This window comes from Macrotis lagotis, chromosome 1 (assembly GCF_037893015.1).
Source record: "Macrotis lagotis isolate mMagLag1 chromosome 1, bilby.v1.9.chrom.fasta, whole genome shotgun sequence".
Lineage (NCBI taxonomy): Eukaryota > Metazoa > Chordata > Mammalia > Peramelemorphia > Peramelidae > Macrotis > Macrotis lagotis.
In genome coordinates, this window is record NC_133658.1 from 920226860 (window position 1) to 920298948 (window position 72089).

Consider the following 72089-nt stretch of genomic DNA (forward strand, 5'->3'; position numbering starts at 1 on the left):
GGTCCCATGGTGGTCCACCCAGCTCTAGCTTGGGAAAACATAACCTAGGAAGGGAAGAGAGATGTAGACATCCTGTAGGATAAAAAAGTAGAATCAAGAAGAAGAGAGAGCCCAAAAGGGCCAGATACTTCGTGTTAAAAACTCTTCTGTGGTAGGTTGGGTAAGGGGTGGGCCAGGTATCTTCTAATGGCAATCATGTACTGTTCCTTTCTGTCTCAAGGTGTTCAACCCCCAGTTCAATATATCATTTCCTGTCATGCCAGGGTCTAGGTGAAGGGGAAAATAGGGGAGCAAGATATAAACAACAGGGTCCAGAGAATACAGGATATAATCAGTAAGGATCAGTTTATATCTCAGGAGCAAACAGCCTTCCACAATTAACAAGATTTTAACAGCATTAAAAGATTAGAGACTTAGTTTCTGCTGCATTCATAATCCCTACATCATAATGCTGATTGAATTAATGGGAATAGATATTGTCACAAACAAAGGTTGTATAGGTAGAGAGGGGCTTATTTACAGATATGATGAGAAAAATGACCTAGTTCATTTCCTTCATGTATCTCCTCTCATACTAGTGATATAGTATAGTAATCTGTAAGACAGTGTACTCTGTGTCTGGGAAATCATTATTGTTACTTTTTATTTTCCTATGCAGTCTAATTAGTTGTCATTTGTTTTAAAAAGGATCTAGTGTTAAAAAAAAAATACACAAAGACAAAGGAGACCCAGGACAGTATCCTTTCAAAAAGTAAAAGTAGAAAAAAATTAGAAAGGGTTTGATTGACAGAATCTTCAAAGAGTAACAAGAGTAAAAAGGCCATTCAATTGCTTTCCAAAGGACATAATTAAAGATCATAAAAAGAACAGTACAATAGAGTAATAGGCTCCTGCCTATTAGATAGTAGTCAGACTGTAGCCCACTGGATACTTGAGTTCAGTTCTGCCTATAAGGGATCATTATTCAGACTTGGGAAAGCAAGGGTGGAAATAAAAGAAAAATTTATTTAAAAAGGTTGCAAGACATAGGAAAGGATAGGGAGGGAAGGAGAGAGAGAGAGAGAGAGAGAGAGAGAGAGAAGAGCATCCAAGCTGGGTTGGCTAAGTCACAGATCAGAGAAGACTGGAGGCCCTGAGCTCAAATCCAAATCAAGTTTTTATGTCTTGCATCTCAACCAGAGGGCAAAAGGTGAACTCCCTTTCTCTTACTGGACCAGGCATTAGGTAGAGGGTAAGGAGATCAGGATACAAATTTTACACTAAACAATGAATCAATGGTAACGGGGATCTCCACCCAATTTGAAGAGATTACAGATTGTTTGTAACAACCATAATTCTCTCACTTCTAAGTCAATATACATCTCAAGAGTAGGTGGTAGTAAATTTACATCTCCACCCAATTTCCACATTCACAATTCTATTCATCTTTCCCCTGCATCAAAACTAAAAAGCATTGTGAAAAGAGGTGCTAGTATGCTACATGAATTTAGAAATTTGTGATCATGAGGTTTACTTCCTAAATACAATGTGAACTCAATGTATTTCAGTGATTTCAAGTCACTTTATATTAGTATACTAGAATCACTTAGCATGAAAATAGATAGATATACTTTACTAACATGATAAAGAATTCATAAAGGCAAATAAAATCCTCACAATGAAATTATTACATTTGCCTATCACCAGACCTACACCACTTCCCCCATTCATTTTCTTTTTTAAATTTATTTTTGTATTTTCATCCATTTATACATGCATATTTCCAAGTTACAAAATTTCCCTCCACCTGCTTCCCCACCCCCCAACTTAGTAGGGAACAGCCAGGTTACCATTTGACATACATATTTTGTTCAGCATATTTACAAATTGGTAATTTTTGGATTAAGTGAAAGATATATATGAGATAATTTTTATAAATTTTTTATACATTTTATTCAGTAGGGGTGTTTTTTTGTGTGTGTATGCGTGTGTGTGTCTGTGTGTATGTTTGGTTTTGCTTTGTTTTTCTTCCTTTGGTCAGGGATAATATAGACCATAACTAGTCTAAAACCGTTCTAATTCTCTAAACAGTTGAGAGGGGTTGCTTCCATCAAGGTTGTTCATTTCATAATGTTGATGTTTGCATTGTTCTCTTGTTTCTACTTCCTTCGCTCAGCATCAGATCCTGAAAGTCATTCCATGCTTCTCTAAAGTCTGACCATTTATGATTTCTTATAAAACAGTAATATTCCATAGTATTTATGTACGATAACTTGTTTAGCCATTCCCCAATGAATGGGCATCCCTTCAATTTCCAGATATTTGCCACTACAACAAAACCTGCTATGAATATTTTTGGAACATATAGAATTTTTCCCATTTTTAAGAATTTCTTCTGGATAGAGTCCTAGAACTGGAATTGTGGGGTCAAAGGGTATGAATAGTCTTGTTGCTCCCTGAGCATAGATCCATACTGCTGCTCTCCAGAAAAGTTGGTTCTGATCTGTTCACAACTCCACCAAAAATCCATCAAAGTCCCAATCCTCCCACACCCTCTCCAACATGGATCATCTCCCCTTTTTCTCATCTGGGCTAATCTAATAAGTATGAGATGATATTAATTTTTGTTTTAATTTGCATATCTCTAATCAAGAGTGATTTGGACCATTTTCTATATGAATATATAAAGCTTTAATGTCTTCATATGTCCTTTGACCATTGAACAAATCAGGAATGACTTGTGGTCTTATAAATTTGATGTAATTCTCTATATATTTTAGAAATGAGACCTTTATCAGAACTCCTGGTTGTGAAGATTGTTTCCCAGCTTTCTGCTTTTCTTCTAATTTTGGCAGCATTGATTTTATTAGTGCAAGAACTTTTAATTTGATATAGTCAAAATCATTCATTTTGTGCTTTATAATGTGCTCTCATTCTTCTTTGGTCATAAATTTATCCATTTCGCATAGACCAGATACATAATTTTTTGGTGTATCAATTTCTCTATGGTATCACCCTTTATGTCTAATTCTTGTATTCATTTTGACCTTATTTTAGTAGAGGGTATGAGATGTCAATCTATGTCTAGTTTTTGCCATACTATTTTCGAATTTTCCCAACCATTTTATCAGATAATCAGTTCTTATTTTTATCAGATAATCAGTTCTTATCCTAGAGGCTAATGTCCTTGTATTTGTCAAATAGAACACTGCTGTAGTCATTTGCTTTAGTTTCTTTTGAAAATATCCTAATCAGGGTGGCTAGGTGGCACAATGGATAGATCACCAGGCCTGGAGTCAGGAGAACCTGAGTTCAAATCCAGCCTCAGACACTTAATAATTACCTAGCTGTGTGGCCTTGGGCAAGCCACTTAACCCCATTGCCTTGCAAAAGCTAAAAAAAAAATCCTAATGCACTGATACATTCTCTCTTTCTTAACCAGTACCAGGCAGTTTTGATGGATGCCACTGCATAGTGCTATTTTAGTTTGGGTAAAGCTAGATCATCTAACTTTATTTATTTTTTATTTTTTTTATTAGTTCCCTTCCTTCTCCTGCCCTTTTGCTGCTCCAGATGAATTTTGTTATTATTTTTTTTCTTACTTGGTAAAGTAGTTATCTGGTAGTTTGATTGGTATGGCACTGAATAAGTAATTAAATTGGGTACAATTCTTATATTAGCTCAATCTAACCATGAGCATTTGACATTTTTTCCAGTTATTTACATCTGACTTTATTTGGGTGAGGAGAGCTTAATAATTATGTGCCTACAAGTATTTAATGTTGTCCACAGCCACAGCCATTTTTAATGGAATATCTTTCTATGTCTTGTTCTTGGACTTTGTTGTTCATATGTAGAAATGCTGATGATTTAGGTGGGTTTATTTTATATCCTGCTACTTTGTTGAATTTATTAATTTCTTCAAGGAGAATTTTTAGATCATAGCATCTACAAAGAATGAAAGTTTTGCTACCTCATTGCCAATGCTAATTCCTTCAATTTCTTTTTCTTCTCTTATTTCTACTGCTAGCATTTTCAGTACTCTATTGAATAGTAATAGTTATAATGGGCATCCTTGTTTCACCCTTGAATTTGTTGGAAATGCTCTATTCCCATTAAATATAATATTTATTGATGATTTTTAGATATATACTATTTATTATTTTAAGGAAAACTTCATTTATTCCTAAACTTTTTAGTGTTTTTAATAGGAATGGATGCTATATTTTAACAAAGGCTTGTTGAGCATCTATTAAGATAATTATATGGTTTCTGTTGGTTTTACTATTGATATATTTAATTGTGTTGAGAATTTTTTTACCGTTGACCCATCCCTGCCTGCCTGATATAAATCCAACCTGATCATGGTGTATTATCCGGTTAATAACTTGCTGTTGTTTTACATTGCTAAAATTTTATTTAAGGTTTTTTTTTTATCAATATTCGTTAAGGAGATTAGTCTATAATTTTGTCTGTTTTGGTTCTCCCTGGTCTAAATATCAGCACCATGTTGATGTCATTAAATGAATATGGCAGAACTCCCTCCTCTGCTATTTTTTTTGAATAGTTTATGTAGAATAGGAATTAATTCTTCCTTAAATGTTTAGTCTATTCATTGGTAAATCCATCTGGATTTGAAGACTTTTTCTTCAGGAGTTTATTGATGGTTTCTTCAAATGAGATGAGATTAAGTAATTTATTTCCTCTTCTGTTAATCTGGTCAGTTTGTATTTTTGTAAATATTCATCCATTTCACTCAAGTTGTCCAAGTAGCTCAGGTAATGTCTGTCATTTCCTCCTCATTAGTGGTTCGTTCACCCTTTTCATTTTTGATACTGGTAACTTGATTATCTTTTTTTTAAAAACAGATTAACTAGAGGTTTGTCAATTGTATTGGCTTTTTCATAAAACCAACTCTTAGTTTTATTTATGAGAACAATGATGTTCTTGCTTTACATTTTATTAATCTCTCCCTTAATTTTTCAGAATTTCTAATTCAATATTTAATTGGTGTTGTTTAATTTGTTCTTTTTCTAGCTTTTTTTAGTTGCATACCCAATTCATTGATCTAATCTTTATTGATGTTATACATTTAGACATTTAGAGATATAAAGTTTCTCTTCAAAACTGCCTTGGCTGCATTCCATAAATTGTGGTATGCCTTCTCATTAGTTTCATTTTCTTGGATATAATTATTGATTGAGTATTTCTTTTTATTTGCCATTTGATCCACCCATTATTTAAGATAAAGTTATTTAATTTCCAAGTAGTCCTTGGTTTATCTTTCCTGACCCTATTGTATCACAGTCTGAGAAGAGTGTATTTTTTTTCTATTTTTACCTTTCTGCATTTGATTTTATGGTTTTTGTGCCTTGGTACCTGGTCAATTTTGGTACAAGTGCCATGTACACCTGAGTAAAAGGGGCATTCCTTTCTATCCCCATTAGGTTTTCTGAAGAGGGCTATCATATATCATTCTAAGTTTTCAAACATTTCTTTTACTTTCTTAGCTTATTTCTTGTTTATTTTGTTGTTACATTTATCTAATTCTGAGAGAGGGAGATTGAGGTTTCCCATTATTAAAGTTTAGCTGTCTATTTCTCCTTGTAAGTCACTCAGCTTTTCCTCTAGGAATCTGGATGCACTGAGGTTCATCAGAAATTATTCTAGTTGTTAGTATTGAATGAATGCTAAGGTGCTGCTATGGTGGCGCTCAGGGCTATTTTTATACATAACCTGAAAGTCTCCCAGAAAATATGGAGGAGGTGTTATAGTCATGGACATGAAGATATCCAGGAGACATCATTCCCTGAGAAAAACCAGAGCAACGGAACAAAGAATGAAATCATCCACCCTTCACCTGAAACAGAAGACAACCTGTCCTCCACCCTCAGACAATTAGTATGATTCTGGGCAAGTAACTTAACCCTTATTTGCCTTCCTTATCTGAAAAGAGAGAATGAGTAGAAGAAGAAGAAAATTACAGGTCACTCCAATATCTTTGCCAAGATATTCTCCTGGGCAATAACCATAGGCTCACATAGAGTTAGTTAGTCTTGAACAACAAACTCTATGCTTTAATGTTGAGAATACTATCCAGATAAACATGCTGTAAACAAGGGGGCATTTTATTTCAGACTCCTTTAAATGTCTTTATTGAAATTTTTTCTCATATTAATCTTTCCTTTTATGTTAAAAAATGATTATTGTGGTTGGATGCCATCCTAGTTCTACCATCTGGAATTGTGCCTAGCTTGGTCATGACATGCTGAGAAGACCTAGGGTTCCCACCGAGGCTAGATCCTCTGTGAAAACTTAAGGAGCTGTAGAGCCTTTTTTCAATGGGGCAGTGGGAACCCTGTCAACATCTACCACCAGAACTGGAGATAGAGACAGTAGCAGTGACTACAATGGAGATGAAAAAATGAACTACACAGTTGTAAAAGCTCTTGCTGACACAAAAGAACTTGGACAATGACCATTTCAATGTATCAGAATCTCTGGTTGAATGAACTACTGCTTTCAGCACTGTAGTGCAAAGAAATAATTGCAAGATTAAATAAGTCAGGTTGCATAATTATCAGCCACACTGTCTTCCAAACTCATTGAATACTAAGTGGAGGATAGAAGTCAAGATAACAGGTGATGGCCTAGGTTACAGTGGATGATCTTCGCATCTTCTTTGATGTATAAAGCAGTCCACAGGTCCTGTTTCAGTCACCTTTGTGGCCACTGGAACAAATATTCTCATCTACCTATTCCCAATGGGGATGGGAGAGGGAGGAGTTTTCACTTGCTTGAAGTAGATATCCTTCTAACTCACTTATATGTTTGAGACTTTCAACCTGGTTTAGCCTATCTGCCAAAACATTTTACCAAGGCATGGCCACTATGCAGACAGCCTTTCTTGAGGCCATAGGTGAAAGCTGGGTGGACTCAAAGTTGGATGAGTAGTCTATAAAGGATTCAGCAAACCATTACCTAAAGAGTTGCCAGTCCACCAGAAACATCCCATAAATATTGGATATTTCAAAGTAAATCTCTATAAAGAAAAATATATAACTATACTATGTTTTAAAAATCAACATTTCTTATCTTGGTCTTACAAAAAGATATTGTATCTATTTCTAAATTCCTAATTTCTGATATGAAGGCTTCCAAATGGTTATTAAAATTAGCATTTAGTGATTCTCACTTAACATTTCTAAAATAATTTTTGCTTTTTTTAATTGCAAAATTGAGCCAAGATGGTGAAATAAAGATGGAAACTCAATCAAGATCAAGTCATTACAAATACCTTAATAATATCTCTATACAAATTGTAGAGCAAAATACCTGACAAAACAACAGAGTGAAATAATTTTATAGCTCATGGAAAATTGGGTTGGTTAATTTAGCAGGTCAGCAGGAAGGTCTGTTGTAACAGGGTGAGAGAGGAACATGGGTCAGCACAGATTGGATAAGCACAGCCCTGGCCCTAGCACACCAGAAACAGGTCTTGGAAATCACTGGTTTTGTTAAACCAATAGTAGAAACTTCTTTCAGAACTCTCAGCCTATGGACAGGAAAGGGACTGAACAATGTGTCAAAAGAAAAAAAATGCATTTCTTGTCAGCCCTAAGGAAGGCCTCTGTTGCTTTTTTATGTACTGGCCTTGAAATTAGGAAGATGGGAGTTTGAATCCAGCTTCAGACACTTGACTCTTAGTGACTATCTAACCTTGGACAAGTCACTTAACATGATTGCTTCACATCCAGGATCACCTCCAGTCATTCTGATTCATATCAGGTCACTGGACCCACATGACTCTGGAGGAGAAAGTAAAGCTAGTGACCTAGCAAAGTCTCCTCATACAAATCTAATTTATGTGCTTGTCATGACATCACTTCCCTGATGGTTGAATTGAAAATGTACAGATTCTTTGAAGCATCTCTGAAATCAGCTGCACAAAACCTCAAAAGATTGGTGCACCCTCCAACTTGGAAAATGAGTCTTTAATAAAACACCTATAATCAAGTCATAGGTTGGTAAAATGAATAAATGATAGAAAAAATTCTGACAATAAAAGTTATTGTCATGGCAAGGAGATTCAAAACAAATATTCAGAGTAAGATAACAAAGTCAAAGTTCCTACATCTAGAGATTCCCAAATATTATGAACTGGTTTTAATTGAAGAACACACAGAAAAAGAAGATTTTGAAACTCAAATAGGATGGGAAAAGGAAAAAATGGGAAGATAAATGAGAACAATTTAAGAAAATAATGAAAAATGAGTTAACAGTTTTGTAAAGAAGACACCAAAAATACTGAAGAAAATAACATCTTAAAAATAGACAAGGTCACATGGTAAAAAAGTTATTAAAAAGGCAATATAGAGGAGAATGCCTTGTAAGGAAGAACTGGCCAAATAGAAAAAAAAAGTACAAATATTTATTGAAGAAAAGAATTCCTTAAAAATTAGAATTGACTAAATGGGAGATAATGACTTCATTAGAAATTGGGGAATAATTAAAAAAAAAGCTAAAATAATAAAAAAAAAATAGAAGACAATGTGAAATTTTTCATTGGAACAAACAAGCAGACCTGTGAAATTGATCCAGGAAAGACTTTAAACTTATTGAATTACTTTGAAATCCATTACTCAAATAAAAGTCTAGACATCATCTTTCATGAAATTATCAAGGAAAACTGCTCTGGTATTTTAGAACCAGAGGATACTATAGAAATTCAGAGAATCCATCAATCAACTCCTGACAGAGATCCCAAAATGAAAACTCCAAGGAATATTAAAGCCAAATTTCATAGCTCTCAGATCAAAGAGAAAATATTGCAAGCTGCCAGAAAAAACGAAAATCACGTATAATAGAATCACAGTCAGAATAAAGCAAAATTTAGCAGCTTCTGTATTAAAGAAATATAGGACTTGGAATCTGATGTTCTGGTAGGCAAAAGGCCTTCAATTACAATCAAGAAACAACTACTCAGCAAAACTCAGCATATTCTTTTTGGGGAAATGATGAACATTTCATGAAATAGGGAACTTTTTAAAGTTTTCTGAGAAAAAGACCAGAGTTGAACAGAACATTAGAACTTAAAATATAAGAATCAAGAGAAGCATAAAAAGATAAAGAAGAAAGGAATAATAAATAAAGGAATAATGGAACTTAATGGTGTTGAAATGGTATTCTTACTTGGGAAAATGGTACTGGTAACTTACTAGAATTGGTTTTTTTATTGTTTTCTTTTTTTAAATAGAACAGTCATAAGAGGTGAGATCGGAATGTATGATCTGGAAAGAGCTAAATTATCACCTATTAAAGGAGCAAGAGAATGTTTTTACAGCTGAGCATTTGAGAGGGAGTGAGTGAATTTTGTTTTTAATAAAATTGACTCAAAGAGGGAATAGTATAGTAGTATGTAGGGAATAGTATGTAGAAATCTATTATATTCTAATGGAAAGTAAGAAGGGAAGAAAATAATAAAGGGAAGATATAGAAAGAAAAGCAGATTCAGGGAGTGGATAATTAGAAGCAAAATACCTTTGAGTAGGGATAGTGTAAAGGAGAGAAATAAAAGAATAAAAAGAAGATAGAAGATTGGAGAAAACTACAGTTATCCAAAGCAACTGAGAGAAAAAAATGAAGCAAATATTTCTGATAAAGGCCTCATTTTCCAAAAACATTGAGAACCAAGTCAAATTTACAAAAATAAGAGCCATTTCCCAATTGATACATAATTAAAGGATATGAAGATTTTTCAGATAAGGTTATCAATGTTCTCTATAGTCATATAAAAATGTTCTAACTTAATATTGATTAGATAAATTCACGTTAAACCAACTCTGAGGTACTCTCATATGTATTATATTGGCTAACAGAACAGGAAAGGGAAATGATGAATGGTGGAAGAGATAGAGGGAAAATGAGAAAGTAATGCATTGTTGCTGTTGCTGGAGTTGTGAATTGATTCAGCCATTCTGTAGAGAAATTTGGAACTATTCCCAAAAGAGTAACCCTACAATGGCCCTACTGGGTCTATATCTCAAACAATGAAAGAGAAAAAGGAAAATATCCAATATAAACAAGGATAATTGTGACAGTTATTTTTCTGGTGATAAGGAAATGGGATTTGAAGAGAAGCCCATCAGTTGGGGAATGACTGAACAAATTTTGCTGTGTGATTATGATAAGATTTTATTCTGTTATTAAAAATATATCAGGATTCTCTCAGAAAAACCTGGAAAGACTTACATGAGCTGATGCAATGTGAAAAGGACCGAGTATTTTATAAGATGAACAATTGTGAATGACCAAGTTTTTCTAAGCAATGCAATGGTCCAAGACAACTCTGAAAGACTTATGATGTAGAACACTATCCATCCCTGGAGAAATAGCTGATAGTTTTGAAAATGCTGGTTGAAACATACTTTTAAAACTTAATTTTATTGATGTTTTTTGAGGGGGTGGTCTATGGACTACTATGAAAAAGCTTTGTAGGACTCTAATATTTATAATAGATATCAAATTGCTTACTTTCTCAAGTTGGAGCCTGAGAAGGAATGAAAAGGGAAAATTTGAAACTCAAAACTTTTTAAACAAACATTAAAAATTGTTTTTACATGAAAGTGGAGGAAAGTACAACAGTAAATAAAGAAATTTTTTGAATGTCAATGTTTTTAAACAGTCCTTTAAAATGTGATCATCTTATGACTTCATTGCAATGACTAATAATTTGGATATATATTTGTTCTAGACCTGTCCTTCAAGTTTAGATCCTAAGAGGCACTTAGGAAAACTTCATAGTTGAAAATATGTTGGGGCATTAACTCTCTCTAACTTACCAATGGTGAAGAAGTGGTTAAAAGTTACATTTTTGCTAATGAAAACTAAAGCTATACTACTTTCTGATAAAGTAAAATATTGGGAAGACAATTATTTCATCAATGGTACTCCTGTTCTATAGGGGGAAAAATGGTTGGGTTTGGATTCTTGAATAAACATCAATATGGTCAGGTATGTTTTTTATTGTCTTTAGAAATATTTTTATATTTTCCATCTGTAACTTTTGGGAGGTTTGATATAGTAGGAAAGAAATATAAAATTTGAACTGTACAGAAATCAATTATATTAATTTTAGTGTTATTAAATTAAATATCACCTTTTCACCTCATTTACTGAGGAAATCTTTCTTTCATATAGAGGTTTTTTTTTTCTTTTGAGATGCCAAAAGAAGCAACTAAAATTGTGGTTCTCTCTCCTACTGAATATTTCATTAAGCTTAACTGCTCCCATTAATTTTTCAATTTTTTGATCTTTCTATGTCTCTGTGAGACTTGCTCTCTCTCTTTTTGTGTTGTATATCTGTGGGTCTGTCTCTACCTTTGTTTCTTTATCTCTTTGAGTCTGTCTCTCACTTTCTGTCTCTCTCTGTTTCTCTCTTCTCTTTCCCTCCTTCCTTCACTTTCTTATCACTCTTTTCTCTCTCAGTCCAGTCTCATACACTTTATTGGAATATTTTTAATCTCAGAATTCTAGGATAGTTGTCAAGGATTCTAATTAGGTTATGGACAAGTCATTACTTTTGTTGCCAATTTCCCACATGATCCATGTTTATAAGTTCACCATGGACTAGTGTATTCATCGCCGAGTGAGGATTGTCCTACAGTCTTTATTCTGATTGTCTGCTTCACAGTCTTCTCTCTCACAACAGTTTTAAACTTCAATCAAAGAAATTCTTGGTTTATTGTGCTATAAGTGATTCCTTTCATAATACTTTGTATGTTACTTATGCATTTAATTATGTGATTCAGAGAGGGAGTCCATAGATTTTCCTAGATTACTTGCCTAATGGATTTGCAACACACAAACAGGAAAAGTCCCCTTGCTCAAGAACTGAGCAATGTTGTTCTTTTGTGAGTTCATCTTTACCAATATGTGAAAAAGAAATTTGGTAAATATTTTGGGGTGGGATGGACAGCAGATTACATTGCTGGGTCACATATGGGACCACAAATAGTCCCATGTATCATTGTACGTTCCACTAAGTGATCATGGAAGTAAATTCCAGCTTTAAAATTCCCACCTTTCCAATGTTGAGTAAACCATGAAACTCGGTTGCCTAGCAGATACTTATTTGTAATTTAGGGATGTGAAGTATGAAGTTGGACTTTTTCCTAGAAATTAGTATCTGTAGGGGCAGAGTCAATATGGTGGAATGGATGCTGGGACTCCCCATATCTCTCCCCCACACCACTCCAAATGCCTTTAATTAATGACTCTAACCAAATTCTCATGTGGCAGAAGCACAAAAACACTGAATGAAACAATTTTCCCACCCAAGACAACTTGGAAAATTGATGGATCTGTTGCACTAGGGTCAGAAATAGCCCACAGTGCAACCCGGGACTTGCCCATAGCAAACCAGCTCCAGCTATCCAGAAAGAGCCCACAGCATGCCTGTGTCCCTGGGGGAGCCTGGGTTTGTGCCAGTGGTATCAGTTTCCAGACCTCTCAGCCCAGGGATTGACAATGACAACTTGGAATGTCAATGGGGAAATTCTGCCTCACCAGAATGAGAATAAAACCTAGTACAACACAAACTTCAGTACCAGGAGCCCAGGAGCAGGCCTGAGGAAGGAGTCATCCAGCAGATGCTTGCAAAGCACTCAAGACATGGACAGTAAGGGTACTAGGGGAAACTGCGGAGTTCTCTGTGCTATCCCTGAGGCAGGACTCTGTTGCTTTGCCTATACTCAGATCCAGGTTGGAGCCTGGGTTCTGGAGAATGAGCTTTATTGACATAGGATAGCAGGGATTCTCCTCCAGCTCCAGGATGGAGTCCCCTCTTGTAGTCATCCACAGACCAGAGCACAGATCAGGAGAGCAGTTATAGCCTCTCAGATCAGGAGAGCAGTTATAGCCTCTCATGAGACCAGGGAAATTGAGATCCCTTGTAAGTGTCACTGAAAACAATGGCAAAAACCATCAAAACTTGTGACAATGTATATTTTATCCTGTAAGTAGAACTCCACCTTAGGAACTTGTTAAAATTAAGTCATAGGCTGAGGAAATGAGCAAGCAACAGAAGAAAATAAATCCAACCATAGACAATCACTTTGGTCCTATGAAGGATCAAAATACACACTCAGAAGATAACAATTTCCAAGTTTCTGTATCTAAAACCTCCAGGAAAAATAGAAAATGGGATCAGGCTATGGAAGTGCTCAAAAAGATTTTGAAAATCAGGTAAAGAAAGTAGAGAAAAAAGTTAGGAAGAAATATGAGAGCAATGCAGGAAAATCACGAAAACCAAGTCAACACAGCTTAGTGAAGACAATACAAAACAATGCTGAATAAAATAACATCTTAATAACCAGTTTGAGTTAAATGGAAAAAGTAGTCCAAGTTGTCAAAGAGGAGAAGAATGCCTTAAAAAATAGAATTTTCCAGTTGGAAAAGGAAGTAACACAAGTTTTCTGTAATAAATAATCCCTTAAAATGTAGAATAGAGCTAAGGGAAACTGATGGCTTTGTAAGAAGTCAAGAAAAAATAAAACAAAACCAAAAGAAAGAAATACCAGAAGAAAATGTAAACTATCCAATGGAAAACAACTGACCTGTAAAGCAATCCAGGAGAGAGAATTTAAAATTATTGGGTTACCTGAAAGTCATGATAAAAAAAAGTAACTAGACTTTATTTTTCTGGAAAATACGCCCTGATATCCTAGAAGCAGAGGATGAAAGAAAAATCAAGAGAATTCACCAATCACCTCCAGAAAAAGACTGCAAAATGAAAACTGCCAGGAAGAGTATAGCTAAATTTCAGACTCTCAAGTAAAGGAAAAAATTATCACAAACTGACAGGAAAAAATACATCAATTATCATGGAATTCCAGTCAGGATTACATGAAATTTAGCAGCTTCTACATTAAGGGACCATAGGATTTGGCATGTGATATTTTGGAAAGCAAAAGAATTTGACTTACAACCAAGAATTAAATACTCAGAAAAACTGAACATCCTCTTACAGGTGAAAAGATAGACATTCAGTGACATAGGGGATTTTCAAATGTTCCTGATGGAATGACTAGAGTTAACCAGAAAGTCTGATCTTCAAGTACAGGACTCAGGTGAAGCATAGAGAGGGTGAATGAGGTAGGTGAGTGGGAAGGGCAAATTATGAGGGATTTAATGATATTGAACTGCATATATTCCTGCATGGGAAGATGATACTGATAAAGCCAATGAACCCTCTCATTTTTAAGTAGAGCAGTTAGAAGGAGTATAGATGGACAAGGCATAGGAGCAAGATGAATTTCAAGGTACAATATCTTAAAAAGATGGAGTTTGAGGCAATTAGGCAGTGTAGTGGGTAGAGTACTGCCCTGGGGTCAGGAGGACCCAAAGTCAAATCTGACCTTGACCTCATATATTTAATAATTACCTAGTTGTGTGACTTGGGCAAGTCACTTAACGCCATTGCCTTGCAAAAACCCAAACTAATTAATTAGTTAATTAATAAATTAATTAAAAAATATGGAGTTAATGGGTGAGAAAGGAATGTACTTGGAGACAGGGAACATAGAGGTGGAATGGTTTAAGGGATTTCACACAAAGGAGGAAAGAAAAAGCTTTATGGAGTGAAAGAGAGGGAAAATGAGGGAGAGTGAGTGAGCTTTACTCTAATTGGAAGTGGTTTATAAAAGAAATAACATATACACTCAATTGGGTATAGAAATCTATCATCTCAAACAGGAAAATAGAAGTGAAAAGAGATGGGAGAAGGAGACAGAGGGAAGGGAAGAGGGATGTAGTTGATAGAAGAGAGGGAAGATTATTGGAGATGCATATAATCCATTTTTGAGGAGAGACAGGGTGAAAGGAGAAACAATGGGGATGGGGAGGAATAGAATGGAGGGGAATACAGTAAGCAATAGTAACTGTGGAAAAAATATTTAAACAATTTCTTTGAGGGACTTATGATAAAGAATGTTATCCATCCTAAAGAAATAGCTGATGGTGTCTGAATATAGACTGAAGCACACATTTTTTATTCTCACTTTAATAAAAAAAGAAATTGTTGTTTGCAATTTTTTTTGTTTTTGTTTTTTTCTTAGGTTTTTGCAAGGCAAATGGGGTTAAGTGGCTTGCCCAAGGCCACACAGCTAGGTCATTATTAAGTGTCTTAGACTGGAGTTGAACCTAGGTACTCCTGACTCCAGGGCCGGTGCTTTATCCACTGCACCACGTAGCTGCCCCCTACTGTTTTTAATTTTAAGATGAACAGGTTGAAAGAGATGCTTTCTCAATTTGTGTCCTCTTCTAATGGTCAATTATTAATGTTTGTCAGTGATGCCATGTCAGACTAGTTCCTCTTGGTCTGTCATTGGTAGATGTGTAAACTAACAGTGATCTGAAGAGAGAAGAACATGTTTTCATGGGTCCAGAGTCAGGATAATTTCCAAATAAACAAAGCACAAATTAAGTATTTGTTCTTGGGTTAAGGGGTGTCACCAGGAACTTGGACTACTGGGACTATCACTCCAGAAAGAGTAAAACAGGATCAAGACACTTTATAACATTCCAAGTCGAACTTTCAGCACATTCACTGACTTTGGAGAAATTATCAAGACTGAGAAATATATCCTAAGGATGTGATGAGCACAATTAAATATAGAAGTGAGACAGCATCAGAGTTATAGCTTATATTTAAATAAAGAGTTTTTAATAGGTATTGCAAAGCAAATGCTTTCCTATTGAAGACTGGATGGTGGGAGATAAATACTTGCAAAATAATATTGGCAGTTTGCATTTCCATTATACAGAGGACTTTTCTAGCTATGACTTCTTGTTGAAAGGGTCTATATATTGCTATCCATTTTAAAAATGAATGAATGAAAAGATAAAGAAATACAGTGAACAAAGCTTAATAAGTTAGTTATTAGTAAATGGCAGATATGGAACCAAATTCCAGTTGCTAGATATTTTATTGTTATTTCAAGTCTATCAGAAAAAAATAGGTAAACTCACATATGTGTAAATATGAAATACCAGTACAATACAGAAATCTGTATTGTAATATCCTTCCTAAATAAAGAACAATATTTCCTCTATAGGGGATAAGGTATACATGATCATTCTTAAAAGCAGGAAGGAAGTCCTTTCCTGGTCCAGGAGTCCAGAATGGCTTGAGAAAGAAACTTGGAGGTCATATAGAATGCACATATGCACATATGCACTATGTAGGAGACAAATTCATATGTAACACCTGGAACTCGAGTTTTTAAACAAGGTTTATATCCTAAATTAAATGATGGAGGGAAGTTCAAGAGTGTAGATTTCTCCTCTCCCAGAAATGTATAGTAGTTGCAGGATGGGATATAGATGAAAGAAGAGAAAGAATAGCTACTGTGCAATAGGGCATAGACGCTTAAGGTGCTCTAGAAGTGAGACCAGGATAAGCTTAGTCATTCTGAAGACCCCTGCCTCTAGCATTGATCCTGGGCAGTCCCTTCATCTCATAAGAACTCATCTGAAAGCATAAGAAAAGTGAATTATATTGACATCATTCCCAAATTTAGGCTGAAAAAAGATGATCCTTGAATTTGGTTAAACAGCTGTTGAGCATCTCCATGGCAGGCGATGATTATGATTACTCCTAGGTAAGGAAAGCCTGAGGTTTAAATTATCTAATCCTTTATACTAACTCTTATCTATATGAGACAAAGGGGAACTGAAATAAGGAGCAAGGCAAACATCACAGAGAGATCTTTTCCCTGGGAGCCGGTGAGGAAGTGGTAGTGTGCTTCCCATAGGTACTGTGCAGAGGAGAAAGGGGTTGGGGTGCCTAGAAGGTTTTCCTGAGTGGCTTGGGGAACTTAGCCAAGTACCTGGATTGACTAATTTTAATAAACCATTTCTCTTGAGATCACATCTCCTCATTCTCATTTGAAACAACTAGATTGGCTGGATCGATTCAAATGATGTCTCCCTGAAGCAGCATGGGTGGATTAAGCTCATCTCTTCCTTTGTTGGAGAATTCAGACAAATGTCATGGTTTTTTCATTGATAAACACAATCTGAGTTGTTATTTAGTCATTTCAATCATGTCTGACTTTTCTTGACAACAATACTGGTGTGGTTTGCATTTTCTTCTGCAGTTTATTATACAAATAAAGAAACTGAGGCAATCAGGATGAAATATGTTACCCAGGCTCACACAGATAGTTTTGGAGGTCATATTTGAACTTAGTTCTTAAGAGTCTTCTGGTCTATAGGTCCAATACTCCAGACACTATGGCACCAGAGCCTGTGTGTTTAAACTAATTGGGTATTCTATTATGATGTATATCAAGGTCTCATTCAGACAAACACAAAAACAAAACTGAATCTAAGATCAGTAGGAAAGGAGTATTTAGGGAAGAAAGAATTCATGGGCACCATCTCATTTTATAGCCAAGGACACAGAGTTTCAGTGAGGGTGTGATTTTCCAAATATCATGTGGAAAGGAAATAGCAGAGACAGGATCTTAAATCAAATCTTTTTGACATTAGATCTTAAGCAACAATGCTAATAGGGATCATTTATGTTTTGTTTGTCACACCTGCTCTTTCCAAAATTTGGAAAGTTCCTCCACTGATGCAGACTAGCAATTCATAATACTGCTTTTAGGAGAATTTTGGGGGGGGCACAGAGAGGTTGTAATGTGTCCATTGTCATGTAGCTACTCAGAGCAAAACTTGAATTCTGACCTCAATGCTAGCTCCTATCCACTACTTAATGCTGTGGATTTGTGTTTTAAAGAAACAACTTGTACTGATATCTTTTGTTTTTACTTTGCCTTGATTCTCTGTTCATATTCCATTGTCTATCCAAAGAGCCATCCCTTATGGCAAAGAATCTTAAAACAAAAGAAAAAAATGAATAAGTTTGCTGAAACTGATCACCATGATATTCTTTTATAATAATAATGAAACAATATTCTAAAATATTGATTGTTTAAGGAGTAGCTAGCTTTCACAGTGGAAGGATAGAGTATCAGATTTGGAGTTGGGAAGACCTGAGTTCAAATTTGTACTCAGAAATTTACTGTGTGAACCTAAACAAGTGCTTTTAAATGCTGCAAGGCACTTCCTTTCCCTGGTACAAGTGTTCTTTTGGACTCTCTGAGGTATTTTATCATGACCATCACAGATGCTATTTGACTAAAGTCAAGAGTTTACAAATCAATATAGATGATTTGTTTGAGGTTGTCATTTCTGATTATTTTGATTACTATTCTTTTGCATGAAATGTTGAATTACTACTTTAAAATTACTGAAGTAATGCAATCATTTCCTCAATGGATAGATACGGGCCTCATAGACCCTGAGTTGGTCACACTCGTAAGATTTCCAGAGAGATGAAAGAGACTGGCCAGGGATACACAATGTTTACTATCTTAGGGATTTAGAACTTTCAAGAGAGAAAGAGGGTACTATTAAAAGGACAGTTGTATTCTTTGCCAAGTGAAAAATGAATATGTCATTGTCAGGTAATATAAATAAAAATATAAAATAAAATAAAATAAAATTCTAAAATAAGATTTTAAATAAAATAAAAATAGCAATGTCACATTAATAAAAAAAGTCATGCCTATCACAAGAGTAAGGAGTACCTAAGTTCTACTGTTATTCAGTCATTTTTTTAGTCTGTATCTGACTCTTCATGACTCCATTTGGGGTTTTCTTCATTATTATTATTGATGATAACTGCTGTGATTGCTGTTGTTCAGTTATTTCAGATTTTTCTGTGACCTCATTGTGAGTTTTTTGGTAATGTAGTAGAGTGGATTGCAATTTCCTTTTATCAATTCACATTATAGAAAAGAAATTGAGGCAAACTATTTTAAAAGACTTGTCCAGGGTCACACAGTCTAAGGTTTGATTTGAACCTAGAAAGGAGAATCTTCCTGATTTCAGACCAGGTACTTAATCCACTGCCGCATCTAGCTGCCTTTATAGTGATAATAGTTGCTGTTATTATTATCATCATTATTATTTTCTTATTATTGTAAAGCTTACTTTATTGGTGCCACCCCAAAGTCCTTAAATATAAGAATGAACATCTTTCATGATGAGATAGATAAAAGGATTTGCCTAACATGACTCAGGTTGAATGTGGGAGATACCTGCCTAGGTCTTCTATCTATAAGATTAAGGATTTCCATTGAAAATATTTTCATACTGGAGAATGAACTAGGGACCAGGTAATCAGACTTAGCTCCCTTTTCCAAAGTCAAGATTACTCTTTACTCCAACTCCTTCCTCTTTCCTTCATCCAAATCAGAATCACTGTGATGAATAAATGAATTAATTCTTCAACAAATTTAACATAATCTAACAAAACTCTAGCAAACACAATTCATTTCCATATTTCTATATTTGAAAAGGCTTTCCTTTTATTGGTTTTATTTACAGTTACTCAAGTACAGGATGGTTTTGATATATATTTTTCATATTTTGCTTCTCCTTTAAAACAATCTGAGGTTATAAGCATGCAAACTTAAGTTCGATAATGTGATTCAACTAGCCATAGAGTCCTAAATTTAGACATGGACATTATATTTCCATCAGGAAGTGTTTATCACAAAACATACATGTATGTCTTTATATGCATTCTAGTTATCATAAGTAGCGAGATAATTCATGTGTATGAGGGAACCAGGGAATGAATTAATTTGGTCTCAGAAAAAACCTGAGTTTTAATTCTACTATGATACATGATAGTCATGGGTCCCCTGGTAAGTCACTTAATCTTTACTAGCTTTGCACTGCCATTAAGCACATAAGTTACTGCAAAAGGCTAACCTGCCTTGGTAGAGGAATTGTCTTTACCACTGAGTTCATTATACTAAAGAATTTCACAAACTCAGTCCTTATGAATGAATGTATGATCTTTGTGAGTATGTGTTGGGGAAGTGGGAGGTTGATGTCACTGACTGCCTTCACACTCATCTTTCTGCCTCGGACCCAGCTCTCCATTCCACATCCCTGTTCTCCTTAATGGAGAAAGTTCTCCATTATTAGCCCAATCTGAATGCCAATTGTTGTTCTTAAACAAACATACATGTTCTAGACCTTGATATCTCATGTCAAAAATAACTATTGCTACATTTTGAGTCCAAATTTCCCATCACAGTTTGGCATGCATCACCTTCCTTATTTGGAGGTGAGGAACTTTTTTGTGACATTTGTATGCATATTGAATGCAATTAATACTTTATATATATATATATATATATTTACATAGATAATGCTTATTATATATGTGTGTGTGTGTGTGTGTGTGTGTGTGTGTGTGTGTGTATAAATGTCTATTTTCTTAATTCTCAGGAAAAGGAAATGGCAAACCACTCTTGTATCTTTGCCAAGAAAATTAAGAATGGTCAGAAAAATTATGGCACAAATGAATGACTGAATAACAATGCATAGGTGCATATATGTAGCTCTAATACATTTTTTGTATGTGTGTGCATCTGCAAAGGGTTATATTTTTCTTTTCACCCCCTATACTTAGGATTTAGATTGTCTTGGAGGAAGTTAGTGGCACAGTGGATAGAGCACCAGCCCTGGAGTCAGGAGTACCTGAGTTCAAATCTGCCCTTAGTCACTTAATAATTACCTAGCTGTGTGGCCTTGGACAAGCCATTTAACCCCATTGCCTTGCAAAAAGAAGTCTAACAATAATAAAATAAAATAAAAATAGATTGTCTTGGAAGCTCTGAGTGATGAATTCCCTCTTCAAATGGGCATCAGGACCTGTTCTGTAACTTTGAAACTTAATTGTCCAGACACACCCAACCACGATGTGTCAGTAGAAGAAAGTGGAAGGCAGGTCTCCCCAATTTCCTGGTTACCTTTCAAGCTCCAAGGTCATGGTCACAACTCATATTTTTTGTACTTCTTCAAATATTATTATAGTGCTTGGTGAACAAAGGAATATGTGACAATCAGGGGCATGTTTGTTGCTCTGGAAAATAAACATATAATCTGTCATGGAGAGAAAACCAAAATATCTAAAACTCTTACAAAGACTTTAAGCATTTGAATATGGTGGATTGACTAAGTATGATACTAAATCTAAGATGGACGAAATCAATGTGAATTAAGTATGGCAGAGAAGTACCCATTTGATGGATGAATTCTCTGGGTCTAAAACAATGAGAAGCAAAAGTAGGAAGTCTTTCAGTGGGAAAGGGATATATGCCAGAGTTTGAACAAAAATATGGGAAAGATGGAAGCCATCATGTCAATGGGGGTGTTTAAGAAATCAGTTTTTTTATGACTTCAAGGTCTTCATGGTCATGGTCCTCATCTTACAGATGAAGGCATGTGACACCTGAAAGGTGCAATAATTTGGTTAGCAAACCCAATTTCTAGGACTAGATTTCAAGCTTCTTGATACTTGGGACATGAGCATTTCCTCTGCACTGCTCTGCACCTCAGTGTTCCAGAAGGTCATGATGCTGGACCCTTAACCACTCCTCAAGACATAGTGAAAACCTAGTCTCTGAGTTATCACATCATTGTTCCTTTCATGAAACCACGTTTCTCAGCATCTCAGGACTGAGTAAGGCAGCAGTCTCAGAAGTTGGATGGGACCAGAGAAATGGGACCACAAAATCTCAGTCTGTTTTCTTGAAGTCATTGCAGTTCTGATATTCCACAAACTCCTCTCCACCCCCCACACACAGCTTTTCAATTAACAAAAGATTATAGAGAACCGGAAACTGCCACCACTAGACAGTACCTATGTAATTCTCTAGTTACTCAGTATAATAGTTTTCAACCTCCAGACCTAAGAGCTTACAGGACAACTTAATAATGGCTGATTTATATAGACAGTCTTTCATTCATTTTGAATACATCTTGATGCCCACAATGTCAAATACATATCAATATATAGATACACATACAAAAACAGGCATCAATTGTAATTGCTTCAGGGAATAATCTGGGATTTGTTATTTAAAATCAATACACATAAAAGCATAACTATTTCTGTGTGTGCATGTAGATATTTCTTAGGAGAAGAGATGATAAAGAATAGAAGACTCCTGGAAGAGGCATAGGAATTTTTATTTTTTGATCTAAAATGTCTCTTCATCACTTCTTTTATCTTTCAGGAAAATAACTTAGAAAGTTTCTTATGGAGGAATGGAATCAAACCACCACTGGTTTCTTCTTACTGGGCCTCTTTCCAACAATCAAAACTGGTCTGTTCCTCTTCCTTCTCATTGTCCTCATCTTCTTAATTGCTTTCTTGGGCAACTCAACCATGATTCTCCTTATCTGGATGGATGACTATCTCCACTTCCCCATGTACATTCTACTCAGTCAGCTCTCTCTCATGGACTTACTGTACATTTGCAGTACAGTTCCCAAGATGGCGGTCAACTACCTGTCTGGGGACATTTCCATTTCCATGATGGGTTGTGTGTTCCAAAGTGCCTTCTTCTTGATCATGGCAGCTGCAGAAGGTTTGCTCCTAGCATCTATGGCCTATGATCATTATGTGGCCATTTGCCACCCCCTTCATTATCCCATTCTTATGAACAAAAGAATGTGTTTTCTGATGATTGCTGGATCCTGGATCTCTTCATCCATCAATTCCATTTACCATACAGTATACACACTTATTATGCCTTTTTGTAACTCCAGAATCATTAACCACTTCTTTTGTGACATCCCTGCCATTTTATCTTTGGTCTGTTTAGACACCTGGGCCTATGAGTACACTGTGCTCATCACCACCAACTTATTCTTTTCAGTTCCTTTCATTGGCATCATGGCTTCCTATGGCCGGATTCTCTATGCTGTCCATCATATGCACTCATCACAGGGGAAGAAGAAAGCTTTCAGTACCTGCTCTACCCACCTGACTGTGGTCACCTTCTACTATGCACCCTTTGTATATAGATATCTTATGGCCCCATCACTATGCTCCCCAGAAGAGGATAAGAAATTGGCTGTCTTCTATACCATCCTCACCCCTATGCTTAACCCCATCTTCTATAGCCTAAGAAATAAGGAAGTGTTGGGGGCCCTCCAGAGAGTCTTTGAGAGATCTTCATCCCAAAAAGAATATCTGGGGGCATAAAGTCACAGTAAATGAACCAGAAACAATCTTACCAACCACTTAGTAGAAATCCTTTACTTGACAGAGCAGTTTATAGGGCATATTAATCCATCTGTCCTAAATAATCATTATTTCAAATTTTTTTTCACACTGCATGTATTTAATTTTTCTCTCTTTCCCATGCTCCCCCTAAAAATGAACATACTAATGTGCCAATCATTGTAGTAACATGTCAAACAAAAAGAAATCCCAACAATGGCCATCTCCAAAAATATGTCTTATCATTATTCTTTTAGAAAGGTAAAACTCTTTATTTACAGTTCTCTCAAATCATTGTTGATCTTTTTGAAGATCAGTGTTTTTGATGGTTTCAAAATTGTTGTATTAGCAGTGCTATGGTTATTTTGGAAATTGTTCTGGTACTCTTGCTTACCTTCCTTTTTGTCAGTTTACACATTTCTTTCCCAGTATCTCTAAAACTTTCTCCTATGATTTTAAAGCACAACCATCACAGACTTCTCCATTTTATGGAAATTCAAGTAGTTTCCAGTTTCCATCCTCTCAAGAAATCTGACATAAATGATTTTATCCTTATAAGAACTTTTCTTCTTTCTTGAACCTTTTTTTTGGGGGGGTAGAGGCCCTATAATCAAAGAATATACACCATTTAATAACTTTGTCAATTTAATTACAAATTTCTTTTGAAAATAGCAATAGAATTTCATACCTACATCAAGAATACATTAATATGGTTACTTTCCCATAAGCCCTATAATATTTCTCATGTTCCTACTTTGCAATCTATTAGGTATTACAGAATTTTAATTGCTCTAATTTCAATTCAGTAGTTATTGGTGATTTAAAACATTTTTTCTCATTTGGCTCTCAGTTGATAACCTGGATTTTTTTCCCCTTAAGAAACCTTCTGGGGGCGGCTAGGTGGTGCAGTTGGGACAGCTAGGTTGCGCAGTGGATAAAGCACCGGCCATGGAGTCAGGAGTACCTGGTTTCAAATCTGGTCTCAGACACTTAATAATTTCCTAGCTGTGTGGCCTTGGGCAAGCCACTTAACCCCACTGTCTTGCAAAAATCTAAAAAGAAACCCCAAACCTTCTGTAATCTTAAAAATTTGTCAACACAAAAAATTGAGACACACATTTTCAGCATAAGCTCCTTATTTGCAAGACTAGTAGTTGCCAGTAATATCAAAATAGTCCCTCAATGAAATGAGACTACTTAGAGCAGGCAGTAATCTTTTATACAATTTGTTACATAAGCATCACTCATGCTAAAATAAGATTTTGATTTCTCTACAGCAGAGGAAGAGTGAAGGCAGCAGATGAACTACGTTTGGCATAATTGTGCTGGCTTACCCAAAGTCCAGGACAATAAGGAAAATAGAAAGTTAGGAAATATCCTCCCGAACCTATCTTTTAACTCTGTCTTCTTCTAAGTTATGATTAGGAAGAACATTTTTATGAACACATTGAGTCAAGGAATCTCACTTTTTCTCTATTTGCAGTTCCCATCAACTACCTTTAGATGCAACAGTTTTATTTAATTAGTCATAATGTAATCATGGACTGACTAATTTGGCCATTATTCAGAGATCAGAAACAGGATCAAGGAATCATGAAAGATACTGACTTTTTCCTTTATGGCTTACAATCTTCCTTATTTGCCCATTTCACATTGATATGTTTCCCCTTCCTCATCATGGGGCCCATAATCAGTTAATGAGGCTCTAATTTTATGTGGGGTATTTCAATTACTATGTATGAGATTCTTTGAACATGTATAAATGATTTTTAAATTAATCTTTATCCTACATAAGATTGACTAGAACTGGTTCTAACCCTTGAGGAGATAAACAGGATCCAAAGTGGATGCTGCCTTTATTATGATTGGTTGATCAACCCATTTTCCTGCATGAATAACTTTTGCTATAACATTGTTGATGTGTAAAGAATTACCTCATGTGGAAATGTGATTAAAATTTATTACTTCTTACAAATAGCCTCTAAAAATAATGCTAATTTCCAGTCTGTAAAACAAGGAAACTCATCAATATGAATTCAAGCACATAGGTCAAGTTCAGCTGTAAGGGAGCTTGGGTTCTAAAGAAGGTGCAAGATATTTCTAAAATTAATATTTTACAGTATTGTCCGAGAGCCACTGAGAAAATCACTGAAACATCTAAGTATAGACAATGTCTTTGTTACCCCTTAGTCAATCAATCAATTAATAAACTTTGTTAAGTGCCTACTATGTAGGAAAGGGGCAAAGTTGAAAAAAAGAGAGACAAAAGACCAAATCTGCCCTGAAGGAGTTTAAAATCTAATAATTGAGTGTTTTTTGACCTTCATTATCAAAGAAGATTAAGATGACATCACTATGATTGAGACATATTACAGTATGTCTAATTGGCTGATCAGATCAATGTGAGCTTGGAATGTTCTATCATAAGTTGGTTACAAACAATCCATGTGAACACTTGGGGTAGATACTATATACTTATATCATGTTACCCATGATGTTTAATTCTCTCTTCCTCATAAAGCACAACATCTTCATTGATGAGAGCATGCCATGCTGGGTAATCTTATGCTGGTGTCTCCCATGCAAATATGCAAATCAGGTGATATACATAATGAATAGAGAATAATTAACAGAGGAGAGAAACTGGAATTAAGAGGTATTGAAGAAAGATTTCCTGTAGAAGGTTAGATGTGAATTGGAAATTAAAGGAATCCGAAGAGGTCAGTAGTCAGAAAAGAGAAGGGAGAAATTTGATGGATAGATCAAAAGACAGTTGCTATTAAAAAGAAGTGAATAGAAAGAGAAATATTTTGCAACTGTCAATGTATAATAATTACTATAAATATTTAAAAACTATTAATGGTGAAAGTTGTATTGTTTCTTAGTTATTATGAGAAATGGAATGTGCCCTCCTTAGACTTTGAAAAGAATAATTATCTTCCCTTCTTTTTTTTTAGGCTTTTATTTCTGGAAGGCTAACAGGGTTAAGTGGCTTGCCCAAGGCCACACAGCTAGGCAATTGTTAAATGTCTGAGGCCGGATTTGAACTCATATACTCCTGACGCGAGGGCCAGTGCTCTATCCACTGTGCCACCTAGCCGCCCCTCCTTCCCTTCTTAGTCCAGAAAAAAAATTGTGCTTGCCATCCTGGTATATAAATTCAAAAAAAAATTGCTTCCCTCAGGCAAAATATCATTCTGGAAGGATGGTTCTATTTGATATCAGATTTTACAATGATCTAGGCATAAGTTTAAGGATGGGATTAGATGACCTTCCCTTTTTGCCTAATTGCTGTCAGTATAGAACTATTTCACAGATAAGAGGAATACCTTTCTGTCATGGGCATAGTACTAGAATGCCTTGATCCAATGCTATGCACCTTGAGAAAGGAGTTGAACCTCTGCTAATTTACTAGGGGTCACAGTCCCTTCCCAACTGACCTTTGTAGATGGAGCTCCCAAAATAATCCAGACCCTGAATCCATTTGAAGGTAGAGCTTGGAGGAGACAGATAAACATGATATCTAACTTCATCAGAAGTAGGTAGAATTTGGGCATGTGAGTCCTTTACCTTCCCTTCTCTTGCCTGAGATACTACTCTGGCTTCCACACTTTTGGTGGGTCCCTCAGAAAAGTCTTAGAGCCTGGTCAGTGACTTGATCCTCCATTTCTTTGCCTCTGTGAATGGGTAAAAGTCCACTCTTTCCCTTCTTTTCTTATCTAACCAATGAGATAGAAGCAGGATTCAAGGTGCAGTGTTCCAAACTGGGGTTCTGCTGGCAAGTGATAGAGAAAGAAAGAAGCCTGATCACCCAGAAGAATTCTAGACCTCTAAGCAAGGCATGGCTGCTGCCCAGGGTATATGTCTTCTGACCTAGAGCTCAGACACAAAGCAATGATTTATCATTACTTGTTTTTCTCTTCTTTGCCTGTCTATCTCTGTCTCATACTCTCTCTGTGTGTCTCATTGCCTCTGTTTCAGTCTATGTCTCTGCAATCCTTGATATCTTTCTCTATCTGTGTCTATCTCTGCCCCTCTGTCTATTTTTCTGTATTTTTTGACTTTTTTCTTCTATTTTTGTCTCTTTTTTTGACTCTTTTTCACTCACCTCTCTTAATCTCCTTCCCTCTTCTTTCTTTCTTCTTCTCAGGTCTTACTCAGACTAGTCTCATCCTCTTTAGTTTTTTTGTCTTATTGTTTTAATTTTTAATTTACATTTTATTTATTTACATATCACTTAGTCTTGTAATCCCCCCTTCACCCCCCCCAAAAAAAGTCTTATGAAAAATGGAGTGAAAGAAAGAGAAAAAATGTACTTCAGTCTGCATTCAGAAACTATCATCTCTGTCTTTGGGGTGGATTGCATTCTTTGGCATAAGTCCTTTAGAGAAGTTACTTCCATATTTTTCCACAGCTGCTGCTGCTGATTGTAATTCCCTCCATCCATTCCTCCCTAGTCCCATTTATTCTATTTTCTCTCTCCTTTCATTCTGTCTCTCTTCAAAAGCATGCTATGGGGCAGTCGAGTGGTACAGCATGGACCCTGGTGCCAAGAGGATTGAAGTTTACATTTTATCCCAGAGACCCAATAAGTAGCCAGCCCTGTGGTCCCATACAGGCTACCCAATCCCATCATCTTGCAAAAAATTAACACAAAAAGTATTGTATCTGACTACCCTCTCCCATTATCTACACTCTCCTCTATCACTTACACCTCTTTCCCAATCCCCTTTCTTCCATCCCCTTACTCTCCTCTGAATCATTTCCCATGAGAATGAAGGCTCCATCAATCTCCCTCACCTTCCCCCCACTTCCACTCCATTGAAAAGCATTTTCCTGGCCTCTTTTACATAAAATATATTAGCCCATTCTACCTCTCCTTTACTTTTCTCCTAGTACATTCCCCTTTTCATCCATTGACTCCATTTTTACAATATATTATACTTTCAAATTCAGCTCCCTCCTGTGCCTTTTCTATAAAATCTCCTTCTTTCTAGTAAATGAAAAGGTTCATATGAGTACTGTCAGCATCATCATCCCATAGAGGAATATACACAATTCATCATCATAAAGTACCTCATAATTTGCCCTTCTTGTTCACCCATTCTATGCTTCACCTGAGTCCTGTACTTGAAGATCTGAACTTTCTGTTCAGCTCTGGCCATTTCAGCACAAATATTTGAAATTCTCCTGTTTCATTGAATGTCCATTTTTTCCCTGGAAGAGGATATTCAGTTTTTATGGATAGTTGATTCTCAGTTACATGCCAAGTTCTTTTGTCTTCTGGAATATTATATTTCAAGCCCTATGAGCTCTTAATGTAGATACTGCTAAGTCTTATGTGATCCTGACTGCAGCTCCATGATATTTGAATTGTTTCCTTCTGGTTGCTTGTAATAGTTTCTCTTTTACTTGGGAGTTCTGGAAATTGGCTTTAATATTCCTGGGGTTCATTTATTTTTCTTTTTGAATCTCTTTCAGGAGGAGATTGTTGGATTCTCTCAATTTCTATTGTACCCTCAGTTTCTAGGATATCAGGGCAATTTTCCTGTAGAAATTCTTTAAAATTGAAGTCAAGGCTCTTTTCCCATCATGTCTTTCAGGTAGCCCAAAAATTTTTATTTTGTCTCTTCTGGATCTGTTTACCAGGTCAGTTTTTTTTTTAATGAAATATTACATGTTTTCTTCTAGTTTTTCATTCTTTTGGGATTGTTTTATTTTTTTTTTGATTCCTCACAAAGTCATCAGCTTCCTTTAGCTCCATTTTACATTTGAAGGATTTGTTTTCTTCAGAGAGCATTCTTATTTTCTTTTCCATCTGGTCAATTCTGCTTTTTAAGGCATTCTTCTCAATAACTTTTGCACTGATTTTTGCATTTTACCTAAACTGATTTTTAACTTGATTTCCTGAGCATTTTGTGGATCTCCTTGACTAAGTCTATTGACTTTGCTTTCATGTTTTTCCTGCATCACTCTCATTTCTCTTCCCAATTTTTCCTCTACCTCCCTTAGATTTTCAAAAAAAAAAATTTGAGCTCTGCCATAGCCTGAAACCAACTCCTATTTTTCCTGGAGGCTTTAGATGCAGAAACTTGTACTTTGTCATTTTCTGAGTTTCTGTTTTGTCCCTCCATGGGACCAAAGTAATTGTCTATGGTCAAGTTCTTTTTTGTCTGTTTACTCATTTACCCAACCTGTGCCCTGGTTTTGAAGTGCTTCCCAAGCTTTTGAGTACATTATTAGGCCACCCCTGCAAGGACCTCAGTTCATTTATGGCCTTATGAGAGGGTCTGACTACTCTCCTGTCTGTGCTTTGGTCTGTGGGTGACCCCAAGACCTCCCCTCTGCCTTGGAGCTGTGAGGCGGGTCCATGCTCTTCTATGATAGTATGAGAGCCCAGACTTCAACCAGGGTCTCAATAGGACACAGCACCAGAGTTCTGGCTCAGGGACAGAGGAGGGACCTTGATAGTCTCCTCCAACCCCCTTCCATTCCATGGGTTGAGGTTTATGGGAACAGCTGCCTGCAGCTTCCTTATGGGTGGCTCTGGGGGCCTGCTTCCCTTTCTTGGGAAGCTGGGCTGTGCTGAGGGCCATACTGACCTGAGCTCCACAATATTCTGGCAGAGTTTTTCTGCTGATTTTCCAAATTGTGCTTGGTGTTCACTGGCTTGGCAGGTCAGAAACTGTTTCTGCTGCTTGAGCTGACAGTCCGATAGACAATAGACACACTGTGAACTGTTCCCAGAAGATTTGAGCTCCTTTGCTTCTGCCTGGTGATCATGGCTCTGCTGTTGCTCCCTCCAGCCTCATAGAATAGAATTCTCCCATGATCTTCCAGATTATCTTGGGTTGGACAATTGTCTCACTGGATCTTTCTGTGGGTTCTGTCTCTAAAAAATTAGTTAGAGTAATAATTTTAAGGTTTTTGGAATATTTTAGAAGAGAGCTCCTGAGAAATCCTGTCCTTCAAAAAGGATAACTTTGTTCCACCTCTTGTCTCATCCTCTTTATAAGAATGCTTGTACATGTCAGATTTTTAGGATTGCAGTCAAGGACTCAAATTTGGTTGTGTACAAGTCATTATTGCACTTGCTTATTGTCAATTCCCCACATGATCCAGGCTTATAAATTTACCTTTTATTGGCATGTTCATTGATGAGTTAAGATTGCCATACAGTCTTTTTTTTCTTTTTTTTTGTCCTATAGTTTTTATTCTGATTGTTCTCATTGCAGTCTTGTCTCTCACAAGAGTTTTATACTTTGGTCAATGAATTTGTTTTGTTTGTTATTACTTTATTACACTATAAGTGATTCCTTTTGTAACTTTGTAACATTGCTTTAAACATTTAAGCCTGTGAGTCTGAGAAGGGGTTCATAGTCTTCCCAAGATTAGCAGTCAAATAGATTTATGACACATAAATATAAATGTTCTCTTGCTGAAGAGCAGTGTAATGGCATGCTTTTGTGATTTCAGTTGTACTATTATGTGAAGAAAATGGGACCCCCCCAAAAAAAAGGTACTCTTGGTAGATTTGGTATTGGGGATGGAATCAGCAGATTACATACCTGGGACACATATGGAGCTTGTTACCTAAAGTCCCATAGATTATTGTGCCTTTCACTAAATGAACATGGAGGTTACTTTGAGCTTCATATTTCCAGCCTTTCCAATGATGAGAAGATCATGAAACATTACTTGGAAGTCACTTGTTGTAGTTTTGAATTGATCAGTGGTTTGATGTGTAAATATAGACTTCTCCTCCCTAGAGATTAGTACCTGCAATTTTAAGTTGAAGGGATTGAAAGAGATGATTTCTCAAGGTGTGTCCTTCTTTGATGTTCTATCATTATTCTATTTGTCAATGAAGCCATATCAAACTAGTCCCTCTGGATTGTCATTGGTAGATGTACAAACCAGCAGTGGTCTCAAGAGAGAAGAACATGTTTTCATGGGTCCAGAGTCAGGTTTAATTCCAAAAAAACTAAATCTCATATTAGTTATTTGTTGTCAGGTAAAAGGGTGCCCCCAAAGACTTGGACAATAGGGACACTCTAGAAAGAGTATAGAGGAGCATGTAAAATGATTCTTGTATTATTCCAAGTTGATCTTTCAGCACAACCACTGGCTTTGGAAAAATTATGAGGATGGAGAAAGGCATCCTAAGGGTGTGATCAGCATCATCAAATGTAGAGGTGAGAGAACAATAGAATCATATCATGTGTTTAAATAAAAGACCTTGTATGGATTACTAAGCAAATTTCCTATTGAGGACTGGAAGGTGGGAGATACACATGTACAATAATTGATAAAAAAATAATGGAAGCTCACTTTTAATAGCACTTCCTGGAGGACTTTTCTATTTTATTACTTCTTTGTATAGGAGTCTACATATTCCTAAATGATATATGATACCCATTTTATAAATGAGAAAATAAAAGAATAATGAAATTAAGTGAGCAAAGCCTAAAAAGATAAATTTTAGTAAGTGGTAGATTTGGGACCAAATTCTGGTTGCTAAATATAACATTATTATTTCAAACCTAATTTTCCCATCATATGATGAGATTTAAATTAGAAAGAAAAATATAAATTCATATGTTAAATGGGAGAAAACATTGGAACATAGGATTCTGTGGAATAACCTTCTTAAATGAAGAGTATTTCCTCCATCAGTGATGAGATGTAGATGATCTTCCTTAAAAGCAGGAAGGAAGCTCTTTTCTCTGAAAGACTTTTTTTTTTCCTAATCCAGGAGTTCAGGATTGCTTGAGAAAGAAAGTTGAAGGACATATATCATGCACATGTGGAACTATGTGGGAGAATAATTGTAATTGAAGGACTGAATATAGGAGAAAGAAAAATCAGAACAGTCATTGTGCAATAGGGAATAGAAAGTTAAGGTGCTCTAGAAGGAAGGTTGGGATAATCTTAGTCATCTGAAATCTCCTGCCACTAACTTTGATCCTGGGCTCTTTCTTCATCTCATCTGTAAGTATAAGAAAATTGAATTCTTTTTGATACTGTTCCCAACTTTAGACTGAAAAAGAAAGATGTTCCTCGAGTTTGCTTTAAAAAAAAAAAAAACACTGTTGAATATCTTCAGGGCAGCTAATAATTTTGGTTACTCCTAGGTAAGGAAAACATGAGTTTTAAGTTGCCTAATTTCATACAGTGACACTGATCTACATGAGACAAGAGGTAGCTGAGTTGAGGAACAAGGCAGCTGTCACAAAGGGATCTTTTTCCTAGAAGCTGGTGAGGAGGGTGTTGGGTACATTCTATATATGTATGTGGTGAGAGAACAGGGTTTGTGGTGCATGGGAGGCTTTCCTGAGGTGATTGTGGAAGTTAGCCATGTACCTGAATTGACTAATCTTAACAAATCATTTCTCCTGAGATCATATCTCCTCATTCCCTTTTGAAAAAAGTAGATTGGTTCGATAGATCCAAATGGCATCTCCGTGATGCAACATGACTAGACTCATCTCTTCATTCAATGGAGAATTTTGCCAAAATGTCCTATTTGTTAAGCCTTCAGAAGTAGAATCTGAGTAGTTATTATTTAGTCATTCAGTCATGGCTGGCTCTTTGTGATTCCATTTGGGTTTTTCTTGGCAAAGATACTGAAATGGTTTGCATTTCCTTCTCCCGTTCATTATATAGATAAAGAAACTGAGATGAGCAAAATGAAGTGATCTACCCAGGGTCACAGATAGTGTTGGAGGCCAGAACTGAACTTAGTTCATGAATCTTTCTGACTCCAGGTCCAAAGCACTCCACACTATGGCACCAGGGTCTGAGTGATTAAGCCAATTGGATATTTTGGCATTATGAATTACAAGGTTTCAATCAGACAGAAAAAAAAAAAAAACAATCTAAGATCAGTGTGGGGAGAATATTTAGGGAAGAAAGAACCCACAGAGACCATCTGATTTTAAACCTAATGACAGAGGGTCTCAGTGAGGGAGTGCCTTCCCAAAGATAAATAGAATGGGAATAGTAGAGACAGTACCTGAACTCAGATTCTTTTGACATTATATCTGAAGAAATGATGCTATTAGTGATCATTTATGTTTTATTGTTAAGGCCTGTTAATTCCTAATTGTGGAAAGTTTCCCCAGCAATACAGATTAGCAACTTCTTCATGATGCCACCTTTGGAGAAATTTTGAGGGACACTGAGAGGTTTTAACTTATCCATTTTCATTCAGTTAGTCAGAGGCAGGCAAAACTTGAACCCTGACCCCAATGCTAGACCCTATTCACTGCTTAGAACAGATTTTAAATTAATAAAAAAGATTTTATTGATATCTTTTGCTTTTCTCTTGCTATAATCCTATAGATTCTACTGTCTTTCCAATGAGTCATCCCTAAAGACAGAATATTAAAATAAAAAAGAATGTTTCCTAAGACTTCTCACCATGAACATCTTAATTGTTGTAATGAAACAACATTCTATAAATGGTGACTGGATAAGTGGTAGCTAGGCGTCACAGTGGATGAATAGAGAGTCAGACCTGGAGTTGAGAAGACCTGAGTTCAAAACTGGTCTCAGAAACTTAAAATGTGAATCTGAACAAGTCACTTGATTCATTGTTGTCTAGGTTTTCTTATCTACATCTAGAACTCACAAAAGAAAAACAGTTTCAATATTATTGTCAAGAAAAGCCTGAATGGAATAACAAATGGCAGAAACACCTGAACAACAAGCACTTAGGATGATGCTTTGTAATGTTGCTAGGCAATCTCCTCTGCCTTCCCCCAGGTTCAAGTGCTCTTTTTTGACTTACTGAGATACTTTATCATGACCAGCACAGATGATACTTGGCTAACGTCAAGAGCTCACAAATAATTTGGAAGATTTATTTGAGGATACCATTTGTGATTATTAGGATTACTAGTCTTTTCATGAAATGTTGTTACTATTTTAAATTACTGAAGCAATGCAGTCATTTCTTCAATAGGTGGATAAAAATATTCACCCTCATATATTCTGAATTGATAACATTGTGAAGATTTCCAGAGAATGAAAAAGACTGGCAATGGAAATAAAGTGTAGATTTTGATATGTGACTATGTTAGGAATTTGAGACTTTCAACAGAGGAAGAGGGAAATATCAAATACCTTTAAAGATGTTTGCCAATTGAAAAATATATCATTGTCAGGTAATATAAATAAAATATTGAATGAAATAAAAATTTGAATAAAATAAAATTTTAAAATCATATATTAAATAAACCCCTTTAAAATAAAATAATATAAAACTTGTAATGCCATAAAGCCCTAAGCATCATACCTATTATCAGAGAGAGCAATATTTAAATTTGGTTGTTGTTCAGTCACTTTTTTACTTGGATCAGACTCCTCTTGGCATTATTTGGGGTTCTTTAGGTTAAATACTATTATTGATATTAATTGTGCTCTTTGTTGTTCACTCATTTCAGATACTATGTGAGCCCATTTGTGGTTTCCTTGGCAAAGATACGGAATGAATTGAAATCTCCTTAGTCAGCTCACATTATAGGTAAGAAATTGGAATAAGCTAGGTTAAAAGACTTGTCCAGGGTCACTCCACAATCTAGCTGCCTTTATAATGATAATAGTAGCTGTTTATTATTATTATTATTATTATTATTATTATTATTATTATTATTGTTGCTATTCTGAAGCATTCCCTACTTAATCTGTGCTCCCCAAAGGCCTTGCATTAACAATGACAGTTTTCATGATGAGAGACATGACTCAAGTTGAGTGTAGGAGACCCAGATAGCCATTTAGGTCTTCTAGCTATAACACTGGTACTCTTGGGGATTTCCTCTCAGAATATTTTCACATAGAAGAATGAATTAGAGACCAGATAGTCAGCCGTAGCTAACTTTGTTCCAAAGCCAATGCTGCTCTTCACTGATATTCTCTTTCCCTATATTCAAATCAGAATCATTGAAATGAGTGAATGACTTGAATCTTCAACAATCTAAAAAATAATCTGATTATTTTAAGAAAACTAGCAAACCGAATTCATCTCCATATTGCTTTATTTGGAAAACATATCTTTTTATTGAGTTTTCTTTTTACAGTTTCTCATGTACAGAATGGTTTTGATAGAAATCTTCCATTGTTTGATTCTCTTTTAAAAGCATCTGAGATAATAATCATATATATTTGAGTATCGATGTGTTTCATCTACTCTGAGTCCCAGAATCCAACATTTAGATCTAGATAATATATTGTCATCAGGAAGTATTTTCCAGAAATGTCTCTATATGTATATTGGATATCAGAAATAACAAGAGATTTCATGAGTATGAGAGGCAGTGCCATGGAATGAATAAAACTGGCTCCAGAGAAAACCTGAGCTTTAATCCTACTCTGTTACCTGATAATCATATGACACCTGGCAAGTTACTTAACCTCTACCTGCTCTGGACTGTGATTAAGTAACTAAGTTAAAACAAAATTCTGACCTGCCTTAGTGGAGGGATTGTCCTCTCCTTTGAGTTCATTTTACTAAAGCAATTAAAAACTCAATCCTTATGAATGTGTAAATGTGTATAGTCATGTGTTTGTGTGTGTGTGTGTGTGTGCGTGTGTGAACATTGGGAGTTTGGGAGGTTGATTTCACTGACTGCCTACACACTCATACTCCTGCTTTAGACCCAGCTCCCACCCAACCTCCCTAAGACATAACAGGACAACTTCTCTGTCACTAGTCCAATCTGAACATGCCAGTTGATCTCATTGTTCTCGCCCTTGATAGCTCATGTCAATAAATTCCCCCATGATTACAACAACCATTGCAGTCAGTATTCAGTCCAAGTCTCCCATCACATCCATGCACATACTGCCTTCCTTATTCAAATGTAAACTCCTAGAGGCTAATAATATTTCTTTTTGACATTTGTAACCCTGATGTATTGTCTACGCTTAATACTTTAAAAAGTAATTTCACATACATACACATATATGAATGAGTGCTTATTAACCTTAGTTCACAGGACAGGGAACTGGCAAACCATTCTAGTATCTTTGTCAGGAAAACCAAGTGTATGGTTCACAGCATCATAAAGATGATGACACAACTGAATGAGTGAACAACAGTGTAGATGTGTATACATAAAACTCAAATACATGTTTTTCTTTGAGTTTATCAGCAAAGAATTTTATTTCACTTTCCCTCCCCATGCCTTGGGATTTGGATTGTCTACAAAACTCTGGGTAATGCATTCCCTCTTCAATTGTGGATCAGGATCTACTCTCTAACTTTGAAACTTAGATGTGCACCCAGCCAGAATGTGTCAATAGGAGGAAATGGAAGGTCTTCTCAACTCTCTCTATCTCTGTAGCTCCAATGCCATGGTCGCAATTCAAGGTTCTTTGGTATTTTTTTCAAGTGTTATTGTTATAGTGGTTAGTTCAAAGGGGAATTGGGAAGAATTAGGGGCAGTCTTTTTCCTCTTGAGAATATATAGCAGATCTGCCATGGAGGGAAAGTCAAAATACATAAATCTATTACAAATATTTCAAGTATTTGTATATGGAGTCCTGACTCTAATGTGGTCTCAATTCTAAAATGGAAGAAATCAATGCAAAATAGAGTTGGCATAGAAGTCCCCATGGGATAGGTGAGATGATTAGGCTTAAAAGTATGAGAAGCAAAATCAGAAAGTCATTCAGAGAAAAAGGGAGATATTTCACTGCCTGAACAGAAAGCAAGGGGACATTTCCCTATAGAGAGCCACATAATAAAGAGTAGGTAATTCTGATAAGAAGGATTAGTTATGTCTCAAGTACTTATATCTCAAAATTCTTTCCAGGTTCTCAATCACACTCTCTGGGAGGGTCACAATCTGATCTGACTGCTGATTGGTTTTACCCAGTGGTGTTAATATCTGTTGATCCATGTTCAGCTCCATCTATACTATTGCACTAGTAACTTTGAAAGTCAGGCCTTCTGGACCCATTTTGGAATGAGCAGTTTCCAAAGTTCTCTGGGTAGGAAGATCTCCAGCTGACAAGTGGTTCTTAGTGTCTCATGAACCACGTAACCATATATCAGGAAAGATTCCTTGTTTTATCTGTAGACATTTTTTTTTTCTCTATGTGAAAAATCCTTGGATTTATTTAAGGCTTCATGACACAAGCTGAAGTCATCTTGGGAGTGCTTGAGCCCATTTGATTTGGGGATTTTCATTCTAGTGAAATCTCTTCTGAACCTTGGGTGAGGTGCTCTTAGGGACTTGTAGCTAGTTATCCAGGGACTGAAGCAGGGCCACAGAATGTCCTGAGTTGGCTGGTGCTGGAGGAGCCACCTCTGAAAATGGAACTCAAGGAGCTTTCTGATATGGTGTGGAAAGAACAAAAGCTCCATAGTGATGACATTCATTTTGGACCAAGGAGGAATGAGGGCCTGTTTTGTCTCACCAAGTTCATGATCAAGGGGGTTCTGGGACAGTGGAGGCATTTGTGTTAGTGAGGACAGACCCAATAGACCCAATGTCTTTGTAGTAGATGCCACGCTAAGGTTTCATATTCATCTACAGAGAGAAATGGTACTCTAATTTGAGTTTCTTCAGGGGCTTTGATAAAGCTCCTGATTGAAGCAGATGAAAAATATGTGTTAGAATGTGGCAGATATTTCATTGAAAAAGGGAGTATTGTTCAGAGAGGAGATATTTTGGTGGTGGTGGGTGAGGAGATGGAATCATTCCTCTTCAAGGAGGCTACCAGAGATTCACTGTGCAGAAAGGGAAGACCCCAGAAAAATTGTAGACATCTAGTCTTGACTCCACTTGTCCTGCCTTTCAGGAGACAGAAGTTGTTCAGGACTGGGACTAAAGGAGAAGACAGTTCCATATTTATGAGTGTTAGGGACTCTTCAGAAGTTCTCTTTAATTCTCTTTTTTTCCCAATTCATCAGGGAGAAACTGAGAGCACAAGAATGATGGTCCAGGCTGGTCTGCCCCCCGATGGTGAGGGGCTGTAGTCTTCATCTTTGCTGTAGATCTCTTGGACACCTCCTCTGGAATGAAAGTGTCTATTTGCTACCCCTATAGTAATGATTAAAGGATTCTGGCCTGAGTTGCTTGAGTAACTCTTCTATTCTTGGGGAAGCCCCATCTCTGGAAATTTACTCTCTTTTCAATGTGTATCTCTAGAATCTTCTGGACTTCAGAGCTAAAGAAGAAAAGGGTGCTTGGAAAAACTTTGAGGGATTGCCTAATTGAAGGGTGTCTGGTCAACTGAAGGAACTCAGTATTTAGCAACATGTCTGGTTACTCAGCTTGATAGACAGGTTCCCATCATCAATTGAATCCTGCTTTATTTCTGGGTTCTTGGATTTCTTTGGTTGGGAATTAGAGGCCAGAGAGCAGGCACTTTGTTTCCAAGGCCATAAAGTACAGGTAGAGCATGCGGGATGCTTACACAACAATTTCTGAATGCTGCTTTCTTTGGGAACCCCGGTTTGACTTCTCTTTGTTCTGAGCCTTTGAGATGCCTTTTGACTATTCTTTGAAGCTGGAAGCAGTGCTGATTTTCCTAAATCCATTGCAGAACCTCCACAAGAAGAGTGAAGGAGAAGTTACAAATACAAATCCCCTGAAATAAATAATGTACACATAGGTAAGAGGCATTGGAGATGAACAGGTCCAGTGTGACCCCTTCTCTGTTCTCTTCTCCCATTTAGATATCCAATGTCCTTCTGCATCTCCTAAATTGGTTCCAAAATGACTTCTCCAACTCTGATGACTTGTTGAGACCTTGTCTTACAATCCAAATCCAATAGGCTTCCTTTCTCTAGGCTTCCTTATTTTCCAGCTGCTGACCACATGGAAATTCCTGGAGAGGGAAACCAAATACCCCTTCTTCAGGGCATCCTAGATTCCTCTGGCTTCTCTTTTTGGGACAAGTCTCCCCCACCTGGAAGATTTCTCAGCAAGTCTAAGGTGGTTCTGGTCACCAATGTAAACTTGGAAAATGCCCCTATACTGCTTTTCTACTCCTTGGCAATTTAATCACTCTTGGCTCCAAACCTGGGTCAATCTTCTTGAGATACTTCCCCATGAAAGAACACCAAGAAAGTGGATTGAAATCAAGCCATTTGCATGCATTATTTTCTAGTGTATTTTCCAGGAAAATATAAGGAAAAGAGATTCATATTAATATCTTGAACGAACCCCAAAAGTTTTATAAATGACTCCTGAATACTTAGTCCTGAGTGATTGAAATTGTTTTTATTAAAATTACTTAATAAAAAGGTGGGAGAGAGGAGCCCTCAGTCCAGTTTCTTGAAGTCATTGCAGTTCTAATATTCCACAAACTCTTCTGCACCTCATCCTCCACACACACATAATTTTTTAGTTAACAAAAGATCATACGTAATTGGAAACTACTACCACTAATCAGTACCTATGCCTTTCTCTAATTATGCATTTTAGTAGTTTTAAAACTCCAAACCTGACTAAGAGGTTTCCAGGACAAGTTAAGCCATGGATACTTCATATAGGTAGACTTTCATTCATTCTGAATTCTCTCTATTGCCCACAAGATCATATGCATATAGACATAGATATACATACACACAAGCATCAGTTACAATTACTACAGAGAATAATTTAGTATTTGCTAATGAAAATCAACACATAAAATAGATAGTTCTCTATGTATATGCATGTACATATTTATTTGAGGACAAAGAAGTGATAAAGAAGACAGGACTCCTGGAAAAGTCTCAGATATTTTTGCTTTTTGCTCCAGTGTCTTTTCATCACCTCTTTTGTGATGTCCCTGCCATGGTGCCTCTAGCCTGTATGGATACCTGGGCCTATGAGTACACTGTTCTCTTCAGCACCAACATATTTCTTTCAGTTCCTTTCATTGGCATTATGGCTTCTTATGGCCGGGTTCTCTATGCTGTCCATCATATGCACTCATCACAAGGGAGAAAGAAAGCCTTCACTACCTGTTCTTCCCACCTGACTGTGGTCACCTTCTACTATGCACCATTTGTATATACATATCTACGGCCTCCATCACTGCGCTCCCCAGAAGAAGACAAGAAATTGGCTGTCTTCTATACTATTCTCACTCCCATGCTTAATCCCATAATCTATAGCCTGAGAAATAAGGAAGTGTTGGGGGCCCTGCAGAGAGTCTTTGGACAATTCCAAAAACAATGTCTGGGCATATAAACTCACAAAAATAGATTCAGAAGCAGTCTTAGCTTTCACATCCCAGAGGTCCTTTACTTGACAGATAAGTACAAATGCCATTTTAATCCATTCTGTCCTGCATAAACATTATTTCAAATTTTATTTTTTTCAATCAATATGTATTTACTTTTTCTCTATCTCTCTCACATATTCCCCTTGGAAACAAATAAACTAATGTGCCAATCACTGTAGCACTTGGAAATATCGATCAAAAAATATCTCAATATTGGCCATCTCCAAAAATGTGTGTCACATCACTATTCTTTTAGAAAGGTAAAATTCTTTATTTAGATTTCTCCCAAATTATGTTTGGTCTTTTTGATGATCTTCATTCCTGATTGTTTCAAAATTGTTTGTAGTAGCAGTGCTATTGTCATTTTGGAAATTGTTCTGGTATTTTATTTACCTTCCTTTACATCAGTGTACACAAGTCTTCCCCAGTTTCTCTGTAAGTGTCTCCTATGTTTTTAAGGGACAACCATCACTTGTTCTCCATTTTATGGGACACCCAAATATTTTGTAATTTTTGGGCCCACAAGAAATCGGCCATAAATGATTTTTTACTTATTTGTGTTTATCTTTTTTCTTGCATGTCTTTTTAGTTAGAGGTCCTATAATCAAAGAATATGTCATTTAGTAACTTTTTCAAACTTTAGTAACTTTTCCAAATTTCTTTGGAAAATAATGGTCCATTTTCATACCTATATCAAGGGAATATTAATGGGATGACTTCTTTCCAATAAGCCCCATTATATTTTTCATGTTCTACTTTGTAAACTATCTATCTATCTATCTATCTATCTATCTATCTATCTATCTATCATTGCTACATACAATTTTAATTGCTTTAAATGACATTTCTCTAGTTTTTGGTGATTTTGAAGATTCTTTTTTTCGTGTATCTCTTGATAACCTGAATTTTTTCCCTTAAGAAATTTGTTATCTTAAATTTTTGTGTTGACAACAAATCAAGAAATAAATTCTTATTATATTCTCTTTATTTGTAAGCTAGTAGTTGCCAACTATTCCCAAATGAACTCTCAGTGACCTGTGACTCCTTAGAGCAGAGATAGCATTCTTTTATGCAGTTACTTAAAGATCACTCATATTAAAGTAGGATTGGGATTTTTCTATAGCAGAGGACGAGTGAAGGTAAAAGATGAGCTACATATGGTAAAACCATGTGTTGACTTACAAAAGGGAATTTCCAATTCCAGGACAATGAGAAAAATAGAAAATTAGAAAACATACTCTGGAAAGTATCAGTTTAGATAGCATCTGATCTGCTTCATAGTTGTGATTAAGAAGAATATTCTATGAATACATTGACTCAAGGAGTCTTACCTTTTCTCTATTCATAGCTCCCATCAACTATTTTTAGACTCAACAGTTTTATTTCATCAGTTGTAATGTAATCATAGATTGACTAATTTGGCTTATTTTCAGAGATCAGACACAAGATGAAGGAATCATTGAAGACACTGTTTCTGTCTTCCTCATCCTCATTTAACTTTAGTAATTAACCAAAGTGGAGATCATGGGCAAGGACTGAATTGTGAAATAGAAACAACTATTGCTCTGGTAAAACTGGAAAAAGGGTCAACATAAGAATCCAAGAATGATTCAATTCACATATGGGTAAATTCAAGCCTTGAGAATTTGAATGGCTGTGGCAGAGCATAGACTTCTCCAAAATAGTCTTTTTTTCCTCAATCCAAATCTTTCCACTCTACTCATTATTTCCTCTGCAGCTTCAATGTGTGTCCTTCACTTTATCAAGAGCCTGTGAGTTTAGGTGCTTCTTAGTGAAACAGAGACCCAGCAGTTCCTTGAGGTGCTCATGGTCCTGCCTTGCTTCTCCCTTCTTCCTCACAGGAATTAAGACATTTAGTTTAAGTGATATCCTCCTTTTGTAGGTAACAAGAGGAGAGAGAGACTAAATGACTTATTCAAGATCAATTCACTGAATTTACAAACTTCTGACTTAGTTCAACTTTCTCAAGTTGATTTAACAGTGTTACAAAGAAAGTCCTTTAGTCTCTCTCATTGGGAAGTCAAACGCAATAAAGAAACTAAGCAAGGAGTTTGTAAGAATCTTAACCTTCTTTTGGCTAGAAAAGAACATATTGCAAAATCACGTGTGTGTCTAATACAGAAACAAAAAAAAAAAAAGCTTCATACCATTCTTAGGAGGCAGGACCCCCTTCCAGGCCCCTTCGGTTCATTCTTTTATGACATACAATCTTCCTTTTCTTCCCATTTCATACAATCTCTTCATGTGACCCCTCCCTTGTCATGCAAACCATGGTCAGTTAATGAGGCTCTAACTTTATTTAGGGTGTGTCAATTACTATGTATGAGATTCATTAAGCATGTATATCTGATTTCTAAATTAATCCTTATCCTATATAAGATTGATGAGATTTGATTCTAACCCTTGAAGAGAAAAACAGAATCTAAAAAGGGTACTGCCTTTATTCTGATGGGTCGACCACCCCCTCCCCTTATACTCCTGCTTCTATAACTTTTGCTATAACTCTTGCTGATGTGGAAAGAATTAAATCATGTTGAAACATAATATTTGTTAGTTCTTATAGCTAAACTCTAAAAAAGTCCTATTTTCTAGTCTTCAAGACAAAGAAACTCTTCAAACTGAATTCAAGCATATAGGCAAAGTTCAGCTGTGAGGGAGCCTGGGTTCTAAAGAAGGGACAAGATATTTCTAAAATTAATATTTTACAGTAATGTCCCAGAGCCAATGAGAAAAATGCTGAAAAATTTAAGTATAGACAATGTCTGTGTTGCCCCTAAGTCAATCAGTCAATTAATAAACTTTTATTAAATGCCTACTAAGTGGTAGGAAAGATTCAAAGGTGAAAAAGGAGACAAAATAACAAATGTGCCCTGGAGTTAAAAATCTAATGATTGGTTGGTTTTTGATCTTTGTTATTGAAGAAGACTAAACTGACATCACTATGATTGAGACAAATTACAGTGTGTCTGATGGGCTGATCAGAAAAATATGAGTTCAGAATCCACTACCACAAGTTGGGCAAAAATAGTCCAGTGAAAATTTGGGTTGGATACTCTATATTTACTTATGTCATGTTTCCCTTGAGCTGCTTCAATTCTGTTTTCCTCAAAAAGCACAACATCATCATTGATGAGGGCATGACTTGCTGGGTAGTCTTCTGCTGGTTCTCTCATGTAAATGCATTTTATACAAAGCAAGGGATATGCATTATGAATAGAGAACAATTAACAGAGGAAAGAAACTGGGATTAAGAGGGTTTGGAGAAAGAATTCCTGTAGAAGCTTACATATGAGTTGGGAATTGAAGGAATCCAGAGAGTTCAGTAGTCAGAAAAGAGAAGGGAGAGCTTTGAAGGATAGATAGGAGAGGATAGTAAGACAAAAAAAAAAGAAATACTATGCATCTGTCAAAGGATAATATTAACTATAGGTTTTAAAACTATTCCCGGTTAAATTTTTATTGTTTCTTACCTATTTTAAGAAATGGAATATGTCATCCCTATAGTTTGCCTTCCTGTATTAAAACTCAAAAAAATACTTATTTTCCTCAGTCAAAATATCCTCATATAAGGATGGTTCTCGTTAATATCAAATTATCTTATGATCTTGGCAGAAGTTTAATCATGGATGGCATGACCTATCCTTTATGCCAATTGCTGTCAGTATAGAACTATTTCACAGGTAAGGGCAATGCCTTCCTGCAATGGGCACAGTACTTGTGTCCCTAGATCCAATGCTATGCACCTTAAGAAAGGAGTTGGATCTCTGCTAATTTAGTAGGGTTCACAGACCCTTCCAGGCTGACCTAGGTGGATGGAGCTCCCCCCAAAAATACAGACACTGAATCCATTTGAAGGTAGAGCCAGGAGGAGGAAAACAGATAAACATGATACCTAACTTGGTCAGAAGTAGGTAGAATTTGAGAATGTGAGACCTTGACCCTCCCTCCTCTTGCCTGAGATAAAGATCTTGCTTCCATTCTTTTGATGGGTTTCAGAAAAGTCTCATAGCCTGGCCAGTTGCTTGATTCTCCCTTCATTTATTCACATATCCTTCCTTCATATGTAATCAATGAAAAAGAAGCAGGATTCAAGTTTCTGCAGGCAAGTGATGGAGAATGAAATAACCCTGGTCACCCAGGAGAATTCCAGACCTCCAGGTAAGCCATGGATGCTGCCCAAGGCATTTGTTGTATTCTGCTTTAGAGATGAGCCAAAAAGCAATGACTTGTCTTTACATGCTTTCTTTTGCTGTCTCTATCTCTGCTCTATGACTGTCTGATTCTCTTTCTGTGGTTGTTTTTCTACCTCTGCTTCTCAATTTCTCTATGTCTTTGCAAGTCTTAGAATCTATCTCTGGGTGTCTGTCTCTGCCTCTCTGTCTTTATTTCTGTATTTATTCGTCTTTCTATTTACATCTTTCCCATCTCTCTTTTTGTCACTTTCACTGTCTTTCTTCTCTCAGTTACCTTCCCTGTTCTTCCCTCCTTTCAGCTCCTTCTCAGGCTAGTCTCATCCTATTTATAAGAATAGTTGTACAGACAAGATTTTTAGGATTTCAGTCAAGGTTTCTAACTTGGTTGTGTACAAATCCTTTTTCTGGTATTTTCTTGTTGTCAATTCCCCACATGATCCACCTTGGATTGGTATATTCATTGACAAGTAAAGATTGCCCTATATTCTTTGTTCTGTTTCTTCCCATTGCAGTCTTCTTTCTCACAAGACTTTTCAGCTTTGATCAATGGACTTCTTTTGTTTCCTTTGTTATTATTTTATTAAACTACAAGTGATTGCTTTTGTAATACTGTGTATGTTCCTTTATTCATTTAAGCATGTGATTCTGAGAAGGGGTCCATGGTCTTCCCCAGATTAGCAGTCATATGGGTTCATGAGACACAAACATCAATGTTCTCTTACTCAGGAGCAGAGTAAATACTTTCTTTTCTGAGTTCAACTTTACCATTGTGTGAAGAAGAAAGACCAGAAACAGGCCTTCTTGGTAGATTTGGTCTTGGGAAAGGGGAAGCAGATTCCACAACTGGACCACATCTGGGGCTTGTTACTTAAAGTCCCATGGTTCATTGTACCTTTCACTAAATGAATATGGAGGTAACTTAGAGCTTTAAGTATTCAGTCTTTGTAATCTTGAGAAGACCCTGAAACATTACTGTCTGGCAGCTACATGTTTGTAATTTTGAATTGGTAAGAGATCTGCTGTGTAAAGGTGAACTTCTCATCCCCAGAGATTAATGACTGTCATTTTAAATTGAAGAGATTGAAAGAAATGATTCATCAAGTTGTACCCTTCTCTGACATTCTATCATTAATCTATTTACTTGTGATGCCATTAGTACCTCTTTGTCAATGCTAGATGCACAAATCAGCAGTGGTCTCAAGAGAGAAGAACTTGTTTTTGTGGGTCCAGAGCCAGGTTAAATTCCAAAAAACAAAGCTTATATTAAACATTTCTGGTCAGGTTCATTGGAGCCCCCAAGGACTTGGGCAACAGGGACAATCACTCCAGAAAGAATGTACAGGAGCAGTTAAACGACTTTATAGTATTCCAAGTTGGTCTTTCAGCACATCCACTGTCTTTGGGACAATTATGAGGACTGAGAAAGGCATCCTAAGGGTCTGATGAACACCGTCAAATGTACAGGTGAGAGAACATCAGAAACATGTGTTAAAATAAAGGGTCTTTGTAGGAATTACTAAGCAAAAACTTTCCTATTGATGACTGAAACGCCAGTGATGCTGTTCTAAAATAATTGAAAATAATAATGGAAACTTACTTTTCATAGCACTTTCCAATATACAGAGAAATTTTCTATCTATGATTTCTTGGTATAGGAGTCCACATGTTTATACCTATTTTATAAAGGAGGAAATGAAAGGATAAAGAAAATAAGTGAGCAAATCTAATAAATCAATCATTAGTAAGTGGTAGATATGGGACAAAATTCCAGTTGTGAACTTTGTGATTTTTATTTCAAACCATGCTTCACCATCACATGATGGAATTTAAATTAGGGGTAAAAAGATAAACTAGTGTCAATGGAAGAAAACAATGCAACACAGAAATCTGTGGAATATCCTTCTTAAATGAAGAACATTTCTTCTATCAGGAATAAGATATACATGATCTTCATTAAAAACAAGAAGGAAATTCTTTCATCTGGAAGTCCTTTCTCTCGACCAGGAGTCACAATTGTTTGAGAAAGAGACTTGGAAGTCATATATCACACACATATGGAACTATGTGGGAGGATAATACAGAAGGCAACTCCATATGCAACAACTGGATTTCACGTTATTTAACTAGGTTGATATCAATTATGTCCTAAATTAGATGACAGAGAGAATTTCAAAAGTGTATATTTCTGCTTTCCCAGAAATGTATAGTAGCTAAAGAACTGGATATAGGAGACAGATATCACAATAATCATTGTACAATAGGAAATAGAAGTAAGGTCAGGGCAATCTTAGCTATCATCTGATATCTCCTGCCCCTAGCATTGAACCTGTGCACTCCCTTCATCTCAATAGACTTCATCTGTAAGTATAAGGAAATTAAATTATCTTTGACATTGTTCCCAACTATAGACTGAAAAAGTGGGATGGACCTTGAGTTGGTAAAATAGCTATTGAGTTTCTTCAGGGCAACAGATAGCTATGATTACTCTTATGTAAGGAAAACTGAGGATTAAATTGTCTAATTCCAGTCAGTGACTCTGATCTACATGAGACAAGGGGTAGCTGACATGAGGAGATGGTGATAATGTTGCAGGGTAACTGCTATATATATGTGGTGAGATCACAGGGTTCATGGAGCATAGGAGAATTTCCTGAGGTGCTTGTGGAAGTTAGCCACGTACTGAAATTGACTTTTTATTCTGAGATCACATGTCCTCATTCTCAGTTGAAACAACTAGATTGGTTGGATCAATCCAAATGGCATCTTCATGGTGCAACATGACTGGATTAGGTTCATTTCTTCTTTTCCTAGACATATTCAGCCAAAATGTTTTATTTGCTTTTCTTTGATAAGCAGAGTTTGGGTTTTTCTTGGCAAAGATACTGGAGTCCTCTGAATTTCCCTCTTCAGTTCATTATACAGGTAAAGAAACTGAGACAAACATGATGAAGTGACTTGCCCAGGGTCACACAGATAGTGTTGGGGGCCAGATTTGAACTTAATTCATGATTATTTCTGACTCAGGCTCAATGTACTCTGCCCTGTGGCACTAGAGTCTGAATGATAAAACTAATTGGGTTTCAGCATTATGTATAACAAAATCTTATTCAGACAGAAAACAAGTGAATCTAAGATCAGTGGGATGAGTATTTAGGGTAGAATCACAGAAACCATCTGATTTTCAAGCTTAGGACCGAGGGTTTCAGTGAGGGAGCGCCTTCCCATAGATTCATAGAACAGAAATCGTAGAGACAGTACCTGAACTCAGATTCTTTTGACATTTTATCTGAAGTAATGATGCTATTAGTTGTCATTTTATGTTTTATTGTTAAGACCTGTTCATTCCTAATTGTGGAAAGTTCACCCCACCATTACAGATTAGCAATTCCTTCATGATCCTATCTTTGGAGAACTTTTGAGAGACACTGAGAGGTTTTAACTTATCCATTTTCATTCAGTTAGTCAGAGGCAGGCAAATCTTGAACCCTGACCCCAATGCTAGCCCCTATCCAGTGATTAGAACTGATTTTAAATTAAAAAGAAGATTTCATTGATATTTTTTGCTTTTCTCTTGCTATAATCCTATAGATTCTACTGTCTTTCCAATGAGTCATTCCTAAAGACAGAGTACTAAAACAAAATAAAAAAGAATGTTTCCTAAGACTTCTCACCATGAACATCTTAATTGTCATAAGAAATAACATTCTATAAATGTTGATTGGAAAAGTGGTAGCTAGGTGTCACAGTGGATGAATAGAGAGTCAGACCTGGAGTTGAGAAGACCTGAGTTCAAAACTAGTCTCAGAAACTTAAAATGTGAATCTGAACAAGTCACTTGATTCATTGTTGTCTAGGTTTTCTTATCTACATCTAGAACTCACAAAAGAAAATCAACTTCAATATTATTGTCAAGAAAAGTCTGAATGGAATAACAGATGGCAGAAACACCTGAACAACAAACACTTAGGATGATGCTTTGTAATGTTGCTAGGCAATCTCCTCTGCCTTCCCCCAGGTTCAAGTCCTCCTTTTGACTTACTGAGATATTGTATCATGACCAGCTGATACTTGGCTAACGTCAAGAGCTCACAAATAATTTGGAAGATTTATTTGAGGATACCATTTGTGATTATTAGGATTACTAGTCTTTTCATGAAATGTTGTGTTACTATTTTAAATTACTGAAGCAATGCAGGCATTTCTTCAACAGGTAGAAAGAAATATTCACCCTCATATATTCTGAATTGATAACATTAAAGATTTCCAGAGAATGAAAGAGACTGGCAATGGAAACAAAGTGTAGATTTTGATTTGTTGGGAATTTGAAACTTTCAAGAGAGGAAGAGGGAAATATCAAATACTTTTAAAGATGTTTGCCAATTGAAAAATATATCATTGTCAGGTAACATAAATAAAATATTGAATGAAATTAAAATTTGAATAAAATAAAATTTTAAAATCGTATATTAAATAAACCCCTTTAAAATAATGTAAAATTGCAATGTCATATTTAAAGCCCTAAACATCATGCCTATTATCAGAGAGAGCAATATTTAAATTTTGTTGTTGTTCAGTCACATTTTTACTTGGATCAGACTCCTCTTGGCCTTATTTGAGGTTCTTTAGGTTAACTACTATTATTGATATTAATTTTACTCTTTGTTGTTCACTCATTTCAGATACTATGTGAGCCCATTTGTGGTTTCCTTGGCAAAGATACAGAATGAATTGCAATTTCCTTAGTCAGTTCACATTATAGGTAAGAAACTGAGATAAACTAACTTAAAAGACATGCCCAGGGTCATTCCACATTCCTTAGTTCATTCTTTATTTAATTTGTGCTCCCCAATGTCCTTGAATTAAAAATGACAATTTTCATGATGAGAGACATGACTCAAATTGAGTGTAGGAGACCCACATATCAATCTAGATCTTCTGGCTATAAGATTTGTAGTCTTGGGAATTTCCTTTCAGAATATTTTCACATAGAAGAATTAATTAGAACCCAGATAGTCAGCCTTAGCTACTTTGTTCCAAAGACAATGCTGCTCTTCACTGACATTCTCTTTCCCTTTATTCAAATCAGAATCATTGCAATGAGTGAATAAATTGAATTTTCAACAATCTAAAAAAAATCTGTTTAATTTAAGAAAACTAGCAAACAGAATTCATTTCCCCATTTCTTTATTTGGTAAACATATCTTTTTATTGAGTTGTCTTTTACAGTTTCTCATGTACAGCATGGTTTTAATAGAAATCTTTCATTGTTTGATTCTCTTTTAAAAGGATCTGAGATAAAAATCATGTATATTTGAGTATCAATGTGTTTCATCTACTCTGAGTCCCAGAATCTTACATTTAGATCTGGATAATATATTGTCATCAGGAAGTATTTTTCAGAAATGGATATCAGAAATAACAAGAGATTTCATGAGTATGAGAGGCAGTGCCATGGAATGAATAAAACTGGCTCCAGAGAAAACCTGAGCTTTAATCCTACTCTGTTACCTGATAATCATATGACACCTGGCAAGTTACTTAACCTCTATCTGCTCTGGACTGTGATTAAGAACCTAAGGTAAAGCAAAATTCTGATCTGCCTTAGTGGATGGATTGTCCTCTCCTTTGAGTTCATTTTACTAAAGCAATTAAAAACTCAATCCTTATGAATGTGTAAATGTGTATATTCATGTGTTTGTGTGTGTGTGTGTGTGTGTGTGTGTGTGTGTGTGTGTGTGTGCGTGTGTGAACATTGGGAGTTTGGGAGGTTGATTTCATTGACTGCCTACACACTCATACGTCTGCTTTAGACCCAGCTCCCTCCCAACCTCCCTAAGACATAACAGGAAAACTTCTCTGTCACTAGTCCAATCTGAACACGCCAGTTGATCTAATTGTTCTTGCCCTTGATAGCTCATGTCAATAAATTGCCCCATGATTACAACAACCATCGAAGTCAGTTTTCAGTCCAAGTCTCCCATCACATCCATGCACATACTGCCTTCCTTATTCAAATGTAAACTCCTAGAGGCTAACAATATTTCTTTTTGACATTTGTAACCCTGGTGTATTGTCTACACTTAAGCCTTTAAAAAGTAATTTCACATACACACACATATATGAATGAATGCTTATTCACCTTAGTTCACAGGACAGGGAACTGGCAAACCATTCTAGTATCTTTGTCAGGAAAACCAAGTGTATGGTTCACAGCATCATAAAGATGATGACACAATTGAATGAGTGAACAACTGTGTAGATGTGTATACATAAAACTCAAATACATGTTTTTTTCTGAGTTTATCTGCAAAGACTTTTATTTCATTTTCCCTCCCCATGCCTTGGGATTTGGATTGTCTACAAAGCTCTGGGTAATGAATTCCCTCTTCAATTGTGGATCAGGATCTACTCTCTAACTTTGAAGCTTAGATGTGCACCCAGCCAGAATGTGTCAACAGGAGGAAATGGAAGGTCTTCTCAACTCTCTCTCTCTCTGTAGTTCCAATATCCATGGTTGCCATTCAAGGTTCTTTGGTATTTTTTTCAAGTGTTATTGTTATCGTGGTTAGTTCAAAGGGGAATCGGGAAGAATTAAGGGCAGTCTTTTTCCTCTTCAGAATATATAGTAGATCTGCCATGGAGGGAAAGTCAAAATACATAAATCTATCTCAAATATTTCAAGTATTTGTATATGGGGGGATGACTCTAATATGGGCTCAATTTTAAAATGGAACAAATCAATGCAAAATAGAGCTGGCATAGAAGTACCCATGGGATAGATGAGATCTCTAGGCTTAAAAGTATGAGAAGCATAATCAGAACGTCATTCAGAGAAAAAGGGAGGTATTTCACTGCCTGAACAAAAAGCAAGGGGACATTTCCCTATAGAGAGCCACATAATAAAGAGTAGGTAATTCTGATAAGAAGGATTAGTTATGTGTCAAGTACCTATGTCTGAAAACCACTTCCAGGTTCTGAATCATGCTCTCTGGGAGGGTCACAGTATGATCTGACTGCTGATTGGTTTTACCCAGTGGTGTTAATATCTGTTGTTTCATGTTCAGCTCCATCCATACTATTGCATTAGTATCTTGGAAAGCCAGGCCTTCTGGCTCCATTTTGGAATGAGCAGTTTCCAAAGTTCTCTAGGTAGGAAGATCTCCAGCTGACAATTGGTTCTTTGTATCCCATGAACCACATAACCACATAACCATATATTGGGAAAGATTATTTGTTTGATCTGTAGACATTTTTTTCTCTATGTGAAATTTCCTTGGATTTGGCATAGATTTAAGGCTTCATGACATGAGCAGAAGTCATCTTGGGAGTGCTTGAGCCCTTTTGACTTGGGGATTTTCATTCTAGTGAAATCTCTTCTGAACCTTGTGTGAGGTTCTCTTAGGGATTTGTAGCTAGTCAGGGACTGAAGCAGGGCCACAGAATGTCCTGAGTTGGCTGGTGCTGGAGGAGCCACCTCTGAAAATGGAGCTCAAGGAGCTTTCTGATATGGTGTGGAAAGAACAAAAGCTCCTTAGTGAGGACAGAAACATTCATTTTGGACCAAGGAGTAATAAGGACCTGTTCTGTCTCACCAAGTTCATGATCAAGGGGGTTCTGGGACAGTGGAGGCATTTGTGTTAGTGAGGACAGACCCAATAGCACCTGGAACTGTCTTTGTAGTAGATGCCACGCTAAGGTTTCATATTCATCTACAGAGAGAAATGGGACTCTAATTTGAATCTCTTCAGGGGCTTTGATAAAGCTCCTGATTGAAGTAGATGAAAAACATGTGGTAGAATGTGGTGGATAGTTCATTGAAAAAGGGAGTATTATTCAGAGAGGAGAGATTTTGGTGGTGGTGGGTGAGGAGGTGGAATCATGCCTTTTAAAGGAGGATACCTGAGATTCACTGTCCAGAGAGGGAAGACCCCAGAAAAATTGTAGACATCTAGTCTTGACTCCACTTGTCCTGCCTTTCAGGAGACAGAAGTTTTTCAGGACTGGGATTGAAGGAGAAGGCAGGTCCATATTTATGAGTTTCAGGGACTCTTCAGAAGTTCTCTTTAATTCTCTTTTGTTCCCAATTCAGCAGAGAGAAACTCAGAGCACAAGAATGATGGTCCAGGCTGGTCTGCTCCCCCATGGGGAGGGGCTGTAGTTTTCATCTTTGCTGTAGATCTCTTGGAGACCTCCTCTGGAATGAAAGGGTCTATTTGCTTCTCACTGTAGTAATGAATAAAGGATTCTGCCCTGAGTTGTTTGAGTAACTCTTCTACTCTCAGGGAAGCCCCAGCTCTGGGAATGCACTCTCTTTTCAATGTGCATCTCTAGAACCTTCTGGACTTCAGGGCTAAAGAAGGAAAGGGTGCTTGGCATAACTGTGAGGGATTGCCTAATTGAAGGGTATCTGGTCAACTGAAGGAACTTAATATTTAGCAACATGTCTGGTTAATCAGCTTGATAGACAGGTTCCCATCATCAGTTGCATCCTGCTTTATTGCTGGGTTCTTGATTTTCTCTGGTCGGGAAGTAGAGGCCAGATAGCAGGCACTTGGTTTCCCAGGCCATAAATTACTGGTGGAGCAGGCAGGATGCTTACAAACAGTTTCTAAATGCTGCTTTCTTTGGGAACACCGGTTTGACTTCCCTTTGTTCTGAGTCTTTGAGATGCCTTTTGACTTTTCTTTGAAGCTGGAAGCAGTGCCGATTAGCTGTTTTCCTAAATCCATTTCAGAACCTCCACAAGAAGAATGAAGGGGAATTTACAGTTACAAATCCCCTGAATAAATAATGTACACATAGGAGAGAGATGGTGGAGATGAACAGGTCCAGTGTTTTACCTTCTCTGTTCTCTTTTCCCCTGTAGTTATCCAATGTCCTTCTGCATCTGCTGAATTGGTTCCAAAAAGGTCTTCTCTGGCTCTGATGACTTGTTGAGACCTTGTCTTACAATACTGGATCCAATAGGCTTCCTTTCTCTAGGCTTCCTTGGTTTCCAGCTACTGACCACGTGGAAATTCCTGGATAGGGAACCCAAATCTCCCTCCTTCAAGGCACCCTATAGTCCTCTGGCTTCTCTTTTGGGATGTCTCCCACCCGGAAGACTTCTCAGCAAGTCCAAGGTGTTTCTGGTCACCAATGTAACCCTGGAAATTACCCCTTTACTGTGATTCTACTCCCAGAGGATTGAATCACTCTTGGTTCCAAAGCTGGGTTAATCTTCATGAGACATTTCCCCAGCAAAGAACACCAAGAAAGTGGGTTGAAATCAATGCATTTGCATGCACTATTTTCTTGTGTTTTTCCAGGAAAATATCAGGAAAAAAGATTCACATTAATATCCTGAACGAACCCCAAAATTGTTATAAATTACTCCTGAATAGTTAGTCCAGAGTGATCAAAATTGATTTTTGTTAAGATAAAGGTGGGAGAGAGCGGCCCTCAGTCTGGTTTCTTAAAGTCATTGCAGCTCTGATATTCCAGAAACTCCTCTCCAGCTCGCTCCCCCCAACATAATTTTTTAATTAACAAAAGATTTTAGATAATTGGAAACTACCACCACTAATCAGTACCTATGCCTTTCTCTAATTATGCATTTTAGTAGTTTTAAAACTCCAAACCTGACTGAGGTTTCCAGGACAAGTTAAGCCATGGATGCTTTATATAGGTAGACATTCATTCATTCTGAATTCTCTCTATAGCCCACAAGATCATATGCATATAGATATATAGATATACATACACAGAAGCATCAGTTGCAATTACTACAGAGGATAATTTAGAATTTACTAATGAACATAAATACATAAAATATATAGTTCTCTATGTATATGCATGTACATATTTCTTTTGTGGGCAAAGAAGTGATAAAGAAGACAGAACTCCTGCAAAATTCTTAGGGATTTTTGTTTTTTTCTCCAATGTCTCTTTTCATCACCTCTTTTATCTTTCAGGAAAATAAATTAAAAAGTTTCTTATGGAGGAATGGAATCAAACCACCACTGGTTTCTTCTTACTGGGCCTCCTTCCCTCAACAAAAACTGGCTTGTTCCTCTTCCTTCTCATTGTCCTCATTTTCCTAACTGCCTTCTTGGGTAACTCAACCATGATTCTTCTCATCTGGATGGACCACTATCTCCACACCCCCATGTACATCCTACTCAGTCAGCTCTCTCTCATGGACCTAATATACATTTGCAGTACAGTTCCCAAGATGACAATCAATTATCTTTCTGGGGACAATTCCATTTCCATGATAGGTTGTGGATTACAAAGTGGCTTTTTCTTGATCATGGCAGCTGCAGAAGGTTTGCTCCTAGCATCTATGGCCTATGATCGTTATGTGGCCATTTGCCACCCCCTTCATTATCCCATTCTTATGAACAAAAGAATGTGCTTTCTGATGATTGCTGGGTCCTGGATCTCTTCATCCATAAATTCCATTTGTCATACAGTATACGCACTTAGTATGCCTTTTTGTAAGTCCAGAGTCATCAACCACTTCTTTTGTGATGTCCCTGCCATGGTGCCTCTAGCCTGTATGGATACCTGGGCCTATGAATACACAGTCCTCTTTAGTACAAACATATTTCTTTCAGTTCCTTTCATTGGCATTATGGCTTCTTATGGCCGGGTTCTCTATGCTGTCCATCATATGCACTCATCACAAGGGAGAAAGAAAGCCTTCACTACCTGTTCTTCCCACCTGACTGTGGTCACCTTCTACTATGCACCATTTGTATATACATATCTGCGGCCTCCATCACTGCGCTCCCCAGAAGAAGATAAGAAATTGGCTGTCTTCTATACTATCCTCACCCCTATGCTTAACCCCATCATCTACAGCCTGAGAAATAAGGAAGTGTTGGGGGCCCTGCAGAGAGTCTTTGGACGATTCCAGAAACAATGTCTGGGCACATAAACTGACAAAAATAGATGCAGAAGCAGTCTTAGCTATTACATACCAGAGGTCCTTTCCTTGACAGATCAGTACAAATACTATTTTAATCCATTCTATTCTGCGTAAATATTATCTCAAATTTTAGTTTTTTTCAATCAATATATATTTACTTTTTTCTCTGTGTCTCTCACATGTTCCCCTTGGAAACAAATAAACTAATGTGCCAATCATTGCAGCACTTGGAAATATCAATCAAAAAATATCTCAATATTGGCCATCTCCAAAATTGTGTGTCACATCACTATTCTTTTAGAAAGGTAAAATTCTTTATTTAGATTTCTCCCAAATTTTGGTTGGTCTTTCTGATGATCTGCATTCCTGATTGTTTCAAATTGTTTGTACTAGCCATGCTATTGTCATTTTGGAAATTGTTCTGGTATTTTACTTTTCTTCCTTCACATCAGTGTACACAAGCCTTCCCCACTTTCGATGAAACTGTCTCCTCTGTTTTTAAAGGACAACTATCACTTCTTCTCCATTTTATGGGACCCCGAAATAGTTTCCACATTTTGTGCCCGCAAGAAATCAGCCATAAGTGATTTTTTACTTACTTGTGTTTTTCTTCTTTCTTGTATGTCTTTTTGGTTAGAGGTCCTATAATCAAAGAATATGTCATTTAGTAACTTTGTCAATGTAATTCCAAATTTCTGTGGAAAATAATGGTCCAATTTCATACCTATACCAAGGGTATATTAATGGGATTAATTCTTTCTAATAAGCCCCATTATATTTTTCATGTTCCTATTTTGTAATATATATATATATATATATATATATATATATATATATATATGCTACATATAATTTTGATTTCTTTAAATGACATTTCTCTAGTTATTGGTGATTTTGAAGATTCTTTTTCTCATATATCTCTTGATAACCTGAAATTTTTTCCCTTAAGAAATCTGTCATCTTAAAAATTTGACAACAAATCGAGAAATACATTTTAGTATATTCTCTTTATTTGTAAGCCAGGGGCTGCCAAATAGTCCCAAATGAACATTCAGTGAACTGTGACTCGTTCGAGCAGAGATCACATTCTTTTATTCAGTTACATAAAGATCACTTATATTAAAGTAGGTTTGGGATTTTTCTATAGCAGAGGACGAGTGAAGGTGAAAGATGAGCTACATTTGGCATAATCATCTGTTGACTTACAAAAGGGAGTTTCCAATTCCAGATCAATGAGAAAAATAAAAAAATTAGAAAACATGCTCTAGAAAGTATCATTTTAGATAGCATCTGGTCTGCTTCGAAGCTGTGATTAGGAAGAATATTCTATGAATACATTGACTCAAGGAATATTACCTTTTCTCTATTCATAGCTCCCATCAACTATTTTTAGACTCAACAGTTTTATTTCATCAGTTATAATGTAATCATAGATTGACTAATTTGGTCTATTTTCAGAAATCAGACACAAGATGAAGGAAACATTAAAGACAATGCCTCTGTCTTCCTCATCCTCATGACTTGGGTTCATTCTTTTGTGACTTACAATCTTCCTTTTCTTCCCATTTCATACAATCTCTTCATGTGACCCCTCCCTTATCATGCAACCCATGATCAATTAATGATGCTCTAACTTAATTTGGGGTGTGCCAATTACTGTGTATGAGATTCATTAAGCATGTATATCTGATTCCTAAATCCATCCTTATCCTATATAAGATTGATGAGATTTGATTCTAAACTTTGAAGAGAAAAACAGAATCTCAAAAGGGTACTGCCTTTATTCTGATGGGTCGACCAGCCCTCTCCCCTTATACTCCTGCTTGAATACCTTTTGCCATAACTCTTGCTGATGTGGAAAAAATTAAATCATGTGGAAACATTATAATATTTGTTGCTTCTTATAGCTAAACTCTAAAAATGTCCTATTTTCTAGTCTTGAAGACAAGGAAACTCTTCAAAATGAATTCAAGCGTATAGTCAAAGTTCAGCTGTGAGGGAACCTGGGTTCCAAAGAAGGGTTCCAAAGATTTTTCTAAAATTAATATTTTACAGTACTGTCCCAGAGCCAATGAGAAAAATGCTGAAATATTTAAGTATAGACAATGTCTTTGTTACCTTTAAATCAATCAGTCACTTAATAAATTTTTGTTAAATGCCTACTATGTGGTGGGAAAGGTACAAAGATGAAAAAGGAGGAAAAAATAACAAATGTGCCCTGGAGTTAAAAATCTAATGATTGGTTGGTTTTTGACGTTTGTAATTGAAGAAGACTAAACTGGCATCACTATAATTGAGACAAATTACAGTGTGTCTGATGGGCTGATCAGAAAAATATGAGTTCAGAATCTACTACCACAAGTAGGGCAAAAATAGTCTAGTGAAAATTTGGGTTGGGTACTCTATATTTACTTATGTCATGTTTCCCTTGAGCTGCTTCAATTTTGTTTTCCTCATAAAGCACAACATCATCATTGATGAGGGCATGAACTCCTGGGTAGTATTCTGCTTGTTCTCTCATGTAAATACATTTAGACAAAACAAGGGATATGCATTATAAATAGAGAACAATTAAGAGAGGAAAGAATCTGGCATTAAGAGGGTTTGGAGAGAGAATTCCTGTAGAAGGTTACATAAGAGTTGGGAATTGAAGGAATCCAGAGAGTTAAGTAGTCAGAAAAGAGAAGGGAGAGCTTTGATGGATAGAAGTAGGTAGAATTGGAGGATGTGAGTCCTTTACCCTCCCACCTCTTGCCTGAGATAATAATCTTGCTTCCATTCTTTTGATGGGTCTCAGAAAAAACTAAGAGCCTGGCCAGTTGCTTGATTCTCCCTTCATTTATTCATATGTCCTTCTTTTATATCTAACCAATGAAAAAGAAGCAGGATTCAAGGTTCTGCAGGCAAGTGATGGAGAAAGAAATAACCCTAGTCACCCAGGAGAATTCCAGACCTCCAGGTAAGCCATGGATTCTGCCCCAGGCATTTGTTGTATTCTGTTCTAGAGATGAGCCGAAAAGCAATGACTTGTCTTTACATGCTTTCTGTTCTTTTCCTGTCTCTATCTCTGCTCTACGACTGTCTGATTCTCTTTCTGTGGTTGTTTTTCTACCTCTGCTTCTCAATTTCTCTATGTCTTTGCAAGTCTTAGAATATTTCTTTGTGTATCTTTCTCTGCCCCTCTGTCTTTATTTCTGTATTTCTTTGTCTTTCTATTATTCATCTTTCTTATGTTTTTTTGTCACTGTCACTGTCACTGTCTTTCTTCTTTCATTTACTTTCCCTCTTCTTCCCTCCTTTCAGCTCCTTCTCATGCTAGTCTCATCCTCTTTATAAGAATAGTTGTACACCTCAGATTTTTAGGATTTCAGTCAAGGATTCTAATTTGATTGTGCATGAGTCGTTTTTGTGACATTTGCTTGTTGTCAATTCCCCACATGATCCACCTTGGATTGGTATATTCATTGACAAGTAAAGATTGCCTTATATTCTTTATTCTGTTTGTTCCCATTGCAGTCTTCTTTCTCACAAGAGTTTTAAGCTTTGACCAATGAACTTTTGTTTTATTTGTTATTATTTAATTACACTATAAGTGATACCTTTTGGAATACTGTGTATGCTCCCTTATTCATTTAAGGAAGTGCTTCTGAGAAGGGGTCCATGGTCTTCCCCAGATTAGCAGTTATATGTGTTTATGAGACACAAACATAAATGTTCCCTTACTCAGGAGCAGTGTAACGACATTCTTTGCTGAGTTCAAATTTACCATTGTGTGAAGAAGAAAGACAAGAAACAGGCCTACTTGGTAGATTTGGTCTTGGGAAAGGGGAAGCAGATTCCACAACCAGACCACATCTGGGGCTTGTTACTTAAAGTCCCATGGATCATTGTACCTTTCATTAAATGAATATGGAGGTAACTTCTAGCTTTAAGTATTCAGTTTCTCTAATCTTGCGAAGAGACTCAAACATGACTGTTTTCAGCCACTTGTTTGTAATTTTGAATTGATAAGAGATCTGCTGTGTAAAGGTGAACTTCTCATCCCCAGAGATTAATGACTGTCATTTTAAATTGAAGAGATTGAAAGAGATGATTCATCGAGTTGTATCCTTCTCTGACATTCTATCATTAATCTATTTACCTGTGATGCCATTAGTCCCTCTTGGTCTGTCAGTGCTAGATGCACAAATCAGCAGTGGTCTCAAAAGAGAAGAACTTGTTTTCATGGGTCCAGAGCCAGGTTAAATTCCAAAAAACAAAGCTTATATTAAACATTTCTGGTCAGGTTCATTGGAGCCCCCAAGGACTTGGGCAACAGGGACAATCACTCCAGAAAGAATGTACAGGAGCAGTTAAACGACTTTATAGTATTCCAAGTTGGTCTTTCAGCACATCCACTGTCTTTGGGACAATTATGAGGACTGAGAAAGGCATCCTAAGGGTCTGATGAACACCGTCAAATGTACAGGTGAGAGAACATCAGAAACATGTGTTAAAATAAAGGGTCTTTGTAGGAATTACTAAGCAAAAACTTTCCTATTGATGACTGAAATGCCAGTGATGCTGTTCTAAAATAATTGCAAATAATAATGGAAACTTACTTTTCATAGCACTTTCCAATATACAGAGAAATTTTCTATCTATGATTTCTTGGTATAGGAGTCCACATGTTTACACCTATTTTATAAAGGAGGAAATGAAAGGATAAAGAAAATAAGTGAGAAAAGACTAATAAATCAATCATTAGTAAGTGGTAGATATGGGACAAAACTCCAGTTGCTAACTTTGGGATTATTATTTCAAACCATGTTTCACCATCACATGATGGAATTTAAATTAGGGGTAAAAAGATAAACTAGTGTCAATGGAAGAAAACAATGGAAGACAGAAATCTGTGGAATATCCTTCTTAAATGAAGAACATTTCTTCTATCAGGAATAAGGTATACATGATCTTCCTTAAAAAACAAGAAGGAAACTCTTTCATCTGGAAGTCCTTTCTCTCGACCAGGAGTCACGATTGTTTGAGAAAGAGACTTGGAAGTCATATATCACACACATATGGAACTATGTGGGAGGATAATACAGAAGGCAACTCCATATGCAACAACTGGATTTCACGTTATTTAACTAGGTTGATATCAATTATGTCCTAAATTAGATGACAGAGAGAATTTCAAAAGTGTATATTTCTGCTTTCCCAGAAATGTATAGTAGCTAAAGAACTGGATAAAGGAGACAGATATCACAATAATCATTGTACAATAGGAAATAGAAAGTTAAGATTCTCTAGAAGTAAGGTCAGGGCAATCTTAGCTATCATCTGATATCTCCTGCCCCTAGCATTGAACCTGTGCACTCCCTTCATCTCAACAGACTTCATCTGTAAGTATAAGGAAATTAAATTATCTTTGACATTGTTCCCAACTTTAGACTGAAAAAGAGAGATGGTCCTTGAGTTGGTAAAATAGCTATTGAGTTTCTTTAGGGCAACAAATAACTATACTTACTCTTATGTAAGGAAAATTGAGGATTAAATTGTCTAATTCCAGTTAGTGACTCTGATCTACATGAGACAAGGGGTAGCTGACATGAGGAGATGGTGATAATGTTGCAGGGTAACTGCTATATATATGTGGTGAGATCACAGGGTTCATGGGGCATAGGAGACTTTCCTGAGGTGCTTGTGGAAGTTAGCCACATACTTAAATTGACTAACTATTTATCCTGAGATCACATCTCCTCATTCTCAATTGAAATGACTGGATTGGTTGGATCAATCCAAATGGCATCTTCATGGTGCAACATGACTGGATTAGGTTCAATTCTTCTTTCAAAATGTTCTATTTGCTATTCCTTGATAAGCAGAGTTTGGGTTTTTCTTGGCAAAGATACTGGAGTCCTTGGAATTTCCCTCTTCAGAAACAGACAAACGGGATGAAGTGATTTGCCCAGGGTCACACAGATAGTGTTGCTGGCCAGATTTGCACTTAATTCATGATTCTTTCTGAGTCAGGCTCAATGCACTCTGCCCTATGGCACCAGAGTCTGAGTGATAAAACTAATAGGGTATTTTGGAATTATGTATATCTAAGTCTTATTCAGACAGAAAACAACTGAATCTAAGATAAGTGGGACAAGAGTATTTAGGGCAGAAAGAGTCACAGAGACCTTCTGATTTTAAAGCTAAGGACAGAGAGTCTCAGTGAGGGTTTGCCTTCCCAAAGATACATATAAAGGAAATAGCATAGACAGTACCTGAAATTAGATTGATGATGCTAATAGTTATCATTTATGTTTAGTTATTCAGACCTATTCCTTCCTAATTGTGGAAAGTTCCTCCACCAATACAGATGAACAACTCCTTCATGATTTCACCTTTGGAGAGCTTTCGGTGGGGGGGACATTGAGAAGTAACTTTTCTGTTTTCATTTAGCTGGTCAGAGGCAAAACTGAAACCTTGACCCCTATGCTATCCCCTATCACTCCTTAACACTGACTTTAAATTAAAAAAAAAGAAAAGAATCAGATTTTACTGATATCTTTTGTTTTTAGTTTGCTATGTTTCCCCCAAATATTCCACTGTCTTTCCAGTGAATCATCCCTTATAGCAAAGAATCTTGAAACAAAATAAAAAAAGAATGTTTCCTTAAGCTTCTCACCATGATTGTCTTAAGTGTAGTAATGAAACAACATTCTATAAATGCTGATCGATTAAAGGGTAGGTGATTGGTTAAGTGGAATCACAGTGGATGAATACAGAGTTAGCCTTGGAGTTCAGAAGACTTGACTTTAAAACTAGGCTTAGAAACTTACAATGTGAATCTGAACAAATCATTTAACCCATTTTTCCTCAGTTTTCTTATCTAAAATAAGAACTCACAAAAGAAATGGCAATCTACTCAAAAATTCTTGTCAAGAAAACCCTAAAGAAAGAATGAATGGCAGACATATCTGAACAAGAACTTAGGATGCTTTTCAGTGTTGCAAGGTACTACCCTCTGCCTTCCCCCCAGTTCAAGCGCTCTTTTTGACATACTGAGATATTTTAGCATGACTATCATAAATGCTACTCAAATAAAGCCAAGAGCTTACAAATCAACATGGAAGATTTTTTTTTGATGTTACCATTTCTGATTATTATATTACTATTCTGTTCTAGAAATTTTGTATATTTCTAGAAATTTTTTATTACTGTTCTAAATTACTGAAGGAATGCAAAAATTTATTTAATGGGAAGATACAGATATTTAGCCTCATATACTCTAAATTAATACATTGTGAAGAGTTCTAGAGAGATGAAAGAGACTAGCAGTTGATAAAAATTGTAGATTTTGCATATATATATATATATATATATATATATATATATATATGATTTGGAACTTTGAATAGAGGAAGAGGAAAATATTAAATACCTTTAAAACATTCTTTGCCAGTTGAAAAATGAATATATCATTGTATCATTGTCAGGTGATATAAAATATTAAATGAAATAAAAATTTGAATGAAATAAAATTTTAAAATCAAATACTAAAACCCTTTTAAAATAAACAATAAAAATAGTACATCACATTTAAAGCATACTTATCATGAGAGAGCAATATTTATGTTTTGTTGATGTTCAGTCACTTTTTACTTGGATTGGACTCCTCATGGCCTCATTTAGGGACTTTCTAGGTTATCTATTATTAAGGATATTAATTGTTCTCATTGTGGTTCACTTATTTCAGATTCTATATGAGCTCAGTTTTGGTTTTCTTGGCAAAAATACTAGACTGGATTGCAATTTCCTTTCTCATAGTTAAGAAATTAAAGCACACCAGGTGAAAAGACTTGGCCAGGGTCAATCCAACAACTACCTGCCTTTTTAGTGATGATAGTAGTTATCATTGTTATTATTACTATTATAAAGCTTGCTTCGTTAATTCGTGCTCCCCAAAGTCCTTAATTTACAAATGAAAACTTTTCATGATGAGAGAAATAAAAGAACTTGCCAACATGACTCAAGTTGGTCATAAGATTTCAGTCTAGGTCTTTTGCCTATAAGATTGGTGGTCTTTGGGGATTTCCATTCAGAATATTTTCACATTGGAGAGGGAATTAGGGACCAGATAATCTGTTTTAGTTCCCTTGTTACAAAGCCAAGATTGCTCTTCTCTGACATTTGCTTTCCCTTCATTCAAATCAGAGTCATTGTAATGAAGGAATGAATTGAATCTTCAATAATCTAAAAAAAATTAATCTAATTAATTAATTGACTAAAACTAGCAATCCCAATTCAGCTTCATATTTCTTTATTTGAGGATGTCTTTATGTTGATTTTTCATTTATAGTTACTCATGTACAGAATGGTTTTGATGCAAATCTTTCAGAGTTCGATTCTCTTTTAAAAGGATCTGAGGTTATAATCATATAAGTTTAAGGTATCAATGTGTCTCATCTACCCTGAACCCCAGAGTCCTACATTTGGACCTGAATATTTTATTTCCATCAGGAAATATTTTTCATAAAAATACATTCATATCTCTATATACATGCTGGTTATCAGAAAAAAACAAGAGCTTTCATGTGCATGGGAGACAGTGTCATGGAATGAATAAATGTGTCTCCAGAGAAGACATGAGTTTTAATGCTACAGTGATATATGATAATCATATGACCCCTGGAAAGTCACAACCTCTACCTGCTCTAGACAGCCTTTCAGTTTCACAAATTACAGCAAAATGTAGACTTGACTTGGAGAAGGGATTTTTCTTACCTTTGAATTTATTTTATTAAAGAAATCACAAACTCATTCCTTATGAATGAATGAATCCATGTATACCTTTATGTGTGTGTGTGGGGGGGGTAATGTGGGAGGTGGATGTCATTGACCACATTCACACTCATCCTTCTGCCTCACACCCATTCCCACTCAGCATCCCTGATAGTAAATTGGAAAACTTCTCCATCATTCGCCAAATCTGCACCTACCAGCTGCTCCTCTTAAGTGACCAACATGTTCTTTTCCTTAATCACTAAGTTCACCTATGACTAAATCAACTATCTAAATCACTTTTCAATCCAAGGCTCCCATCACATCCTTGCACATATTGCCTTCCTTAATCAAATGTAAACTCCTAGAAGCTAAGGATATTTCTTTTTGACATTTATAACCCTGGTGTATTGTATACACTTAATATTTTAAAAATTAATTTCATATACAATCACATATATGAATGAATGTCTATTCATCTGAGTTCAAAGAGGAAGGAAATGGCAAACTATCCTAAGATCTTTGTCAGGAAAACCAGGTGTATGGTTCACAGCATAACAAAGCGGCAGTTCTAATTACAAGTTTGTCTGTGTGTTTATCTATAAAAGGTATTATTTTGCTTCCCACCCACCAGTCTTGGGATTTGGCTCTGAGGGATAAATTCCATCTTCAAATGTATATCAGGATCTGCTCTATAACTTAGGTGTCCAGCTGACCAGATGTACCCAGCCAGGATATGTCCGAAGGAGAAATGGAAGGCAGGTCTTCCCAACTCTCTGGTTATCTCTTTAGTTCCAATGCCATGGCCACAACTCAAGGATTTTTGGTATTTCTTCAAGTATTATTAATATAGTGGTTGGTGCAAAAGGGGGTATGGAAGAATGAGGGGCAGATATCTTCCTCTTGAGAATAGATCTACCACGGAGGGAAAGTCAAAATACCTTCATCTCTTACAGATACTTCAAGTATTGCATATGGAGGGCTGATTCTAAATATGGCATCAATCTAAAAATGGAAGAAATCAGTGTAAATTAGAGTTGATATAGGAGTCCCTATGAGATAGTGAGATGTCTAGGCCTAAAATGATGAGAAGCAAAAGAAGAAAGTCATTCAGAGGGAAAGGGATGTATGTCAGAACTTGACCAAAAAAGCATGGGAAAGACAGAAGGCATTATGGCAATGGAAGAATGGAAGCATTAAGAAATCAGTAATCAAATTGCTTCAAGGTCTTCTGGGTTATGGTCCTCATCTTGCAGATGGAGGCATATTTCACTTGAATGCTACAATAATATGGTCAACATCACCAATTACTATGGTTAGTGTTGGACTGGATTTCAGGTTTCATGACGCCTGGGACATGAACATTTCCTCTGCATTGCACTGCACCACAGTGTTCCAGAAGTTTTTGAAGCTGGACTCTTTACCACTGCATAGGACATAGTGAAATCCTAGTCTCTGAGTTATCACAACATTGTTCCATTCACTAAGTCATGTTTCTCATCACCTCAAGACTGAATAAGTCAACAAGTCAGAAGGATAGAATGGGGTCAGAGAAATGGGGTCACATAACCTCATTTTGGATTCTTTGAGTCATTGCAGTTCTGATATTCTACAAGATCCCCTCTATCTCCTCCCATACACATCATTTTATTTAGCAAAAGGTTACAGATAACCAGAAACTATCACTACTATTCAGTACTTATGTCTTTCTCTGATTACTCATTGCAGTATTTTCAAACCTCCAAACTTAACCGAGATGTATGCAGGGAAATTTAAATAATGATTTCTTCATACAAGTAGGATTTCCTTCATCCTGAAAACTTTCTATTGTCCACAGTGTCATATACATAAAGGAATATATTGTTACACATGTACGCATAGACATCAGTTACAACTACTTCAGATAATAAATTAAAATTTGTTAATTAAAATCAAAATTATACTATATATGTATATTTATCTGTCTATGCATATATATATATATATATATATATATATATATATATATATATATACATATATATATATATATATTTCCTTTGAGGACAAATAAATAATAAAGAATAGAGGAGTTGTGGAAAACTCAAAATGAATTTTTTTTGATCCAAAGTGTCTTTCCATGACTTCTTTTATCTTTCAGGAAAATAACTTAAAAAGTTTCTTATGGAGGAATGGAATCAAACCACCACTGGTTTTTTCTTACTGGGGCTCTTTCCACCGACAAAGAATGGCATGATCCTTTTTCTTCTGGTTGCCTTCATCTTCCTAATTGCCTTCTTGGGTAATTCAACTATGATTTTCCTCATCTGGATGGATCGCTATCTCCACACCCCCATGTACTTCCTACTCAGTCAACTTTCTCTCATAGACTTGATGTACATTTGCAGTACAGTTCCCAAGATGGCAGTCAACTATCTTTCTGGGGACAATTCCATTTCTTTAGTGGGTTGTGGGCTTCAAAGTGTCTGCTTCTTGAGCCTGGCAGGTGCAGAAGCCTTGCTCCTGGTTTCTATGGCCTATGATCGTTATGTGGCCATTTGTCGCCCTCTCCATTATCCTGTTCTCATGAACAAGAGAATGTGTTTGTTGATGATTGTTGGGTCCTGGATTCCTTCATCCATCAATTCCATTTTCCATACAGTATATGCTTTTTGTATGCCTTATTGCAAGTCCAGAATCATTAACCACTTCTTTTGTGATATTCCTGCCATGTTATCTCTGGTTTGTATGGATACCTGGGCCTATGAGTACACTGTGCTCTTCAGCACCAACATATTTCTTTCAGTTCCTTTCATTGGCATCATGTTTTCCTATGGTAAGGTTCTCTGTGCTGTCCACAATATGGGCTCTTCACAAGGGAGAAAGAAAGCCTTCACTACTTGTTCTACCCACCTGACTGTGGTCACCTTCTACTATGCCCCTTTTGCATACACATATCTGAGTCCCCCATCACTGCGCTCCCCAGAAAAAGACAAGAATTTGGCTGTCTTCTATACTATCCTCACCCCTATGCTTAACCCCATCATCTACAGCCTGAGAAATAAGGAAGTGGTAGGGGCCCTTCATAGAGTGTTGGGGAAATCTTCATTGCAAAAAGAGTAACTGGGTATATTAAGTCTCAGAAATAAAAACAGAAGTAGTCTTACCAAGTCAATAGGAGAATTCCTTTATTTGTCAGAATAGGACATAGTCTATATTAATCCATCAGTGCTGAGTAACCATTATTTCAATTTTTTTTTCTTTCAACCAACATATATTTACAGTTTTTCTCTCTCCCATGCTCCCCTAAAAATAAACAATCTAATGTGCCAATCATTGTACTAACTTGTAATAGTCAACCAAAAAATAAATCCTAGCATTACATATCTCCAATAATGTTTGCCACATATTATAGAATTGTTTCATCACTACTATTTTTAAACATGGGTAAAATTAGTTTCACGTATGCTCAAATCATGGTTGGTCTTTCTGATGACTGATGCTCTTAATTGTATCAAAATTGCTTGTATATAGCAGGGTTATTGTTACTTTGGAAATTGTTCTGCTGGTTCTAATTATCTTCCTTTTCATTGGTTTATACCAGTCTTCCCCAGTACAATCATGTTCTGTTAGATCCATATACCATCACTTGTTTTCCATTTTATGGGTGTGCAATAAGTTTCCAATTTTTGTCCCTCCAAAATATCTACTATAAATGATTCTTAATTAGAGATACTATTCTTCTTTCTTGGAGCTCTTTTTGGTTATAGCTACTGTAATCAAAGAATGAGCACTTGTTTTTATAATTTTTCACAAGGTGGTTCCAAATTTCTTCTGAAAACAGCAGTAAAATTTCATAACTATATCAAGACTATATCATTATAGGGGTACCTAGGTGATGCAATGAATAGAGCACTGGCCCTGGAGTCAGGAGTACCTGAGTTCAAATCTGGCCTCAGACACTTAATGATTACCTAGCTGTGTGGCCTTGGGCAAGTCACTTAGCCCCATTGCCTTGCAAAAACCTAACAAAAGAGTATAACAATATAATTACTTTCCAATAAGCTCTAAAATATTTCTCATGTTCCTACTTTGGAATCTGTTAATCTATATAGAATTTTAACTATCCCAATTTTCATTTCTTTAATTATTGATGACTTAGAACATTTCCCCCATTTAGTTCTTTTGATAACTTTGAGAAACTTTGATAACCTTTCCCTTGAGACAAATTCTGTCATCTTAAAAGTTTGTGATGACAAGAAACTTTACCATAAACTAGTTATTTGCAAGACTAGATGTTGCCAACAATATCTAAATAGTCCCTCAGTGATCAGAGATTCTTTAGAGCAAAGAGAGCAGTCATTTATAGAGTTGGTTAAATAGGATCATTGATGGTAAAGTGCAATTTTGATTTGTCTATAGCAAAGGAAGAGTGAAGGTGAAGTGTGGACTACATTTGACATGATCATGCTGACTTATAAAAGGCAATTTCCAAATTCCAAGACAATGAGGAAAAGAGAAAGTTAGAAAATTGTTTTGGAAAGTATTATATTAAAAAAATAAAGTATTATTTTAAGCAACCTCCTATACCAGAATGATTTCCTTCTAGGTTTGTGAAAAGGAACACAAACATTGACTCAATGAATTTGACACGTTTTCTACTTGTAGCTTCCATCAACTACTTTAGACTCAACAGTTTTATTGAGTCAGTTGTACTGTGATCATGAATTGACTGAGATGAGGTAGGCAGACACAGGATGCAAGTATCTGAAAAGATACTAACTTTGTCCTCATATTCATTTCACTTTAATAATTACCCAAGGTTTAGATCATGGGCAAGAGTTTGTGGATCAAAGACAACTTTTGCTCTGGTAAAACTGGAAAAATAGTCAACATAAGAATCTAAGAATGTTTTTGTTCATTTATGGATACACTCAGGCCTTGAGAATTTGAATGGATGTGGCAAAGCACAAACTTTTCCAATGTCTTTTTCTCTCATTTTAAATTGCTTTCTGCTATATCCTCTTCCCTCTAAAATAAGTATCTTTCCCCACTTTATCAGGAGCCTTTGATTTTAGAGGCTTCTTATTGAAACAATGAATCACCAATTCCTTGTGGTGTTTTCCCCTTCTTCCTCACAGGAATTCTTCTAAACTAAGTTATATCCTCAATTTGTAGGTAGTAATGTAATCAGAGAGATGAAATGACTCACTAGAACTTAATTCACAAGCTTCTGATTTAGTTCAACTAACTCTAGTTCATTTCCTCCTTCCTTCCTTCCTTCCTTCCTTCCTTCCTTCCTTCCTTCCTTCCTTCCTTCCTTCTTTCCATTCCAAGAATTTTACACATCTTTTTCCCCAGTCTCTGGAGAAATAATCCTACTTTCCAGTTTGCCAGACAAGGAAAGTCATCTAACCGAATTCAAATACACAGGCCAAGTTCAGCTGCATGGGAGCCTGGGTTCTAAAGAAGGGGCAAGATCTTTCCAAAATTAGTATTTTACAATGTTATCCCTGATCCACAGAGAAAAATGCTGAAAAAATTAAGTATATATAATGTCTATGGTGCCTCTTAGTCAATCAATTATTTAATAAACTTTTATTAAGGGCCTGATTTTTGCCAGGGGAATGTGATAAGATGAAAAAAAAGAGGCAAAAAGACTAAACCAGCTTTCAAGGAGTTTACAATCTAATGGGGGTAGACAATGCACAAATGCAATTATACAAAAGAGGTGATATACAGAATAAATAAATAATTAACAGAGGAAAGGCGTGGGGTTAGGAAGAGTTAGGGAAGATTTCCTGTAGAAAGTTGTATATGGGTTGGAACTTAATGGAATCCACAGAGGACAGTAGTGAGAACAGATTGGAGAGCTTTGATAGACAGATGTAGCGGCCCAGTCAATGTAAAAAAAGAGAGAATAGAAAGAGAAATAACAGAGCTTAAATCATTTATTGTCCAATTATATCCTCCACACACACAAAAATCTTTCAGAGCAATGTGAGAAGAACATGGAGAAGAAATTATAAACATCATAAAGACTAACAAAGTAACTTTGAAAGATCTAAGAATCCAGGTCCCTGTAATTGTCAAACATGGGTGAAATCCATGCTGGAGAGAATTCTGAAATAAACTTTTTTTTCCAAGATGAAGAAAAAAAATATTACTTAACTAAAATGTAAAAATTGAAATATAATATTCTTCCCATGAAATAATAACAACTAATTAACCAAAAACTTAAAGAAGTAGTTGACCTAAAACATAACTTATTGGACTCTTTTGAGGGTTTGAGACCCACAAACTTTAAGTTCTAAAACAGTTGAGTAAATTGGTTTCATTAGCTCTCCATTGTCCAAACAATTTTCTCAAGATCCTTATCTTCTGACAAGCTAGTGAAAGAATTCTCTTGATTCTGGCATTTTTTTTTCAAGATAGGTGCATCACTACCAAGGAAACAACTTATTGCTGTTTAGCTCTAGTTAAGGAAACCAGGATATCCAGAGTGCTCAAAAGGTCACCAAGACTGGGAGAATCCTCTAACGACACAAAGGCAATTGTCAGAATAAAGATGGAAATGTACTGGCAACTATTTAGAAGTCTATATTAGCATATATGAAACTTAGAGCAGAGATCAAATCCGTTGCCTAATTGTGAAAAGTTTTCTTAAATGGGGGTTTGTTTTGAACAATTTTATAGTCATGAGTTTTTTCTAAAATAAACTATATATAAAGCAACAACAAGGGGTTTAAGAGTTGTTATATTGATACTAAGCTTCAATTAGCATTTAGATGGAAAGACTGCTGTGATTGAAGTCAGGAAGACTCATTTTCCTGTCAAATGTGACATCAGACACATTAATTATGTGACTCTGGGCAAATCACTTTACCACCTTTACCTCAGGTTTCTCATCTATATATTAATCTGGAGAAGAAAACTGAAAACTATGCCAACATCTTTGCCAGGAAAATCCTAAAGGTAAACTCAAAGAAACAGAAAATAGTGACAAATCACCAAACAGCAAAGCTTAAACTAAGGCAAATATTAGTATTAGGCATTAGAATAATTATCCTGGATTCTCTCCCCTATAATATAAATTCCTTCAGAGAATATTCAGTTTCCAGTTATGTTTGTATGTCCAGCATCTAGATAGGAAAAACTTACTAAACATAAGTCCATTTGAATTGAAATCCATAATTTCAATTAGTCCTGAGAAATACTTCTGCCATGTAAAGACTGTTACTAATCTAATGCTGTGGAAAAATTGTCCAAAGTTTGAGCCCACTCTCTCTAAGGACCAAGGAGGTCTTGGGAAGAATGTGTCTCTAACATTCCCTCCCTCCTTCCTTCCTTCCTTCCTTCCTTCCTTCCTTCCTTCCTTCCTTCCTTCCTTCCTTCCTTCCTTCCTTCCTTCCTCCCTTCCTCCCACCTTCCTTCCTTCCTTCCTTCCTTCCTTCCTTCCTTCCTTCCTTCCTTCCTTCCTTCCTTCCTTCCTTCCTTCCTTCCTCCCTCCCTTCTTTCATTTTCTGCCTTTCTGCCTGCTTTCCTACCTTCATTCCCTTCTTTTTTCTTCCTTCCTTCCTTCCTTCCTGCCTGCCTGTCTTTCTTCATTTCTCCTTTTCATTATATACTAATTGGTGTTCTGCCCCAAAGGTCTAGTAAGATTTCTTGGGGTTTACAGTTACCAAATCATTCAATTTCTCTTTGGATGGCCAACAATGAGTCTCACATTGAGACCACTGGGTGATTGGTTCAGAGTAAATATTGGTCAGAAACCCTGAATTTCTTTCTCTCCTAAACTGATTATTTTTTGGATTATATCAAAAAGAACTTTCTTATTCCTTTTCTTTCTCATCTACCTTAATCA

General features: G+C 36.2%; 3 protein-coding genes across 3 annotated transcripts; all 3 read left to right on the forward strand.

The window, feature by feature from the left end:
* The first annotated feature begins 22168 nt into the window (after positions 1-22168).
* LOC141509294 (olfactory receptor 2L3-like) lies at positions 22169-40329 on the forward strand. The gene is made up of 2 exons (XM_074218722.1): positions 22169-22700; positions 39896-40329. The coding sequence occupies exons 1-2, from the start codon at positions 22169-22171 to the stop codon at positions 40327-40329; spliced, it is 966 nt and encodes a 321-aa protein (XP_074074823.1).
* A 14224-nt stretch (positions 40330-54553) lies between these two features.
* LOC141509300 (olfactory receptor 2L3-like) lies at positions 54554-55498 on the forward strand. The gene has a single exon (XM_074218735.1). The coding sequence runs from the start codon at positions 54554-54556 to the stop codon at positions 55496-55498; it is 945 nt and encodes a 314-aa protein (XP_074074836.1).
* Positions 55499-66409: 10911 nt separating this feature from the next.
* On the forward strand, positions 66410-67348 carry LOC141492584 (olfactory receptor 2L3-like). Its single transcript, XM_074193009.1, has one exon. It carries the CDS (start codon positions 66410-66412, stop codon positions 67346-67348), a length of 939 nt encoding a protein of 312 aa, XP_074049110.1.
* The last annotated feature ends 4741 nt before the right edge of the window (positions 67349-72089 follow it).

What these genes read in the sequence shown, in the direction of transcription:
- LOC141509294 (XM_074218722.1), top strand. Translation starts at nt 22,169, where the DNA reads ATGGAGGAATGGAATCAAACCACCACTGGTTTCTTCTTACTGGGCCTC. An exon ending in AATCATTAACCACTTCTTTT is followed by an intron (nt 22,701 to 39,895) that starts GTGACATCCCTG and finishes TTTTTGCTCCAG; the next exon opens with TGTCTTTTCATCACCTCTTT.
- LOC141509300 (XM_074218735.1), top strand. Translation starts at nt 54,554, where the DNA reads ATGGAGGAATGGAATCAAACCACCACTGGTTTCTTCTTACTGGGCCTC.
- LOC141492584 (XM_074193009.1), top strand. Translation starts at nt 66,410, where the DNA reads ATGGAGGAATGGAATCAAACCACCACTGGTTTTTTCTTACTGGGGCTC.